At 37.8% G+C, this 60,948-nt stretch overlaps 5 protein-coding genes across 5 annotated transcripts in view; 1 reads left to right on the top strand and 4 right to left on the bottom strand.

Moving 5' to 3' along the window:
• Positions 1 to 327: 327 nt before the first annotated feature.
• LOC114477401 (serum amyloid P-component-like) lies at positions 328 to 5,673 on the bottom strand. Its single transcript, XM_028469660.1, has 5 exons — positions 5,588 to 5,673; positions 5,445 to 5,499; positions 3,924 to 4,026; positions 3,528 to 3,822; positions 328 to 1,240 (listed from the first exon to the last, which is right to left on the bottom strand). The coding sequence occupies exons 2-5, from the start codon at positions 5,497 to 5,499 to the stop codon at positions 1,022 to 1,024; spliced, it is 672 nt and encodes a 223-aa protein (XP_028325461.1). The 5' UTR covers positions 5,588 to 5,673; the 3' UTR covers positions 328 to 1,021.
• Positions 5,674 to 8,440: 2,767 nt separating this feature from the next.
• LOC114477400 (serum amyloid P-component-like) lies at positions 8,441 to 11,725 on the bottom strand. The gene is made up of 5 exons (XM_028469659.1): positions 11,637 to 11,725; positions 11,504 to 11,558; positions 10,792 to 10,894; positions 10,392 to 10,689; positions 8,441 to 9,329 (listed from the first exon to the last, which is right to left on the bottom strand). The coding sequence occupies exons 2-5, from the start codon at positions 11,556 to 11,558 to the stop codon at positions 9,111 to 9,113; spliced, it is 675 nt and encodes a 224-aa protein (XP_028325460.1). The 5' UTR covers positions 11,637 to 11,725; the 3' UTR covers positions 8,441 to 9,110.
• A 2,868-nt stretch (positions 11,726 to 14,593) lies between these two features.
• LOC114477399 (C-reactive protein-like) lies at positions 14,594 to 18,422 on the bottom strand. Its single transcript, XM_028469658.1, has 5 exons — positions 18,324 to 18,422; positions 18,164 to 18,218; positions 17,430 to 17,532; positions 17,030 to 17,327; positions 14,594 to 14,993 (listed from the first exon to the last, which is right to left on the bottom strand). The coding sequence occupies exons 2-5, from the start codon at positions 18,216 to 18,218 to the stop codon at positions 14,775 to 14,777; spliced, it is 675 nt and encodes a 224-aa protein (XP_028325459.1). The 5' UTR covers positions 18,324 to 18,422; the 3' UTR covers positions 14,594 to 14,774.
• A 2,462-nt stretch (positions 18,423 to 20,884) lies between these two features.
• Positions 20,885 to 26,772, bottom strand: LOC114477397 (metalloreductase STEAP4-like). Its single transcript, XM_028469655.1, has 10 exons — positions 26,353 to 26,772; positions 25,430 to 25,537; positions 25,284 to 25,354; positions 25,093 to 25,180; positions 24,153 to 24,431; positions 23,923 to 24,017; positions 23,712 to 23,822; positions 23,061 to 23,103; positions 22,789 to 22,953; positions 20,885 to 21,455 (listed from the first exon to the last, which is right to left on the bottom strand). Exons 1-10 carry the CDS (start codon positions 26,551 to 26,553, stop codon positions 21,198 to 21,200), a joined length of 1,419 nt encoding a protein of 472 aa, XP_028325456.1. The 5' UTR covers positions 26,554 to 26,772; the 3' UTR covers positions 20,885 to 21,197.
• Positions 26,773 to 56,266: 29,494 nt separating this feature from the next.
• The window catches only part of LOC114477901 (Golgi-associated plant pathogenesis-related protein 1-like), a 9,665-nt gene continuing 4,983 nt past the window's right edge, over positions 56,267 to 60,948 (top strand). The window contains 2 exon segments of the mRNA XM_028470586.1: positions 56,267 to 56,593; positions 58,460 to 58,568. Of these exon segments, the coding sequence (XP_028326387.1) occupies positions 56,581 to 56,593; positions 58,460 to 58,568 (122 nt within the window). The 5' untranslated portion in view covers positions 56,267 to 56,580.

Here is a 60,948-nt window from a genome sequence, read left to right as displayed (position 1 = left end):
CATTTCTTCTAATTATTATTAGAGACTCTGCAGTATTTTCTCATCAGGACATTTCACCTCCTTTACATGTAGCAGCACCACTCAGTTAAATAACTTCTTGCAAATACAAAGTTTTCTTTTGGAAAACATGTATCCATTAAACAAGCTTTCATTACTCATGTGATGAAATATCAGGAATCATGTTTGCTCATATCATTAGTCATATTACAAATAACTATTTAATTAAAATATTTACTAATGTGCTGAATTTGAATTTAAACTGGACGAAAATATTACAGATAACTTGTACATTAAAAAACAAAACAAAAAGAAAAAAGAAGAAACAAATTGTGAAATGATACATGTTTAGATTTTAATGAATCAGGTACAGTTAAATTATATTATCGCTGATTATGAAATCAAATGACTATTTGGCTCTAGATTTTAATCAAAATTATGAGAAAGTTCCTTTTCTTACAAGACATCAAGGATAAACATGTATTTACAATGAATGCAGGCCTCGGAATCACCATTTAAACATAAACACTGTAAGTCCCCCAAACTATCATATACTGTATCTTCAGATTGGTAGAACGTGTTCACATTGTGATGTAACCAAGGAATTATGTGTGTAAAAGTAAAGTACAAACATACATTCTAGACTCCTGCTGCCCTCATCCTTATAAAGTCTAGATCTGTAGAGGAGGGAAGTTCCAGGCTCTTCTTTGGTCAAACATTCCCCAGTATGACCACTCTACTGTCCATTTGAGAGTCTGTGGTTAGTCAGAACTTGTGAAAGCTATCAGTAGTCTTTAGTCTTGAAATACAGTAACTCTTCCACAGTTTTCCTTTTCCCACTGTAAATAGGGAGCCTGGTTATTCTAACCAAGTGCACATTAAGTGTGGATTGACAGGTGTAGTTATAGATAAACTGAAGGCACAAAATACAACCATTCAAAACAAATCAGCCAAAGCATTTTAAATGAAGCATTGTATCAAGTACAGGCAATACATTTGTGCTGACACAAATACTTTTGTCGATCTAATAACATGGTATTATTTTATCTTCCAACAACATTTTATCTCTTATCTCGTACTCCATCGCCCTCCAGTTCAGCACGTTCCCTGCAGTAAAGTTGAGATCCTCCATGTAGTTCTGGATCTCACAGGTAGAGAGAGTGTAGTCCCACATATGGACATCTGAGATCATGCCAACGAAAGCGTGCTTAATGTCAAAACGTCTTCCATGCTTATCTGTTTTCTGTAGGCGAAATTTAAAGATTTGAATTAGGAAATGTATACTGTGCAGCACAATGAATTGATATATCCACATTCAAAAGTTAATCACACAGCAAAATCACCAGTATTAATGCTTCAGTGTTAGAGGGAAAGTTAATAAATTCAGTGTAAACACAGTATATATTTACACACTTTAAGCCAGACATGCCAAACTCAGAGTTGGCCCACTTTAAAAATAAAAACTACAACAAAACATTAATTATGATGTACTGTAACTGATCAAAAAATATTGTTACAGGTATCTCAGTCTTTACAAATAATCAAATTAAATAATGGTCAAAATATAGTTAGGCTTGTAGTTGCTACATCATGAATAATTGATGTGTAAATTGTTTACACCTTGTAATTATTACCAACTTCCTGCACAACAAATTACATAGAAATCTTTAAGAACATTTGGCATGAATTGACGTCAGAATCTGAATCATTAGGTTTAATTTCTGTTAAACGTGATTGTGCCATTCTCATTCATTTCTGAGGTCTTGCGGCTCACATGTGTGATCGATACAAAATACCTCTGTGAATCGACTGGTAGATCGCTATTGATACATTGGTTACCCCAGCCCTACACAGTGTGAGTCAGCGCATATTAAGTTTAACACCCTCAGTGTTAAAGCAGAACTAAGTAACTTGTGCTTAGCGCTCCCCCTAAAGGTCCCTTTTGGTTATGTCACTGTTGTAAAAACTCCGCACCCCCGAGGCAGCAGCTCCTGCCTCCCGCTTCAGTGAGACGGGCGGCGGGAGACTTGAATAAGCCTACATTGAGTGAATTAATCCTTTAGTAACTCAGTAAGTTGACCATTTATACAGTAAAAATGGTGCTGTTTATGACAAAGGAAGTGATCAACCGGTTCTCTCCCATGTCACCCTGCTGCGCAGACACACACGTTCCCTGGTAATGACGTCACTAGAGCGATGAAGTGACCAAAAAGCACCACAGTGTTCAAGCAACTCATCACGGGCGATTGAAGTGACTGCAGTCACAACAGTCGCATTCGGTGTTCACCTTTAGTGTGAATTGGGCTGTCGTAAAGCAGTACGTGTTGTTGCGAGAATGAAAACAGAGCTGGGAAGGTTTCAGTGATGTTTTCTGGCCAGAGACAGCAGAAGAAAGACCCCCGATCACCACATAAACACTTGTATTACCCTCAGAGGGACTACGAGAAGGATTTATTAATAGGGATATAACGATTCACTCAACTCCTGATACGATTCGATTCACGATACTGGGTTCACGATACGATTCTCTAGCGATTTATTTTACAAAATGGGACTGTATATAAATGACTGAAAAATATTCCTTTATTTTTTTGGGGAAAACACTATACTATTTTTCATTGTCAAAAGAATCCCTTGATAAACTATTCAAAACAATGCAATTTAACTAAAAATAAATCTTGAATGAAATAAATAAAGGAATAATACAAATGAAGAAGAAGCTTATTATTTAAATTCTGGTTCGATAGTAAACAATACAAAACTGCATAATAGTTATTTTTCTTTTTAAAAGTGCAACTGAAAATGTATTTTGTGCCTTAACAATTGGACTAAAAAAACAAAAAAAAAAACCAGTCATTTTACTGTATTTAGGTCAGATATTTGTTTGAACCAGCAGAGGGCACTGGTAACCCAGTGGTCGGTTGGCATGCAGATATTTTGCAGTGAAGAAGAGATGCTTTGCTAGCAGACAGAGCTATTAGAAAAACGTGACTTTTACAGATATTCACGTAATATTACAGATATTCTTTCGGTGCTAAAGGGGTAATGAATCATTTATGAATATGTTTAAGAGTAGAAGGCGGCCAGAATGAAAGTATTAGCAGATTTCGCTCGCCGCCAACACTTCTGGGTAGCGCCCTCTGCTGGTTAAAAAAAGTACTGCGATTCAATTTTCACAGCATCGATGTGAATCGTTATACCTATGAATCGATTTTTAACTGCCTTACGATTAATCGTTACATCCCTATTTATTAAGGTGAAAAAGTTACTTAGTTCTGCTTTAAAACAGCATTGGCTATTGCACTGTGTGGATCTGGTCTGTTTAGCATTGCTGGATGATTGTGGTGGTAATTATTCAAAACACAATCAAAAAACACGCACTTCCCTTTTTTTGAGGCAGTGTAACCGCCCTTCATCAGACTCTTGTCTGCCCGAAACATCACGGTTTTTTGGTGTAAATTAAAACTGAAATTGGAAGCTAACCACGTAGTTGTGCAGACTTTTTTTTTGGCAATTGTTCAAAACTCTACCTGTCCCAGAATGACTACAGATGTTCCATTCATTTTACTTGCGCAGACGGCAAATTTCCGAACCAAGGGCTGTCCATTGAACCACATCTGCACCAAACCAGACACTGAGTCCCATGTGGTACAAATAGAGTGCCACGTGTTTAGTTTGTAGTTCAGGTGTCTGTATTGCATTTTCTGATACTTGAGATGAGCCTCCAATTCTTGGTTTTGTTCATCCCAAATAATCAGCAACTGATTTGCTAATGAGGACTTGATGAAAATCAGGACATGGTCTCTCTTGAGGTCTGTAAAGGATCTGTAGGTGTGAAAAATACAGTTAATGTAACATGATATAATGTATCTTTCACTTTCAGAGATTGTTCAGGTTGTTGCAGAGTTTTGTGATCTGGTTCTTACCTGTGACAGAGGGTTATGGCATTGTAACCTTGTTTGTTTGTATTAAGCTTCACATGAGCCTTGATGTCATGCACTGGGAATGTGAACATTTTACCTGACAGGTCTGAAATGAAAGAGTAGAGGAATACATTAATTTATGTTCCATATCTGCTTACCTTATAAAAAAGCATTGAGGTCTACGAGAGATTTCCCGCAGGGACCAAAGAAGTAAGTGTGGATCATTCAAGAAAAGACACCAGTCAATGGCAGAGGTAACACACATTTGCTTTAAGATACACATCAGTGTTGTGCTCAGTCACTTTACTAATTAGTTAAATCAAAAAGAATAGTGAGGAAAAGTAAAGTTTGGGTTACTTTCTTAATATACAACTATACATACAACTAATTCATTTGTAGTCTTAATTTCACTACTGTGACTGTATGGAGAAAAATACAAATTGTTGACCAAGTTTGCCGTTTCCCATAACTTGCATTTACATCACATACATCTTACGTCTCTTTTGCTGTGTGCCTGGACATGGTATCATGCTTTTTACCTGTGCTTATTGTGTGCTAACACAATACGTGTTTTATACTACGTATTGTGATGTTGATCTGTCGAGCTGTCCCTGGCTGGCAGTCACATTCATTACTTCAAAAGTGTTCATCGTTTAGTCATCCTATCAGGGATGAGAATAAATTTATCTGGCAGTAGACAGGAGATTTGAGCCCTGCTACTTATATTTAACTAAATTGTTTTATTCTTTGTCCTCTGCAAAAAAAGAAGTATTTAGAATATCTCAATTGTATGAAATTTGACTTAAAGGGCGCTGCCATGATGGCCACAAGGTGTCTCATTGTGTGAATAGTAGATCTGACATGGCCAAAAATGATTAAATTGACAACCTACAAAAAATTAAAAACAAAACACGGTAACACTTCATAACATCAACCAATGTCTTACTTTAAAACAATAATGCTGAATGGGTTTACATGTTACCTTTTAAACTTTGTTTTTTATGTCATTTACATTGGCCTTAAAAAAGCATGGCTTTATAGACTCCTCACAAAGACCAGAGCCAGAAGGTTTTTCAGCCAAAATCTTAACATTGTCAGTGACATTTAGCCACTTTAACGAAAAAAGGGAATGCAAAGGCTTAGTGCTAAATACAAAACCTAGATAACATTTAATTCAAATTATATTGTTTTAATAATTCAGTTAAAATAGTGCGCTTTGATTGTTTTTCTGTGGTTCATACAATAATGAAGGTTGCAATAATTTAATGATATGATATATTCACTTATGAATAAAATAAAGCCTCAAATTCAACACAATGACTTACTGAAATGATATATTTGCATTTTTTGTTCTCTGCTTCGAGTTAATGACGACAAAAAGTAACAATGTTTTGTTTTTCTCAAATAATGTGAACATTTGTAACTACATTCAAATTGTATGATTCCAACTGTATATCACAATATCGCTATAAAGCTTTGTTTAATGCTTTTCAGACAAATAGTTAAACTGATTGAAAGGAATACCTTCAAGACCTGCAGCTTCTGCTGTCAGCATCACCAGAACAAACAGCAGCTTCATCTGTCACAAAATAGAAAATCAAACAATTTTGGATTTAAATAATTTGTTGCTGTTTTTATTAAAGAACATCTTTATTTCTTGATCATACCTTAGCTTTGGTGTCGGTGTTAGAAGGGCAGCATTGAGTTGGGTTGTTGTTTTGCTGTATCCTCACTTTTAATTGTTGGTGTTCGTGTGCCCATTTCCTTTTTTTTTTTTTTTTAAATCAGCTTCTGCTTTATTTGTTACTCAACCTATTTTTGCACAAACAAATCTTGATGATTTGACAAAATTGACTGAGCCTTGTTTTTATTATATGCAAGTTTTAAGATGTTCATTCATATATTTCTCCATCCATCAGTCCTACACACCACTTGGTGCCTTAAGAGATTTTCGATTTTAGATGCAAATAATCATAATTTCAAACTTGCACCATTGTAAATGCATTCATTTAATGTAAAAACTTATGTTTTCTTGTGTCAGTCCTAAAAGTCCTGAACTATCTTAACTATCCTTCTGATCTGCAAAGTAACTTGATGTGGAGTTTTTCTTCAATCTGTCCTATAACAAATGTGTTCCTTATGACAGAGCACACTAACAGGCCTTCCTCCACTGATGTGATGGGATCAGTTTGTGAAAAAGGAGGAATTGTATGGAGTACAAATGTTTTCTATAAACGGGACCCAGAGGCAGAGCCTTTGACATTCTCTTTAGTAATGCTGCGTTCACACCGGATGCATCACGAAATGTCCGCATGTCCAGATTACATACAAAGTCAACGGATAGATGCATCCCAGATGCGAAATCTTTGCTGTGCAGCAGTGCGTTCCATCCGCACATCAACTGCGTTGGCCGTGCGAGCGCGCTCCCGATTTTATGCATATCCGCACATTCGCAAGAGTTGAAAATATTGAACTCCTGCGACTGTTTTGCATGACGAAAGCCAATCAGAGTCTTTGTTGACGATGACGTATTTTCTGTGCGGCGGTGCGGCCCGATCTGCGTGTCATTTGTTGACGATGACGTCAGGCCGGCAACACGGACAACGGTCTGTTCACCCATTTAACCATGGAGTAGAAGCTGTGTGTGACCACCTGGAGCTGTATGACAGGGCCTTTATAACCAGGACCGGACTAGGAAGGATTTGGCATGGAGGAGAATCAGCGAGGAGGTGGTAGTAGCAGGTAAAAGTTCACTCTGTAGTTTTCGTCTTTGAAAGTCGGCACTGAGCTAGCATAGCATTAGCCGCTAATCACACCGGCTTTTTTCACTGGTGGTTTATGTTTATGAGAGGAGAAAAAAGAGCGCAGCTCCTCGCTTCAGCAGGCAGTGAAACTCACAGAGTTGGATGTGTTGCTGGTGGGCGGGGCTTCGCTTCAGACATGCATACAAAGCAAATGGGTAAATTTTTTGATCCTGTGAAACCTGCGGTACGTTTTGTGCGGCAGATGCGTCCGGTGCCGCAGAAGACGCATTCAGTGTGAACGCAGCATAAGGCTGCAATGATTAGTCGACATAATCGATAATGTCTACTAGAAAAATTTGTCGACACAGAAATGGACTTTTTTTTACACCACTAGACTAGTCGACTAATGGAAAAAAAAATTGATTGATTAGTCGACTACAAAAATAATTGTTAGTTGCAGCTCTATTCTTTAGAGATTCAGAATATGAATGTTTCATATCACTGTGAATTTTTCATTACAGCAGCACAGCGTGATACTGAATAGGAAGAATTGGGTGTAAAACATAATATAGCAAAGCAAAGCAACAACAAAAACATTCTGCTCTTAAACTCATAAAACTACATCCAAGTGTTTAGAAGAACACCAGAGTAAAAGAGATAGCTAAACAACACAGAAATGAACATTAAAAAGTGTTTGAATAGGAAATAATTGTATTAAAAACTTTGGTGTGAATATATCTTCACAGAGTACTTTATGTTGTTTACATGACTTCTAGGTTCCTGTTCTACAACGATTCTAACAGTCTTCTTACCCCTGGCGATTCTTCTAGAATGAGCTATAGATCAGAGGTCTTCAACAGGGGGTCCGCGGAGGTACTGCAGGGGGGTCGCGAAAGTTTTGGTTGATTGGTTGGTTTGAGGATTCACTGCCCATACTACATGTATGTTTAAAGTTAAAACATGAATCTGTCAATTATGTTAATAGTTCAGTATTGTATGCAAGACAACAGGTATGTTTATGCATGCCAGTGGCACTAACAAGCATCAATATTTTTTGTTTCCACATTTATGTTGAACAAAAATGTCCATTTGAACAGCTTTTATGCAAAATGTTGTTACATGCAATTTGACAGACATTGTTGATCTTGGCAGGTATCAGTTTATTATGTTATGTTATGTTTATGAATGGCAGTGGCATGGCCACCCTACTCACTGTACCTTGCACATGTTTAAACTAAAAACAAGAATATATAAACCTGTGTGTTATTTGAATATCTTAGTATTGAATGCACAATAGTACATTTATACATGGCACTATAGGACCAGTTTAATATAAAACACAATTTTATACAATATATATAAGTAGGGGGTCCCCGCTCCATCTCTCCATCAGTTTGGGGGTCCTTGGCCTGGAAAACGTTGAAGACCCCTGCTATAGATCATCCACATTTCTTCTAATTATTATTAGACACTCTGCAGATTTTTCTCATCAGGATATTTCACCTCCTTTACATGTAGCAGCACCACTCAGTTAAATAACTTCTTGCAAATACAAAGTTTTCTTTTGGAAAACATGTATCCATTAAACAAGCTTTCATTACTCATGTGATGAAATATCAGGAATCATGTTTGCTCATATCATTAGTCATATTACAAATAACTATTTAATTAAAATATTTACTAATGTGCTGAATTTGAATTTAAACTGGACGAAAATATTACAGATAACTTGTACATTAAAAAACAAAACAAAAAGAAAAAAGAAGAAACAAATTGTGACATGATACATGTTTAGATTTTAATGAATCAGGTACAGTTAAATTATATTATCGCTGATTATGAAATCAAATGACTATTTGGCTCTAGATTTTAATCAAAATTATGAGAAAGTTCCTTTTCTTACGAGACATCAAGGATTAACATGTATTTACAATGAATGCAGGCCTCGGAATCACCATTTAAACATAAACACTGTAAGTCTCCCATCATATATCTTCAGATTGGTAGAACGTGTTCACATTGTGATGTAACCAAGGAATTATGTGTGTAAAAGTAAAGTACAAACATACATTCTAGACTCCTGCTGCCCTCATCCTTATAAAGTCTAGATCTGTAGAGGAGGGAAGTTCCAGGCTCTTCTTTGGTCAAACATTCCCCAGTATGACCACTCTACTGTCCATTTGAGAGTCTGTGGTTAGTCAGAACTTGTGAAAGCTATCAGTAGTCTTTAGTCTTGAAATACAGTAACTCTTCCACAGTTTTCCTTTTCCCACTGTAAATAGGGAGCCTGGTTATTCTAACCAAGTGCACATTAAGTGTGGATTGACAGGTGTAGTTATAGATAAACTGAAGGCACAAACTACAACCTAGAGCCAAGTCATTTTAAATGAAGCCTTGTATTAAGTACAGGTAATAACTTTGTGTTGACACAAATACTTTTGTTGGTCTAATGACATAGTTGAATTTTATCTTCCAACACCACTCTATCTGTTATCTGGTAGTCCATTGCCCTCCAGTTCAGCACATTCCCTGGGGTGAAGTTGAGCTCATCCATGTATTTCTGGATCTCACAGGTAGAGAGAGTGTAGTCCCACATATGGACATCTGACATCATGCCCATGAAGGCCTCAGTACTGTCAAAACCTCCTCCATGTGAATCCTGCTCCTGTGGGCAAAATTTACATATTTTAATTATCAAATGTATACTATGCAAAATTCATTGATTTATCCTTATTCAAAACTTCATTACACAGCAAAATTACCAGTAATAATGTTGTGTTATAGTGGGCGATATATCAAAAACACATCATGGCTTGTTCCATCCGAGATTCATGAAATTACTATATTGTGACCATCAAGTACAGATTGTCACAAAAATGCTTTGCTATCTTCTGAGATTCTTTCACTCTCCTGGTGCTCCTCACACACCAAGCTGCGGACTCCCCCGCCCATCCAGAAAACAATCAATATAAGGGTCTAATTCAATCACCATACTGATGTCATTTTATGCACCAAAGGGTTGAATTAACATTCATACAGTGATTGGGAGGAGAAATTGAAATATCGAGATAAAATATTTTACATTGCAATTTAGCTTGAAAATTAAAGGATTTTGGTTTTTACGTCATATCGTGCAGGCCTACTTAAGCGTTAGAATAAAAGTAAATTAATTCAGTGTAATTTTAATGCCCAATATATTTAAAAGGACACTTTAAGCTAGACATTTGAAACTCAAGGCTTACAGGCTAAATCTGGCTCTCCATAATCGGCCACTTGAAAATAAAAATTACAACAAAAAAATAATTGCTACGTGATTGTTTGATTGATGAGCAAATACTGCTTTTTTTCTAAAACCATGTAATTACTTAAAACTTCCTGCAAAGCAAACTACATAGACTACTTTAAATTTGCCACAAATTTAAGACATTTTGAAAACCAGATTCCAGATCACTTTCGTATTTACTTCAATGACTTCTGTACAATATTTAAGTGTTACATGATAAAATTTGATATTTCTGGACAAATTGTTACACAGTATATGGCCTCCAGACTAAAATTAGTTTGACTCTTCTGCTTTACAGTAATTCCCAATAAATTGGTAATTCCCAACAATATGGTAATTTAAGCATTGTCAAACTTCTGTGTTAAATTGAATGTAATGCACTGTACACATCTGGTCTGTTCATCATTGGTGGATGACTGTGGTGGTAATCAATCAAAGCTCTACCTGTCCCAGAATGATTATAGGTGTTCCTGTCATTTCTCTTCCAGAGATGACAAATTTCCAAATCAAGGGTTGTCCATTGAACCACATCTGCACCAAACCAGACACTGAGTCCCATGTGGTACAAATCGAGTGCCATGTGTATGGTTTGTAGTTCAGCCCTTGGTATTTTAGTTTCTGATCCTTGATATGAGCCTCCAACTCTTTCAATGCTCCACCCCAAAAAATCAGGAACTCATTTGGAATTGAGTTTGTGGACATGGAGAAAAGGACATGATTTCTCGTGAGGTCTGTAAAGGATCTGTAGGTGTGACAAATAAATGTAAATGTAGCATGACATAATGTATCTTTCACTTTCAGAGATTGTTCAGGTTGTTGCAGAGTTATGTAATCTGGTTCTTACCTGTGACAGACGGTTACGGCATTGAAGCTTTCTTTGTTTGTATTAAGCCTCACATGTGCCTTGTTGTTTTTCACTGGGAATGTGAACATTTTACCTGACAGGTCTGAAATGAAAGAGTAGAGGAATACATTCATTCATGTTCATCTCTCTAATAAATATATTAGAGAGATGGACTCTCATATTGTAATAATGAGCACTTTTTATGTTTTGGGCTCAGCATCTTGTTACATTAATGACCAGTTGTAACATTTTGGGTTTTTTTTAAAATTACATTTTGGGCTCAACACTTTTGATTCATTATTGACCAGTTATTACATTTCAGGTTTTATTACATTTCTTTTAAATAACATGTCTTGACACTGACCTAAAGGACATTGGTTTTAAATCTCTTTCTCTATACTGTTCAGCATCACTTTGGGCACTTGAGCAAGAGTTAAAATCCAAATGTTTCTTTGTTGCAGCACAACAGCTGCTTAGTAAAAAAGGCTCAAATCCAACGCAGTGATTTAATCAAATTATATATTTGCTAATAGACATGCATTTTAAAGCATTTTTTGCTCTCTGCTTTGAGTTGATAACAACATAGTTTTTTTTTTATTTTTTAAATAAGGTAAATGTTTTAAATTTGTAGAGTCGGTAATTCCAACTGTACATCATATCTGCCTTGTTTAATGCTTTCCAAACAAATAGTTAAACTGATTGAAAGGAATACCTTCAACACCTGCAGCTTCTGCTGTCAACATCACCAGAACAAACAGCAGCTTCATCTGACACAAAATAGAAAGTCAAACGATAAGATAACCATAAAAATAATTAATTAGTTCATTTTTATTTCTTCATCCTACCTTAACTTCGGGGTCAGTGTTGAAAGTGCAGCAATGAAAAGGATTATATGTTTGCTGTGTCCTCACTTCTTTATTGTGGTGCTCGTGTATCCATTTCCCCTTTTTTTTTCTATTAGCAGCTTCTGCTTTCGTTGTTTGTTACTCAACTTAATATTGTGGAAACAAAGATTGATGATTTGACAGAATTGACTAAGCCCTGTTTTTATATCATGTGTTAGTGATGCCTTTTTTAAGCTGTCCATCCGTCTATTTCTCCATCCGTCGGTCCTAAGATAAATTACTCTTGGTGCCTTAACAGTTTTTAGATACTAATATCATCAATTTCAACTTGTACCGTTATAAATGCATTCATGAATGTAAAAATGCATGCCTTTCATTTTCTTTTGTCAGTCATAAAAGTCCTGAACTATCTTAACTATCCTTTTGATCTGCAAAGTAACTTGATGTGGAGTATTTCTTTCATCTGTCCTGTAACAAATGTGTTCCTTATGACAGAGCACACTAACAGGCCTTCCTCCACTGATGTGATGGGATCAGTTTGTGAAACAGGAGGAATTGTGTGGTGTACAAATGTTTTCTATTGAACAGGACCCAGGGTAGAATATGGTAGATATGTTGCAAAATGTGAGAGCTTGTAAAATGTGATGTGAGCTTGTGTATAAAAAATCCACACACGTGAAATAAATTTCATGGCAAATGATGGAGATAAAATGTATGGATTGATATTTACACAAATAAAATGACAGCTGCAAACCTGTAATCCAACATTTATTTGCATGTTTTTTAATTACTTGTGTAAATGATCGTTTACAACCACAACTCTCCGGTTAAAACTTCTCCCAAATCTGCCGCTACAGAAACACAAACTACTTTTCTCGCGTGAATCCACGCTGCTTGACTTTGGCAACACATTTTGCGAGACGTCTGTAGCAAAACAAATTTGAACCTGAAGAAATACCCCCTTCCCCCTCCTCCCACACTCCTGTGTGTGTGGAGGGGGCTTGACCAATCAGAAGGGAGGAATTGGTGGCCAAGCGGTTAACAAAGCAAACTTATGGATTCTGTTTTTCTCAATGACGCAGAATCAACTCCCAGTGGAAGCGAAGTGTTTCTTTATTTTTATGTTACAGATCACATACATGTTCATTGTTTTATTGTTTTTCGGCACATTATACAGATTGTAGATTTTGTAAAATACATTAATAACTTGGCCAATGTGTCAGCTATCAGCTCTCGATCCTCATCTCTACATACCGTTTACCTAAATTTTAACAAGGAGAAGCACTCTCCATGACTCTTTTTTGTTAAGAAATTACTCTAACAACCTTTTTCAAAAAATATGTGGAGGCCAATTTCAGCATGCTGCCTTTACAGTGCAGAAAAATGACTAATGTTGGTCCTATAACACCGGCTGGTGTTAAGCGACACAGCTCCCTCTCCAATTCCTCCCTTCTGATTGGTCAATCGCCCCTCCTATGGAAAGCCGATTGAACATATATTAGATATCTTTGATATCAAAGCTCAGTTTCCTATACGAGTGAGGTTTTTGACTGCACTAGTTTACTATTTTTAACCTTACTAGTTAACTAGTGAGTCTCAAAATGTTTACTAGTTAACTAGTCAGGCCCTCATGTCTACTAGTATCACTAGTGATGCAGTTACACATTTTACTTGTTTATTAGTGAGGCTCTAAATGTTCACTAGTTAACTATTGAGAGCAAAAAGGCAACTAGTAACATGAGTTCATGTCATTTTAGTCTTACTAGTGATCTAGTGAGGCTCAAAATGTCACCATTTGCAATAGTAGGGCTCTTGTTGGCATTACAAGTTAACTACTACAGTTTTAAATTGCATTACAGTACAAATCTGTTTTGCAACAGACGTCTCTCAAAATGTGTTGCCAAAGTCAAGCAGCGCAGATTCACACAAGAAAAGTAGTTTGTGTTTCTGTAGCCGCAGATTTGAGAAGCCGTAACCGGAGAGTTGTGGTTGTAAACGATAATTGATGCAAGTAATTAAAAAACATGCAAAATAATATTGGATTGATAGTTTTCAGCTGTCATTTTATTTGTGTAAATATCAGTCTATGCATTTTTTTTCCCATCATTTGTGGCATGAAAGTTATTTCACCATTTGTGGATTTTTTATGCACAAGCTCACATCACATTCTACGAGCTCTCCCATTTTACAACATATCTACCTTTTAGTGAGCCGTGTTGAAAGACAAAATTCAAGTGTTTGGAAGAACAGCAGAGTAAAAGACAGATAGCACAATAACACAGAATTGAACATTAAGAAGTGTTTGAATAGGAAATGATTGTAATCAACTTTGGTGTGAATATATATTCAGAGTATTTTATGTTGTTAAGATTAGTTCCAGTTTCCTGTTGTAGAATGACGCTAACAGTCTTTTTTATCTCTGTTGATTATTCTAGAACAAGCCATGGATCATCCACATTTTGTTTAATTATTATTAGAGACTGTGCAGTAGTTTCTCATCAGGACATTTCACATTCTTATCATGTAACAGCTTCGCTCAGGTAAATACCTTTTTTCAAATGCAAAGCTTTCTTTTGGAAAACATTTATCAATGGAACAGTTTTTATTAGGAATAATATTTTCTTGTGCCATTAGTCATATTACAAATAACAATTTGATTAAAAAAATAGTTTAAAATGCGGTGGATTTATGTTTTTTTTTTTTTTTCCACTGGGAAAAAGTAAATAGTACATTAAAAAAATAGAAACACATACATTTATACAGTAAATGTTTAGATTTTAATGAATCAGGTACACTTTTAAATTTGATTATAGCAAAATTAAAAATCAAATGACTATTGCTGTAAATGTATTTTAAAATTATGAGAATGCTTATTTTCTTATAAGAAATCAGGGATAAACATGTAGGGTATATACAATACAGGCCTCAGAATCACCATTTAAACACAAACACTGTAAACCCCCCCCCCCAAAAAAAAATCCCCCCCCCCGTGATTATTCTGGACTGAGAGGTGTAGTTATAGATAAACTGAAGGCACAAACTACAACCTAATCAAACAAATCAGCCAAAGCATTTTAAAGGAAGCCTTGTATCAAGTACAGGTAATAAATTTGTGTTGACACAAATACGTTTGTTGTTCTATTGACATAGTTTCATTTTATCTTCCAACAACACTTTATCTGTTATCTCGTACTCCATCGCCCTCCAGTTCAGCATGTTCCCTGGGGTGAAGTTGAGATCATCCATGTATTTCTGGATCTCACAGGTAGAGAGAGTGTAGTCCCACATATGGACATCTGACATCATGCCAACGAAAGCCTGATTATTGTCAAAACCTCCTCCATGTGAATCCTGCTCCTGTGGGAAAAATGTACAGATTTGAATGATCAAATGTATACTGTGCAGAAATCTTAGATATAACCATATTTAAAACGTGATTACACAGCAAAATCACCAATAACAATGCTTCAGTGTTAGAGTTAAAGTAAATTGATTCAGTGTAATATCAACACCCAATATATTGCACACCTGTGCAATAATCATGCTGTCTAATCAGCATCTTGATATGCCACACCTGTGAGGTGGGATGGAATATGTCTGTAAAGGAGAAGTGCTCACTAACACAGATTTAGACAGATTTATGAACAATATTTGTGAGAAATATTTTGTGTATATAGAAAATGTTTTAGATCTTTGAGTTCAGCTCATGAAAAATGAGAGCAAAATCAAAATGTGTTGCGTTTAGAGTTGTCACAGTACCAAATAACCACGATACTATACCAGACAAAGTATCACAGAAGCCTTTTTTTTAATTATTATTATTTTTATGAACTGCAATGTATTTGTACAAGTTAGAATTATATTAATTACTTATAGTGTTGTTTGGTGCATGATAAGAGTATATAAACAAAAGCATATAAGCAATAAAAAAACTAATAAATGAAGTTAGAATTTACATGGTTGAAATTGAAAACATAATCATTCAGTTTCCTTTGCACATCAATTTATGTTTAACTAATATAAATAATCAACTTAGGATAACAAATTCACTGTCTTTTTTTTTTCTTTTTCTAACTATTAGACAATAATGCTTCTTCTCCAACAAAATAAACCATTGAGGATAAAATACAATAAACAGGAACTGATTTCCTGTGAAAAATATATTTGTATGCATTTTCTGGGTGACGTCACTGGTGTCTTATGAGATTGGATGTGATTCCTGCTTTGTATGTATATTGTTTGTACATTGTAAATATCTGTAAATAAAATTAAAAAAATATCCCTCTGAGTCTGTGCGGAAAAACAAACGCAAAGTGTTCCCTCCTTTGGCTCCTATTGCTTGGTGGCAGCGCCTGCATAGTGGATCTCCTATTGCTTTACCATCTCTGCCTCATTGAAAGCCAAAAGAGTTCCAAATGGGACTTTTGGAGTTTGGTTTTTTGAGCAAAATTAGTGATGCCACTGACGGCGCCGCGGCAGACTCGCCGGTGCTTCTGCCATGTGTTGTCTCGTGTTTGTGACTGTAAGCTGTGCACGCGTCCAGGCGAGACAGAACTTTAGCTTTTTGTTTGTTTTGAAGCGAGTTTCTGTCGAAGCGGAGCTGTCTCCAGTGCCTTCATACTGGCAGAAACACACAAACAGCCAATCAGCTAACAGATGGGCGGACCCAGTGTGCGGAAACAGCTATCACACGTCACCAGTAACAGGCAAACAGCTAATCATTCAGCATCTGTGGAGTTTGGTTGCCATGTTGGTATGTTTTCAAGTAAATAGCGTGCAGTGAGCTTAGACTGTGCAGTGAGAAGCCGGGAGGAGAGTAGAGGCCGCTGCTATGGTACCGTTGTGTAGAATTTTATAGTATTGTAGGAATCGTTACATTTTGTCACCGCGGGGTACCGTGGGTATCGTGCAACTATAGCTGCGTTTATATTTTTGTTGAGTGTTCATAGAAAATTTAAAGAACATTTTCCACGAATTTAAGACATTTTGATACATGTTTCACAGTAATGAGAAAATTAGATATTTCTGGACCTATAAAAAGTATTAAACAGTATATGGCCCCCAGACTAAAATGCATTTGACTCTGCTGCTTTAATTGTCAATAAATTGGGAATGTGAATGTGTAAATTATGGTTATTTAAACATTGTCACACACTGTGTTGAATTGCATGCTGTCAGTTCATTGACTCTGACACTAGTGTAAATTTACACTGAATAGTGTTTAATTTTTTTTAGCATTGAGACCAGTGTAGAATATAAATTCTACAGAGTGCTAGAAAGCGTATGTTAAATTCAACACCCTCAGTGTTAAAACAGCACTCACTAATGACTGTACATATCTGGTCTATTCAGCATTGGTGGATGACTGTGGTCATAATCAATCAAAGCTCTACCTGTCCCAGAATGATTATAGATTTTCCTGTCATTTGACTTCCAGAGGTGGCGAATTTCCGAATCAAGGGTTGTCCATTGAACCACAGCTGCACCAAACCAGACACTGAGTCCCATGTGCCACAAACAGAGTGCCACATGTTTGGTTTGTAGTTGAGCCCTCGGTACTCGTTTTTCACGTCCTTGACATGAATCTCCAATTCTTTGTTTGTTTCATCCCAAAAAGTCAAGAACTCATTTGAAAATAAGTTTGTGGACATGGAGAAAAGGACATGGTTTCTCTTGAGGTCTGTAAAGGATCTGTAGGTGTGACAAATAAATGTAAATGTAGCATGACATAATGTATCTTTCACTTTCAGAGATTGTTCAGGTTGTTGCAGAGTTATGTAATCTGGTTCTTACCTGTGACAGACGGTTACGGCATTTAATCCTTGTTGGCTTGTAGTAAGCCTCACATGCGCCTTGTTGTTTTGCACTGGGAATGTGAACATTTTACCTGACAGGTCTGAAATGAAAGAGTAGAGGAATACATTAATGTATGTTCCATACCTGCTTACCTTATAAAAAAGCATTGAGGTCTACCAGATATTTTCTCCAGGGACTAAAAAAGTAAGTGTGGATCATTCACGACAGGACACCAGTCAAGATGTGTGTTGTTCTCGTTAGTGTGAGAAAACTAACGTTTGTGTAACTTTTTTTTTTTTTTTTAATCTTTATTCCTTTAAATAATTCCCTCTTCGGTTAAATTTCACTGCTGTTACTATGGGAACAAATACAAATTGTTGATCAAGTTTACTGTTTACTGACGGACATTGGTTTTAAATCCCTACACTGTTCAAAATCACTTTGGGCACTTCAGCAAGAGTTAAAATCAAAATCCTTCTTTGTTGCTGCACATCAGCTGCCAAGTAGAGAATGATCAAATTCAACACGATTTTATGAAATGATACATGCATTTTAAATCGTTTTTTGTTCTTTGCTTTTAGTCGATAACAAAAAGTAACACTGTTTGTTTTTTCTAATAAGGTGTATTACATTAAAATTAGAAGGTCAGTAGTTCCAACTGTGCGTCATTAATTAATTAATTAATGCTTTTCAAACAAATAGTAAATAGTAAAACTGATTGAAAGGAATACCTTCAAGACCTGCAGCTTCTGCTGTCAGCATCACCAGAACAAACAGCAGCTTCATCTGACACAAAATAGAAAGTTTAAAAAAAAACAAAACATATATATATATATATATATATATATACGTATATAAAGAGAAATAATTAATTTCATCTCTTGATCTTACCTTAGAGCTTCAGTGTCAGTGTTAGAAGGGCAGCAATGAATTGGATATAGTTTTCCTTTGTCCTCACTCCTTTATTTTGTTGTTCATGTATCCATTTCCTCTTTATGATCAGCTTCTGCTTCTGTATTTGTTACTCAACTTATTACTGCGGAAACAAATCCTGATGATTTGACAAAAATCACTGCCTTGTTTTTGCAGTATGTCATGTGTTAGTGATGCCAGTTTTAAGATGTCCATCCGTCTATTTCTCCATCCGTGAGTTCTACACACAACTGTAGCTACTACAACAAATTGCACTTGGTGCCTTAAGAGGTTCTGGATGCAAAATATCATACATTTAAACTTGTACCATTGTAAATGCATTCATGAATGTAAAAACACATGCCTGTTGTTTTCTTGTGTCAGTCATAAATGTCCTGAACTTTCTACATTATGCTTCTGATCTGGAAAGTAACTTGCTGTGGAGTTTTTCTTTAATCTTTAATCAAATTGAGTCAGAGGATTAGAAGACAGATAAAGCATGAAAAAAACCAACAAAATGATGAGACTGAGACACACAAGCTGGTCTTGTTTCAGCATTCAAGGCTACGTGGAAGTGGCGTCATGTACTATAACTCTTAAACCATTATTTAATTCAAACACAGAATCCCCTCAAGGAAAATAAATCCAGGGCCATCACAGAACGCAGCCACCTTGGTAAGTTTTCTGATGACAAAGGCTAAGGCACACCTGTGTAATAATCTGTTTAATCAGCATATTGATATGCCACATGGCTGTGAGGTGGATGGATTATCTCAGAAAAGACGTGCTCACTAACACAGTTTTAGACCAATTTTTGAACAATATTTGAGAGAAATTGTCATTTTGTGTACATAGAAGACATTTTACATCTTTGAGTTTAGCTCAAAAAGAATGGGAGCAAAAACGTTCCTTCCCGCTTCGTTTAATTTCTTAAGTAGCAGACTGTGGGATGAATTGCCCGTAAGGGACAAATAAAGTTGTTGGAATTTGATTAAATTTAATTGAGGAGCAGGTTTCCACCAGAACATGGCTGAAGGAGCTGAAGGTAGTAATTTGGTTACAGATTTACTTTAGTGCTATTTTTTAAACTTTACAAGAATAGATGGCCATCGTTTGAACCCTGAAACTGTGGACTGTTTGTCTGCTGCTTTCAAGTAAATAATTATGATTGATATTCCTGGTTACGGGTCCTACAAGTTGTACTACTGGGAATGTACTATATTAGTAATGTCTAGACACTGAGTTAAGAGCCGCTGAGTGTAGTAATGCCACAGCAGACATCGCAGTAATCTAAGACTTAGTGCTGCTCTCATTATTAAACTACATTTGATTTCAATCAGCGACCCTCCAGTCCCAAGCTGGCTTCCTTAACCATTAGGCCACATCTACCCTCCACCATGTACACTGCTTATGCCAAGAGGACTGTTTGTGTGTTTTGTTTGTCTTACATTTATGTTAAAATAATTTACAGAGTTTTTCTTTTGTCATCCAACTGCAACAATGCAGGTATTTCAAGAATCTATTACTAAAAAAAAAAAAAAAAAATTCTCTAATTTCGTTTGGATCTTTTCATTGAACAGCTTCGAGGAAAGATGACCAGAGTAATACTGTTTCTCAGTGTTGTTTGTTCTAAGTTAGTCACAAGTCAAATTTAGCAGGCCTGCTGCTCCTGCAAACAGCTCACATGCAAGTGAGTACCAGAAGCAAGCAAAAATTGAGCGTAGACATTTTATCCTCTCACCTGTAGCTAGTACTAGTGTCAGACATAAAATCTGTTGAATGTTTTACCGAAAAACAAAATCTTGTGGATTGTGCAGAAATGTACCTTCCCCTTTAGTTGAGGTATAAGTGTCTCCAGAAAATCATAGTTTTCTCTGTGAATACAAAGAAAGACCAGTTTGGCAAATTGGGCGGCATCTTCGTGACTTGTTGCCTGAAAATACAAAGATACATAGCAATACTTTCATACACTATTTTATACCTAAAAACAAACATGGGAGCGCAGTCATGCTTGGCCGAATGAGACGTCTAGTCATTGATTTCAGTGCAGTGTTTACATTAGATACCATGTGATTACCATGTGAGTACTTTTTTACTTCTTGATTTTATGTTTGCTTCAGTTTCAGTGTTAGAAGTTGAGTTATAGTTTTCCTGTTATACTCCTTCCTTATTTTTGGCATGTTAGGCAATTATTAACAGGCTGTGTCGGTATTAATAATTATACGAGTCCTGTCCTTTGAACTCTGATTTAAAAAAACCTCAGAGATCTCTATTCTCTCCTGTCTTGATAAAAAAGTGCAATCCTGCTTTCAGAGGACTGTGAGAGGATACTTTACAGGTTTTCCTCCTCTGATGTGATGAGATCAGTTTTGTGACACAGGGGAAATGGTGCTACATGCCAATGTTTTCTAGTGAACAGGACCAGATAAGACTGAAGCAGGAACTCTTGAGAGGGAACAGTGTGACGGAACAACGTTTGACTGAGCCTGAAATAAATTGAACAAGAGAGGGAAAACGGTACAGACAGAGATGGCCAGACATTTACTTTGGAGAACGTTTATTAGTTAGTTAATTTTTACCAAATGGGAGCATTAACAAAGAAAATTAACAAAATGTAATTTTCTCAGTAAAGTACAAAAACATACAAAATATAACCAGCTGTTGAACATATTTGTGTGACCTAAACTGACTATTGCATGTCTATAGTAGTAGTATCGTGTTATTACAACTGAAATCACTATGAAATCACTATTTCCATTTAAGTGTAATGAGTATGAATGCTATAAGTTCTGGTATGAGAACAGTAATGCTGTGCAAATATTGTCTGCAAAAATGGCCATGATTGTAACAGGTCTACGTTAGCAGAGCTTTTTCGATGGCATTTTCTGAACTGCTTTTTTCCCAGCCACGTCGAATGCGGGTTAAAGTGCGGTCAAGACAGGGGAGCATGAGAAGCAGTTTTAGCACCAAGACAACAGTTGGAACAATAAGACTCAGCATGTATCCAGTAGGTGTGTACCATTTGTAGGTACTAGGGTAAAGAAACCTATCCCAGCCATACAGGTAGGTATGAAGAGTGCAGAATAGTAACGTCAGGTAGCCCAGCTTTGACTGGAAGACAGAAGCAAAATTAGGCACGTTATACAAAAGCTTGACGTTAACTCAAAAATATGCTTCATTCATTAAAATACAAAAGATATATATATCAAACATGCTATTTACATTTTAGCTGATGATGAGTTGCCTGCAGGAAGATCTAACAAGCTTGAGTGTTTTCCTTTCTTTTTGGAGTAAATTATGTTAATTCATTGATCTATGAGACCTTCACTGTGATTTTATCTAATAAAAAGTTATCGGGATTAGCAGCTTAAACAGACACAGAAGAAAAAAGAAACCCCTCAGACCCACTCTAACGGAAGTCTTCAATTACATGTGAATAACTTAACATTTAAAGTTCTGCTCTAACTTGGGCAGAAGTACCAAGAAAATGTAGAATGAGGAAATGAGCTTGATATGACCTAGTTTCATTTCATTTATTTATTTTTATTTATTCAGTTTATTTCCGACATGGTTACATTCACTTTTTTTTTTTTTTTTTTGGGGTTCTGAAGGGCCTCCCTGCGGTTTTTTCACCAGTAGCCAGCTGTAGCCAAGGTCGTGTTATCGAAGCGAATGAAAACACGTCTGCTCTCTCCAAAGACCAGAGACAATTAATCTTATGAATTTGTGCTCTTAAGAGCGGACGGTTTTATTTCAATTGATCAAAATAGGAAAAAAGGTTTACACTTGTGCCTTACAAAGAAGCCACAAAGTAGTGTTTTCTTTGTTTTTTTAATCAATGCTTTCGAGCGATAACTTTTTACGAGAAGCTGAAATCAGCTTACAGCCTATTCAGCTCTTTCATTCTGGGACACAGAATTGTTCTCATCTGTCAGGGCTTGAGGGTAAGTGAATAAAAGAATCTGAGAATAGGTTTTCCTCATAACATGAACAGGTTGAGCAGCTTCACTATATGAAATTCTGCTCTCACCAAACCACAACTGCCTGGAGCATGAATAGGCACAACTTAGTAGTAGCAGGGACAAAGAAAATATCACAGTTCACTTGGAAAAAAAAAAAAAAAAAAAAACTGGCAGAACTTTTTTCTTTGGAGCTCAGCTGCCAGTTTGGTTTAATTTGATGAATACTGTACTTCATTTAGGATGAACCAACGATCTTCTTGTCACTTGATTGCTGTATGGGAGACCTTGAACCTGATCTTTACCACATTGGATTAATAATGTTGGTCCAAGTAAACAAGCCTAAGTAATTGGGCCAAATGTTCATTGGCTGCATACCTTAAAACAATTTGTGTTCATAATGTATCAATGTGACACACACTGAAACGTGTACGCTAGGTTATCCCTTCATTTGATATGACCCATGCATACATGGCAGAATTCACCTGTATGAAGCTGAATTCCCTCCAGCTGAGAGCATTGCTGACAGAGGGGAGTGAGGATATCCCTAGCAGGATATAAAAGCCAAATCCTAGAATCCCCATCGAGTAGTAGGAGTCACCTCGCCACGCTGAAGTGGTATCAAACACTGATGTTTTGTTCTCCGTGATCTACAAAAATGTAAAAAAAAACTCCCTTTTTTGTAACAGCAATGCACTACGTAAAATACATATATGAACTAGTCTAAAAGCAGGAACATTTCATCCAACCAGCTTACCTTTGAGATTGTACTTGCGGAAATCCTGTATCTCACATAGTATCTGTGGAAAAGGATGACAAGAGTTCAGTTCAGGGGACATTGTTTGATCATCAGAAATATGGGTAAGTTGGATAAAATGGATTGAATTAGTGTAGTATGTTGTGATGTGGGCGCACGGTGGATTAGTGGTTAGCACGTTTGCCTCACAGCAAGAAGGTTCTTGGTTCAAGCCCTGGGTTGGACACCTGGGTCCTTTCTGTGTGGAGTTTGCATGTTCTCCCTGTGCTGCGTGGGTTTCCTCCGTGTACTCCGGCTTCCTCCCACAATCCAAAAACATGACTGTAAGGTTATTTGGAGTCTCTAAAATTGCCCATATAGTGAATGAGAGTGAGTGGTTGTCTGTCTGTGTTGCCCTGCGATGGACTGGCGCCCTGTCCAGGGTGTACCCCCGCCCAGCGCCCAATGAGAGCCGGAAATTGGCACGGGGCAGACCCCCGCGACCCTGTGAGTCAGGCGCAAGTGGGTTTAAAAATGGATGGATGGATGTTGTGATGTATAATATTATTTTTGTGTCAAAAGAACAAAAACTAACAGTGATTAAAAAACAATAATAATTATAATAGAAAACTATTTCAATATGTGGAGCACATTTCCAGCTGGTAAATTAACCTTATGGGAATGATCAGCGTGTACAGTACATGTAGGGAAGCAAAGGCCAGTGCGAGAAGTCCAAGTTGTTTCCTGCACAACATCCATTGATCCAACCAGTCAGGAAAACGTCTGAAAAAGAAACAGAATTTTGTGCATTGCAATGCAATACTTGGAAAGTGTTGGTTATTCTACATTTATGAAATAATCACTTCATTTTATGAGCCCTGACTTGTATTTGGTTCCCCTGTAGAGTTGTAGGAAGGCAGCTATGATTCCAGGCAAGTAACACAGTGCCAGCATAATGAGAGACACAATGGGAAACACCTGAAAGACATGGAAAACCACCAGGGAGATTACTGTGAGACTTACGCCTACATGCAGGTATATTTTTAAAGCCCAGCAGGTGGCTCCTTTTCCAAAGAGGAAAGTGCTAATTTGTGAGAAATTGGCAGTCTTCACCTTGTTGGCAATGGACACCATGATTCTGAAGGAGTTGTCCTTTTTTTGGTCAACATATGTATAGACAATGCCTCTGATGACTTCGTAGAAGAAGAAAAAGGCAGTGAGGCCGACAGCCAGGCGTAGAGGAAGCCTCCACTCTGGGAAAAGCTGCAGGGGGAAGTCCTCCAGTTCCCTGGCTGCAGACAGAGACCCCCTGTCCAGAACAGTGAAGCCCAGTTTGGCAGCAATCTCTGCTACTGACTGCTTTGCCTCTGCACTGTTTCCACATAGGTAAACCTACAGCACAAGAAAATTCCTGACTTTAAAACATCATGAGTGTCTAATGTGTAAATATATTTCTTTATTATCTTATGATTTGTGCCTTAATGTTTCTGTATCTGCATGCAGAGCCTAAAAGGGTAGTTGTGACTCTTGATGTCTGTGTAAACTTTAGATTGAGATCAAGGTGTAAGAACAACAAGCAAAAACTGATGTAAGTAAGGGGTTATATTAACTTAAACAGCTTCGTCAAAATGAGAGTGACAATGTCTTAATTTCAGCGCACCAACTCGTGCGCATCCACTCCCACATACGCATACCGTGTTGTGTTATTATTGCTATTCTCTGAGAGTGCACAACTACAAACAGAAAAACGCACCCTGACGCTTCGCAGCTCATTAAAAAAAAAGCTAAATGTAGAATGTCAAGCTTGGAACAGATAGATTTGAGGAAACATTATTTGCAGATAGCACACGTGCAAATTACCTCTAAAATTAGATTTGTCAGATTAGTTTTTACTTGAGGTTGGAATGTAAATTTGATGATATATCAGTAGGCCCTATAACCTAGTTCTCTTTAGAACAACATAGTAACTTGTTGGTCAGCAAGCAAGATATAAAGGTTGTTTTCACATTTATTAGTTGATTATTTTAACCAAAATTGCAGGCTCAGCTACTACCTGTCTGTTGGCATCCGATGGTCCGTTTTGAAGTGCCCAGGCAGACAAGGTGTTAAAAGCTTTCACCACATGAGCTCCTGGGATCAGCCTGGAAACAACAAGTTCCTGCTTCATTTCTTGTCAGCAAACCACATGGTTACATGACATGATATGACAATATTTAGTTATTTTCCCATTATTTTGTATCTTACCTCTGCAAATACTCCGCATTGGCTTCTGGATATAAATTCTTTTTGAGGTTGTTGCTGACGTCCACCAGCACCTTCCAATCAAAGACATTAGCGGAGTAGATGAAAGGTTAGCAATGAATTAAGCACTGGATTGTGCAGAAATGTACCTTCCCCTTTAGTTGAGGTGCAAGTGTCTCCAGAAAGTCATAGTTTTCTCTGTGAATACAAAGAAAGACCAGTTTGGCAAATTGGGCGGCAGCCTCGTGACTTGTTGCCTGAAAATACAAAGATACATAGCAATACTTTCATACACGACCATCATGCATTTTAACACTAATAACTGACAAATGTTTTGTTGGATTCAAATGCAGAACTTAGATTCAGATTCAGAAAACTTGATTTGTCCCCGAGGGGCAATTCAGTTTCAGTTACATCCCGACCAAGAAACATGAAAGTCAATAACATATCACATGGGGGACAGATATGGGGAGCAGCCACAAGAGCAGCGCTCTGGTTCATAGATGAGAAATATGAAACAATGGGTAAGAAGAAGAGGTACAAAAAAAAGGCAAAAACCAAACTGGGCCCTTGTAGAGAGGGGCAGAGTTTGGGATTATGAAAAAACTCTTTATCAAACATTGTGACAAAAACCAACAAGCACAACATTCAAATTCAATACAACAGCACATTAGCACACTGGATGGTTCTTTAGGATGGGTAGTTCGCAGGTCAGCTACAGTATGGCGCTGCCCTAAAGGCGCGTTTCCTACTGCCAACAGCTGGTTGGAGCCAGAGGAGAACTTGGCACAGGAACCTACTGAAGCATTTAGAGGTGTCGTTTGTTATCAGGGAAGCAAACACCCTCACAAAACTGATCAGTGGCCATCAGCTTTCAGTGGCTGTTAGGGTCAAATTTAGTTTTCCAAAAGCAGACATGAACTTTGACTACTATCAACAAAGGAATTTGAGCTGTTTTCCGGGCCATCCTGCATAACTCGTGTTGAAAAAAATTAAACAAACAAGCCAACGACATAATATAAAACCATTCCGATATGTCCTCCACAGTCTGTAAGCACAACATGCAGCATACCTGGGTTCCTGGAGGCAGAGGTCCACAGCTATGAGGTCTGCGGCTGCCGTACACCACCCTGTAGCCACTCTGGAGCAGACGTTGACCCAGAGAACGTCCAAAATCTCCAGTCCCAAAGATACACAGCACTGGCTGCTCTGGGGCAGCTGCCATGTTAAGGGGACACAGTGACACACTCTCTGGCTTCACCCCTGTTGACATGCTACTCAGGTTGTCAGCTGATGTTCACAGACAGAAAGAAAAAAAAAAGGTTTACCAGGTAGATGTCACTGCAACAAGCTGCAGTGGATCAAGTGACTGCCTCTCAGACTTTTCCCTGCTGTCTTTGAAATATCACTGTCAGGACAACAGATGTGGTATTTTAGTATTGGTCCATCCTATCCCACTCAAGGCAGGGCTTAAAGTTGCCTAAAATGGTAAACTCACTGGGAGGAGTGTGTGGCTCTGTCAGGCAGAGGTTATGTAACCATTCTGGTTTTTTTTTTTTTTTTTTGGTTATGAAATACCAAAACTTTTTTGTTTATTTTTTGTTCTTTAGAGGTGGAATTTCCGAACCAGTATAAACCAAAGTTACTCAATATTTGGCACGCACTCTGTGGGGTTTTTGTGTTATGCAATTGCTGATGAAATTGAAAAAAAAACACATTGGGCAATATGTGAAAGCCTACATATATTGTGATTTACTGTGAATAACAGCATTGAGCTAAAAACAAATCTATGAAATAAACTGCTTGGAACAAGTACAATGTTGACTTAAGTTGGATTTTCAGTTCAGTCTGTAAACTGCATACAGTAGTCTCAGTGAACACTCATCAAAAACATTTTTCATTTAGTTGAAGGTCAAACTTTATGAATACAATGAACAGAAATGCTCCAACCCACTCCACTGTTTCCTGCACATTCTTTATAATGAGAACTGGGGATTTTAATGATTCACATGAGGTGCATAAAAACTTTAACATGAATGTAAAGCGAGAAGGACACTTTTTAAGGCAAGCAGTTATTTCTGTTCAAGGTGGAGTGAACCGACTCAATCCATGCAATCAGTCACTGTCCCTGGGGTCAGCTGAGCATTACAAAGTTTGTAGACAAACCTAACAATTAGAGCCTAATCTACGCTCTTACGTTGCCATTATGAGTAATTATTGCTCTTAGCCTAATAACTGAAGCCAGCCTCTGAGTGTAACCGTCTTTATTTTTGCAGAGGTCCAAAATAGCTCTGTTAAGGCTGAGGTTTACCACAAGCAGTGATCAGTTCTGAGCTGCAATTACTCGCTCTGCTCTGATATGCCTACAAAAGGTCTGTTTTTGAAGGTGAGTCTGTCGTAATGTGACAAATGTAATTAGTTTAGCCAACATTCACACACTAGCAAACACGCACTTACACACATCAAATAGTGTCATGAAATGTGTCACTAATTTGGTTTCTTGGGCAGTAAATAAACACAAATGAGTGAATTCCAGCTGAAGCATTTTCAGAGTTTCACAAAACAAATTAGTGTAAAACAAGTAAAAAAAATTTCTCAAAATCTGCAAAAGGATCCTTAAGGGATTCATGTTAATGTAAATGAAAAAATCTAACCAGAATGAATAATTCATTGTGTTGTGTCAAGCGGACAGCCATTACTGATCCATAAGTTCTGAGCATCAAGCATCAAACTCTGAGACAAAAACGAGACGACTTAAACCTAAGTAAATATCAGAAATCAAAGAGCTGCACAACAAACATTCTTAAATGGAGTTGGTGGATTTTTGATGATCAAAACAGAGCTGCACAGTAACGGTAATAACATCCCAAGTGTCAGGTCTGAACACTTTTTTAAGGTGATCATGACTAGCTGAGAATAAACATGCAGTTATAGACACCATAGATAAGCTTCTTATTCAAAGCACAGAGCACTTTTACCCTATAAACACTGTCAAGCTATTGTTTTAAGTCCCCACTTGAAGGGATTTTCAGCATCTACCAAAGTCAAGAACTGAAGCAGTTGATTTCCAACAAAGTTGTTTATATCTTAATTGATGAATTGGTTGATTTTTATCATTGAACAGGGAAGGGTTCTCAGTTTCAGTTTCTCAGGTGTTAAACCTTGAATTGTAACAGAAAACAAACAAACGTCAGCACTTAAACGCTTGAGTTAAACATTAATTTCTCACAAATTATCTTTTTGCTTTTAAATGTATTAGGTTTCTCATAACCTTAGTTACTTTAATTTAAGCTTGAGACTAAACTAAATTTAAATGGAATAATCACATTTTCACTTAATTGAAATGCATTCAATGTTAACATTCCTCAGACAAAATTAAATTCCCAACATTCAATAATTAACTTTTGACAAACTTTAATACATTTATTTTAATAAAGTTTAAATTACGGAATGTTCTCCCGAACTCATCTTGTCCTATGTAATTGAATTTCAGTTTAGCTTTACTAAAATTAACTTTTATACTATTTCTTTAATTTTAACATTTTGCTTTAAGTTACAATTCAGTTAAGCTATTTAATTTAATTCAATTTTACCTTTAATTATATAGCGCAAAATACAACAAAGTCATCTCAAAGCCCTTAACAATATAAAATTCATAGTAAGAAAGAAAGAATCCAACAAGATCCATATGAACAAGCATTTAGTGACAGTGGGAAGAAAAACTATTTTTTTTTTAATAGGAGGAAATCTCCGGCAGAACCAGGTTCAGAGGTGGCAGTCATCTGCCTCGACTGGTTGGGGTTAGTGAACAGAAGGACAATCAGAAGGAGAGAGAGATAAACCATCAGAGTGTTCCAGACTAGTTGAGCCGCGAACCATCGACCAGGAACTGCCAGCTCCAGCATAAAGACACCTGAAACAAAAAAGAGAGCGGAGGGCGAGGAGAAAGCACCGACTGCAGGAAAACATGATACACTCGTTCCTAGTGCAATGTGTCACTCGAAGAGGTGTGAACTTATGGAATGACTTAAAGTGTGAATTAAAAAGTGCTGTAAATTTACATCAATTTAAAAAACAATAAAAGATAAGTATCTTAACGCAATATGCCGAATGTAACCACTAAGCGTGACTTTTGTCGGTGTCGAGGACAACTAAATGAGTATAGGATAATAGAATGAGTAAGCCTACTAAATAATCAACTTACCACTCACATACTGACTTTTGATATTGTTATACTCAATTAATACATAAAACATTCTTGTATTCCTGCTCACTACGGTCTAGCAATGTGTAGTATGCGGTGTTAATGTTATCCTTCACAACATAACTCAAACAATGTACAGTAATCTTATAAGCTTGTGACAATTGTTGGAATATAATCTATTCTTATTCCAGGGTGTTCGTTGAATAGGAAGGATCACAGTTCAAATTCTTACTTGACCTTTTATTTTACCTGTTGTGCAGGAAGCAGTTCATTACGAGATCTCGGGCTCAACCACACCCTTCTAAGAAAAAAACAGAATCTTGAGCAAAATCAAAGAGAAAGAGCCCCGAACTTCATGTGCAGGGCTAATTTATGCTTTTCACTTACGTCATCCGTTTCTCAGTCACTGTGATAGTGTGTAACCTGACTCCAATAACTAATACAGACATAAAGTGTGGTTGAGCCGTCATAATCTTTTCAACATGTTTTTCAACAACATCACAATGTTACAAATGACATCTCAAGTAATTCAGAAAGTGAGTTTTTAACTGTTAACACAAAGATTTCAATAATGCCATATATGGCATTGACCATGACCATTCCAGGAAAAAAGTGAGTGGCTGCAATAGTTCAGAGTGGAAAATTACAACAAAATGTTGAAACAGGACATGTTTACCTGCTGCACTTGTCTTTGCCTTAAGCAATGGTTTTAGCAATGATTATATTGTTCGATCAACACCCAATTGCTTATTTAAAACCTTCACAAAATACGCTTGATGTGGAATGTAGCTATAAGCTTTTACCATGTCAAATGCTGCATTTTGTAAGGTTTATGTTATTTATTGTATGATTGAAAATGCAACTGTAATTAAAAAAAAATGTAATTCATAAACAGGTACAACTTTTACTGTAACTTTTCCAATGTGATGTAATTTGTGAGATGCAGTTGTTTGAGTTCCCAATGGTAATACAAATGTGAAATGTACGAGTACTGAGAATATGAATATAGGGGTAGGCTCACATAAGCTTCCTTGCTTCAACCTACTCCTTTTGAGCTTCCATTACTGTGTAATGATGTGATTACTGTAAGTAAATGGATGTAAACAGCTCAAATAAACTAAACTAGTGGTTAGGTTAATTATTAATATTAAATGTCTTGCGGCCCCCACCATGCTCTGAAATGCTACCACAACAGACGATGTTTTGTCTTGTACTGGGCGCAGGTAGTGATCTCAGCGATCACCACAGAGGGGACCTTGTCCATTTTAAATTATTGCAATTATAAGGAGTATGCTTTAGTAAATAAGTAGGTTTTGAATTTAACGGTCTCGCAATGGTCTGAGGTGCTGACCATTTACGTGTAATGGTCTGTGATTGTGACCAAAACAATGAAACCATGTCCGTTTTAGGTTATTGCTATTATACGACGTACGCTTTAGCAAATAAGTGGGTTTTGAGTTATTTTTTAAAGGTGGCAGCCTCCCATAATAAGACAGGGAGCTGGTTCGAAAGGCGAGGAGCCTGGTAGCTGAGCTCTCTGCCCTGTGTCCTATTTCTGGACACTTGAGGAACTTCAAGAAGACCAGCAGATTGAGAGCGGAGTGTCCTGCCTGGACGATAGGGCACTAACAGGTTTTTAAGATATACAGGAGCTTGATCATATAGCGCTTTGTAGGCTAACAGGAGGATTTTAAATTCTATTCTAGATTTTACAGGAAGCCAATACTGGAGAAATGCAGTACGCTCTCTCCTGTTAGTACCTGTTAGTATTCTAGCTGCAGCATTCTGAATTAACTGGATACTTTTTAGTGAGTTACCAGGACATTCTGACGGTAGGGAGTTAGAATAATCCAATCTCGATGTTACAAATGACAAGGTTGTATACCCATTACACTGCTTACACACTATTTACACTTATGTCCACCCCATATTCATTCTCATTCCACTCTATTCTTGTATCATGTTTTATCAGCAGTCTGTACCTTCTCCTCACCCTTCTCTCTCTTTTCTGTTTCAGGTGTCTTGAAGCTTGAGTTGACAGTTCCTGATCAATGGTTCACGGCTCAACTAGTCTGGGACACTTTGATGGTCTATCTCATTATTCTGTTCCGTTCTTCCTCCTGTCCACTAACCCCAACCAGTCGAAGCAGATGGCTGCCACCTCTGAACCTGGTTCTGCTGGAGATTTCTTCCTTTTAAAAGAAAAACTCTTAGAAGGGATTTTTTTCTTCCCACTTTCGCTTACGGTTGTTCATGTGGATTTGTTGTTGTTTTTTTCCTTTTTATTACAAATATTATGTTTTGAAATCACTTTGAGATTACTTTTGTTGTAATTGGCACTAAATAAATAAACTGGAATAGGTGATTGGAGCAACCAACAGACCTGCACACTAAGAAGATTCAGTTTGTCTCAGTGAAATCAGAGTATATCAGAGCCACAAGTCTATGCTAATGAATTTGGGTGCATTGAATGAGGCTCAGTAACACAGTGACATCCTGTTGTCTCTTTTCTTATATTAATCAAAAATCTGAATAATTACATTTTTGTTGCTTTTCTTTGTCTTTAAATATGATCCTGTAGTGGTAATTCTACTGTTTTAAAACACTTATAATAGATCTATAAATCTTGCCATGCTCAACCATAGACTATAAAAGAAAATCAGGAGGGGGAGAAGTGATATGGATTTTCTACAGTGAAGGGGTTATCAGAGCAGATGGTCCCCAGGTAATGGATCATCAGATATATAACTCATGCGATGGGGAACATAGCAAAGGAGGATATATAATTAATGGTCTATAGTGCAGGGATTTGTTGCAAAGTGTGATTTGATGTCCAAAAGAGAAGAGAAAGGGGTTTGGAGAGAAGGTGGGTGGGTTACATACTGGACAATTGTCAGTAAAGCAGTCTGTTAGGTTTAATCATTGGAACTTTAGTGTAACCAAGCCAAAAAAGCTGCAGTCCCACTAAGAATAAAAGGAAAAACAAAGCAAAGAAAGTAAAATCAGTTTGAAAATACAGTGAGGTTTTTCTCTTCCTGTTTCATTTCATTTGCAAGACACATCTGCAGCATGCAGGTCCCGCAAGGCCTCACATATCCTCACATCAGCACTCTTAGCTTTCTTTTTGAGGTTATGTTTTTGGATTGCAGGCCATGACCCTGTACAAGTGGAAAGGCCAAATCTAAAAGCAGCTTCTCTTGAGGCAGAAACATGAGAAGGAATCTCTGAAACATCGCCACATGTATCCGCATTCACCCAGAAAAGAGCTTAGTTGTCAAAATTCTCCTCTCATTGTGAACTAACACAAGATAATAACACCCAGCTGTCTTTTTGGTCATTCACACAATCCACGATCAAACCTCTGTTTTTATATCCATGAAACCATAAACAGCACTGATGTGCATATTTTTTTCTTCTTCCTTTTTGTGTCCCTCAGCTCTGTGGACTATCAGTTTGATCACGTTAAAGATTTACAATCAATTCTTCCCACTGACCGCTTCTGCTCTGGTGCTCAATGAGTGCCCTGTAAAGTTAATGGGTTAAATCCAATCTCACACACACATGCACAAGCACACACACACTTTATTTGGGTCCTAATCACTGTAGATGTAAAATCTGACTGAATGAGTCAGTAATTACTATTGTAACATACATTTATCCACCACTTTCCTCACCCTTGTGACTGTGGCTTGATCATGTGAACTTATGGTGCGTTTCCACTGGCGGTATCGGTTCTACTCTCTTTTTGCACGTTTCCACTGGGAAAAAGTACCTCCTCCGTGGTATCGGGTGCTGCTTTTTGGTACCTCCTTTGTTGAGGTTCCAAAAAAAGCAGCCCTGGTCTGAAAATGTGACGTAGGCACAAAGCAGACACTGATTGGGTCTGAGAATCATCACAGCCACCATTGATTTTTGTAGGCGATCTTGTAAGGATGGCAGCAGGGATCTGACAATTTTGCGTGTCAGGTTGGTGCTCAATAGAAACGCTCCGGAAAAACAGTATCGGGTCTAGAAAACGAGGAGTACGGAGCCGTGTAGAGCCGATACCACCAATGGAAACGCGCCATTAGGGTGACCATAATAGCTAAAAGCAACAATACGTGCTTCAGCCAGCCTGTGATACTTGATTGTTATTTAAAGCGATACTCAACCCAAATTACAAACAGCTCAAATCAAAAACTATCATAATATCAACTTTACTAATAGAAAGGAGAGGCGATTTTAAAGCTGCGTATATACAATAAAAAGCTATTTAAACACATACTTGTGGACTTCATCGGGTTCGACCATTGGTTAAGAAATCAGACTTGTCATTGGAGGGTTACTGGTTTGAAGCCACCGTGGGCTGTTAATCCTGAAATGACGAGAACCTGATATGCAAATGCTGATTGGCTGAAATCTTTAAAATGGCGATGTCCACATATAAAGGAGTATTACGTTTTTAAACAGAAGTTCATAATTGACTCCCAAGACCTTACTTAGATAATTAGTGACACAATTTATGTTTCATCTTTAGACTATTATCTAAAGTGTATTATGTGACTGGTCGTGTATTGCTTTAAACTAACCTCAAACATATCATAGGCAGTATGTATAAATATATATACAGTATATATAAATCTAGTCCACAGTTACTCAGTGCAGAAAGGGGTGCACCATTGACAGGTAACCACTTCATTACTGGACTAAAATAGATTGAATGGCAATTACACACTTATTTACTTGTTTGGGTAATTTAGGAAAGTTAACAGACACAATATGGAAAGCAAAACAAATGCTTATTTGAATAATTTAAAAAAAATCGAATCACACTAACGTTTTAAAAGTTGAAAATAATTAAACACTTTTTTTTTTTTGTCATTGTTGAGTTGATCAGAAAATATTACTCAAACCTGTACATCATTGATGAGATGTATAACAAAAAAGCATTTGACTAATAAACTACCAGAGCCTTTATTTAATTTGTTGCTCTATGTCCAACTTCAGCAAAGTCTCTGCTTTGAAGGTGTTGGAAAGGGTTTTTAAGCAAAATATTTTTACGAGTATTCAAATCACCCTAAAGAATTCAAATGGACAATTGATGAAAATCACCAGCAGCTCTAACTACGACAGCACAATCCTTAAAGCAGCAAACAGACAGTTTTGAAATGTAACCAGGACTTTGGACAACTTAAATGCATTGTCTGATTGTAAAGTCTTTGCTGGATCTTGCTGCAAATTGCATGTCACAGTCACATATGGCTGCGCTGTGCAGTCTAAAATGTCAGCTTGAGTTAACTTGGCATCTTTGTGCTATTTAAGGTTTATTCTTAGTGCCACCTGCATGGTGAAGTGTACTGGCTTGTTCTGAAATTTGGACAACAATTTAGCATTTACTTGACGCAAAATAAAACACGCGCTTGCAAGAACCAGGACTGGCAGCTATTAGCATGTTTACATTTTTGTGAAAAGGACATAAATCATTTTAATGACTCATTCTTCCTCCAAATAGCCAGAGATTTTTTTAATAAAAAAACAAACAATGAGTGATTGTTAAACAAGACATGCAAATACATGCAAATAAATATGGCTAGAACTTGTAAAACAGTCCAAACTGTCCGCTGTGCATACTCCATGCTTCGAGAGCATTTCAAAATTCATGTCTTGCATAATTCACCCCCAATTCCGATTTTTAATCACTTAATTTTGTCTTATCATTTTACCCCATTTATTCCCTTTTGAGCATCTATAACATGAAACTCCACACTGGAGCAGTAGCCCGTGTGAATGTCTATGACCACACACACAAACTGTGTAATATCTCACTGTCACGGTTTTGTATATTTATTATTTATAGTTGACTCGGTGCCAAGCTGTCACTCCTGTGCCTCCTCTTTGGTTAGTTTTAGTCACACAGAACTACAAGTTGCATAAATGATCACCAACAAAAGCCATCCAGTGCTGAGCAGACATTTGCAAAATGCATACTGTGGCGTTTAGGAAATGAGATAAAGCAGGCGGTAATGATCCTCACGAGGGTGGTAATGAGACCTAATGGATGTTAATGGGGTTACGCTGATCGGGAGAGCAGAGAAGACCCCAGGTTAATACAGCTAACAGGACAAAGATAGACTGAATACAGCCACACATACACACACACACACTACTACTGGGCCGAAATCATAATTGTTACATCTCTCAGCAGCTTCAGCATTATTCATGAGCCCTGTGGAAGGTCTTTGATTCCCTTGTCCTGATCAACTGTTAGGGTTATCCAAAGCTTTGTGCCTGTGTGTGCAAATTTGAAACCGAGTGTTCTTTCAAGTCCTCTACACTTAGGAGCAGTTCATTATATCAGGTTGAGTGTTACCTGAGTGGAGGCCTTTGATGACATGTGTTCAGAAAGAGAGAGAGAGGGGCAGTCTAAGAGAATGGGAAGGAAAGAAGAGTGGGTCCAAAGCAGGAAGTCAAGAAAAGCATGAGGATCTGTGTGTGTACGTGGTGGTGGTGGTGGTGGTGGGGGGGGGGGGCTTCATCACAAAGAGAAAGGTAGATAGATGAGATTCTCACACACACACACTCTTTATACTTACTAGTGCTCTTTTGCTCTAAGGTTTCACACAGTAACAAATAAAATGTCTCCTCTCTAAGTGGTTGGAAAGTTACGAAAGTGTATTGCATTCACTTGGAAAAAAAAGGGGGGGGGGCTTTCTGCTGATACTGTGCACTTTTGGCCCGATTCGAGCATTCTTGAAGAAGTTCCATTCCTTGATGCCGCCTCCATGAATGAAGTAATGTGCAAGTTTAAAGTACCTTTGTATCAAATTAAACAAGCCAGTTATGTTTGCTCTCAATATAGAAATAAATTGTTTTAAATGCCCTCTAAGCTCAGAAAAAAAAGTCATGAAAAACTGAAGAAAAAAATGTCTGTAAAACTGAAATAAATAAATAAACTAAGAAAAGTAAATTATTACAAAAAACAGACTTTTTTTCAAGTTAATGCAATAGGCTCACTTAATAACGACTACTTTTTTAAATCCATGTTATAGTTTCTCTTCCTTAAGCTGGAATAACAACACAATGTAATTCCAAGTCAATGACAGTTCTGGGAAATCAAGTTGCCCAGTTAGGAAGTAACAATGCCCACGAGTGTTGGGGAGCATGATGCGAAGAACCCAACACTGTAGCAGAGTCTGGAAACGCATTCGGCTCTTGGTTCCTTCTGCAATACAAGCCTCATGTGGCTGGAGTTTGTCAGTGGTTCCTGCACGAGGAAGGCATCAATGCTGACCTGCCTGTGACATGGACCTGAATCCAATTAAGCACATCTGGGACATCATGTCTTGTTCCATTCACTAACACTATGTTGCACTACTTTAATATCATTTTAGCAGTGTACTTTATTTACACCACTAAAGCTTGAGTAAGGTGCAAAAAGCAGATGTTTTCCACCCGTTAGCGAGAGTAGATGGGATGGAAATAGGAAAACAAGACAGAGACAAAGCTGAAATAGAGAAGAAATTAAACCAGCAAGAACATGTTAAAGTTGTCTCCAAACACGTTACGAAAGATGCTTGGAAATGTTTGGATGTCTAATAAATACGCACCAGTGAACAGAGCACTGCCAACACAGATAAAGCAAATATAAACAAGCGCAGATGAAAAAACTGCTAGTCTAGTTGAGTTAGTAAGCATACATACACAGGTTTATCCAGTTTTCTCTTTCACTGAAAAGTATATTTAAAATGGATCTGACTTTAGTTCAGAATATGCACGTATGTTAGATAGATATGATTCTGTTTTCTGACACAGATTCATATTAGGAAGTAAGCATATACAGTACCATAGTTAGGTGGAACCTGACTTTTGAATACCAAGAGTGGCAGTAGAACTGAACAAAAAGGCCACCCCCTTTTCATCTGAGCTTCTGTTTTATGATGGCAAAATAAATACAAACTACATAAATCCAAGCCATTCATCTTATATCATTGAAAATCAATGACAAATTTGATGTCTTTGTGTGAACAAAGAAATTCAGTTGTCTCAGGGGAATATGAGTTTATCGCACTTCATCTGTTTTCTTATTTCAGACTGACCCACACTTGTTATACTAGTGAGAGAAGTGAGAAACTTGTTAATATTTAAAAACCTCCTTTATAGTTTACATTATACCTTTGGCAACAATAGTATTGAAATGATTAACCCCCAAGTACTGCTTGCCAAGAGAAAAGACAGATTTTCCACAGAATCAGCCTTTACTTCCTGTCCACAGTCCCACTGGGATTTCAGTTCAGACCAGATCTTCACATTACAGTAATACAAGAAAGATGTTTCATTTCCCCCTGGGGACTCTAACCATTCGTCTGCCTCTTTCTCTCACTCTGTCCCTCCATCTTTTTGCTCATCCCTAACTGTTACTACTGCCTGTGTTGGATTCTTTCATTCTTCCAGAACTGAGAAACACAAGTCATCGAAGGAGAAACCTACGGCTGGATACACTAAACGCATACACACACATATTTTTCAGTGCACATAGGGGCAAACACACCTATAGAGACAGTGGGCTTTATTTCAGGATGCTGTCAGCAGAGGGACAGAGGCTATAGGATGAATTCCCCTCCTCCTCATTCCATCACACTGCCGTGACACCCCTATTTACCTCCTCCATCTATCTCCACACTGACTGTCTAACACCTTGGGGTCAGCTCCGTTCAATTGAATGTGTGTGTGTGCGTGTGCGTGTGTGTGTGTGTGTGTGTGTAAGTTAAGCGTATCAGCACATTCACAGTGATAAATTAGGTGGACCCTGTATTGTGTTCTGCAGTGTTAGAACATACTGCAGGGCCCGTTAACATTTATAGCATTAATTATAGGCCCTGTGATTTTCCGTAGATTCGGGAATCAGCGTTCCCATTTCCTGACAGACACACTCAGGAAATTTTTTCATTTTATGAGGCTTGGAGACAGCAGAGGTAATCAGATACAGGAATCCTTGCATTAGATTTTAACAGTTTAATCAGGCCAAAATTGTCACAGAGAATCAGTCAGCGAAGGCGACTGCACAAGGATGGAAAAAAACCACGGTGCAGAAATCACAAAGACGTCAAAATCTAGAGTGTTAAGTATGATAAAGCTAGGGTAGGCGATTTTCTCCAGATACACTTTTTAAGTTTTTGGTTGAAATTTTCTTTATGTCCTGACAGAAATTAAGATCTTATGTGCTCTGAAAAAGGAATGAAGAAAATCCATCATCTGTAGCAGCTGTAAATCTATAATAACTTCAACCAATGGATTAAAAAACGAACGTTTTTTTTAACCAATCACGTCTCCTCGTCTCCCTGCTCGTTCTCGATCTCTCGCATGCACAAGCTCACACTGAAAGCGCGTCACCGCTGACACAATTAAAATAAAGTTTTTGGTCATGTTTTTTAACATATATATCGTAAAGTTTATTGTTTACTTACTGCTGAATGAGACATGAGACAACAAAGTTTCTCCACAATACAAGTGATGAGCTCCTATATAAGTGAGAACCAGAAGCAAGAGTGTGTCCAGAGACTTAGGAGTAGACATTTTATCTTCTTGGGCTGGGTGCACCCCGTACGATAGTTTGGTTGGTGCTAGATGTTTGGGGCAGTTATCAGTCACACCACAGGCCAACCCCTGCAACTATTGTATCAACAAACTGTGGGTGTTGAGTCATAGTGACATGCAGCAAACATGCAATGAGATAAGAGATAACAACTGGCAGTGTAGAGAAGAAACCTAAATAATATATTTCAATAAGCACTCAGTCTCCATTAAACCTGTTAGTTTGTATTTATTTATTTAGAGTTGCAGTTAGAACAGGGTTTTGTTATATAGATTGGATACCACACTCTGGATAGTGTTTTGATGGCTTAGATATAGTTTATGAAGTTAAAGAGGGGAAAAGTTGGAAGATTTTAGAGAATGATGAGAGAGCATGAGTATGGATGTATGCATGAAACGAGAGATTAATGTATGTCTCACAATTCAGCAGTTATTTCTTTTCTTTTTGTCAGCACAGTTATTTCTGAATTAAATCTCCTGTTCCTATTCAATGTCCAAGCTCAGCAATTAGAGAAAAGGGCTGAAAGAATGGTTGGAGGACCAGAGGGGTAGGGTTCAAATCCCACTGGAACCACATACATATGTGATTATTTATGTAGAGAAATTATTTATTCATACATTTTTTGTGATTCATAGTCATTCCCAAGAACCACAAAACTTCCCAACAGACAAAAAAACTCAATGCATCACAATTGATGTGGTAAAGATACAGATGCCTGTGATTATAAACCTGGCCAGTAGGTGGTTTCGTGTGCACACTTTCTCGAACCAATTGGCTCAAGTGGTACGACGCCTCATATATCATCATGAGGCTTCATCTCACTTCATCACTAGGCAAAGATCACAGCAAGAATCCTGGTATTGAGGTCTTCACAAACAGGAACTTGGACAAACTGGTGAAGATACAGGAACACAGCTTAATAAAGTTTAACGAAATGAACTGATTACTTGCTGCTGCATGATTAGCAGGGCGGGAATCAGAATCAGAATTCCTTTATTAATTCCAGGGGGAAATTGTTTTTGTTACAGCCACAGAAAAAACTCACAAATAAAAAAAATAAAAACGTTAACAAAGACGAAAGAAAGAATAAAGTGAATAATTAAGTAAAAGACAGGAGCTGGGAAACAATCAGGTGAACGTGGTTGAAGTTTAAAAGTTTCTGGAGCAATCTCACTTTAAACGATGCATCCTTAACACAGTTGCAATCATTTTAATGTTTTTGTTGACAAGTCTTTTAGAGTATACGCCCTCCTGAACCTTCCCAGCTCCAAAAAATAAAAAATAAATAAAAAATTGCTCTGCTTCACATCCTGTATGTTTTCCTGCAAATATGTGTAAAGTACTTTCATTGAATGAAAGAGTTTTATCCAATTTCCCAACATCATTTATGCTCCGATAGAAACACTTTCTCTCTCTGTCTCCCTCTTTTTAACACAAACGCACACATGGCTCTTTCAGACCCCATTGTTTAAAATATAATACCATTAAAGAAACACTGAATACTACTATTTAATCTTCTAGTCTTCCTCCCATTTGTAATTACATTTATGAAGACCAACAGGGCGTATTTGAATTCATTCTGAAACAATGTTGATGCACAAATGTTCACAACATTGAAGTTGAATCTAAAAAAAGTCATTCAAATGCCTCCTGTGTTTATAATCTACCTTTGGCTTCTTCTATCTGCATTTATGGTGATGGTTAGGGTGGGTGTGGTTGTCTCAAATAAGAAACAAATACCAATGACTCACCATGGCACGAGAACAGCCATTAGCACCACATTTATACAGTATTTGTTCATTGGTTAATTTCTTCGGCTTTTTAAATTACACTAATGAATTTTACACTTGCACAACAACATATTATATTCTTGTGAATCTCCCTGTCAGTTCGATGCTATTTACTCATGCCACCATGGAGTTTGAGCTAATCTTATCCACCTAAAGTTAGTTTCATATAGTCTTAATCTGGGTGTTTACAGTGATTGTTTACTTTAAACATCTTGCAAATGTAACAAATGTGTCCTAAAATACTCTGTTCTAATTGTAAAAAGCTAAATGATCAACAACGCCTAAATCAACAAAGAAAATGTGGCTGGAGATGTTATGAGGAGAAAAACACTCTGAAAAAATAGTAGAGGTAAATAGCAGCTGACAGGAAAAGACTTTATTTGTTCAGTTTGCAGCTCAAAAGTCAGTTGAACTTCAGACCTTAGATACTCAAACACACAATGATTGTCCACACACTCCACAATCTTATGTTTATACTGATACAGAACCTCTTAAACATTTACATTTCCTAGTCAGATGTTCATAAATACCCATTTATCCTGCAAGTATCTTGTTGTACTGTTTACAGAATAGGAATTAATGAACTTACTCTGATGTGCTCTATTTTGATTTTTTTTATTGAATCTTTATTTACCCAGGAAGGTTCCATTGAGATTAAAAATTTGGAATTCCTGTGCCAACATATAAACATCCAGTATACAAACAACTCACAGATAACAAAACTCAGCAGAGAGTTCAAACCACCGGCAAGTGCCAAATATTGTCTTTGTCAGATATTGCTAGTTATCTGGATCAGTAGCTGTGTTTCCATTACCCTTGGAAATGCACAAAATCTAACTAGTGCATTAAAAACTGGTAATGGAAACACCTGAATTTTGAAAAATAACTCAATTATTGCTTAAAAATATTAAAGGAGACGTATCATGCTTTTAAATCCTTCCCTTTTACATATAAATCATACAGTTGTGGTTTATATAAACTGCAATGCTTGGGTCTGAATTCCTCATTATTATAGCTCCACAGGCCCCTTTTCTACCCCTTTTCTGATGTGCTTCTGAGAGCAACTCGTTTTGGTGTGGTCTCTTTAAATGCAAATGAGACACTTCATACCCCGCCCCCTCGCCAGGTTGCAGAGGTGACACTCGGTTCAACTCCACCCTGTTCGGCCATTTTGTAGTTTGATAGAAGAGATACGATCATCTAACGGCACAAAAAATGTTTATTCACACGTTATTTACAAAATGTCAAAAACGGAAGACTCGTCCATCCATCCTTACATGTTCGAGCCAGAGTCGGACCCAGCGGAGCGAGATGAAAATGATGATGAACCTGCAGAACAACGTCTTCATATGGATGTTAACAAGTGCATTTTAATACAGTCTTTTCGGAGACAAAACTGGCAAAATGAAATGACGAATGAAAACTTTAGACTTAAATTAAATCACGTAGGCCATATCATCAAGGATCTAAAACGAACACACAGCACAAACATATGAAGACAGTGCAACTGCTAATGCTAACAAAACAATGACAGGGACGTCTTATCATCACACTTTTTAGCGTTATTTACAGCTTACCGAAGTGCTCTGTTCGTTGTCTCCAAAGATCGAAGGAATTGAACCCTCAATCAGACAAAGTCTTTCGGCAAATCCTTCTTTACACTGGTGGAGGTTGCTGAAGCAGTCATCCTTGAAGTGCTTCACACACACAAAAATGACCTTACCCACAGATGTGGGTACATTTCCGGGAACAATAAAACTCAACCAGGCACTTCAAAAAGGTTCTGATGCTGGGAGACGGTGTAATGAAGCGTGTGGGTTACTACATCCAACAACCGAACATTTTGACTTATCCTCTCGTAACTTCGGCATCCTTGAGCTTGGACTACAAAATAAAAGCGAGAAATAAAAATGGCGGAAGTGTTGGGCCTGGAGTCGATGTCCTAAATTGGCAGTTCCGCTGCAAATACTGTGACGTTGTTGTTCAAAAAACGTAATAGAGAATCGAAAAATCGAAACAGATTGAAAAATATGAGCAAAACAGAATATAAAGATATCTACAGAGCACCTGAAGAGACTAATTAGAACTTTTCTGTACTTCTAAACACTCTAAATATACAACAAAATGCATTTAAGGGCTAAAAAAGTGGATTTAGCATATGTCCCCTTTAAAGGAAATAACATTTATGTCTTATTGTATAATTTTTGGATGAACTGGCAAGTTTATATACGATCAACAAATTTAAGGCAGTATTTTACTTTTACAATTTTGAACTTTCTTGTTATTGTTGCTTTCCCACTGTAGAAAATTTACTGGTGCTACCTACGTTATTTTGTGTTGTTACAATTAGAAGGACATCCCATTCTTTGTTGAGAGCCATTATAAGATGATCCAAAGATCACACCACTTTGCATAGTAATGGAAAATCTTTACAATACAACCATGATACTCTTCCAGTCTTCATATTAAATTAATTTATGTCAGTGTCATGAGAAGACAATCACTTTGTAGCACCGAGTAGCAAAAAAGTGAGACAGTTTTACATGTACAGATAGATAGAATTATCTTATACCAGTGATCCAAGCAGGCAGGTTTTCCTCAAAGCTCACCCATGCATGTTTAATAATCAAGTAAGCTCAGACATTATATTTTTACCATTAAATATTCATCAAGATGTGATAGTCAAATACCTTAAGGATATATGTATGAATTATTTTAAAAGTGCTTAGTTGCTATAAACCAGTTAAAGCTCTGATTTCTTCAGAGTTTGCAAAAGCTGGTTCGATTACATTTAGTGCACTAATCTAGGCTACAATATAATATTCACTTTGCCTCTACAAAAGTGAACAAATTATGCATTCTCCACTTAGAACACCCTTCGTTCTTTGGTTATTCTCTTTTAAAACCAAAACAGAAATACAGAAAAACCAAAAACCAGATAAGTAGCGTTTTTCTTTTTTTTAAACTTGTTCTGTCTGTGTGATATTTGGATATTTACTGGACGATTAGAGCAAAAACTGAAGTCCGCTGCACCTGGTTTCCCTCCTCAGGTCCTGGACCAGTTCTCCTCACATAATAGGACTGTTTAGGATTTATATCATCAGTTTTCTGGTCCTGCTCATGTTTTCATTCAGTCTGTAGATGTTTTAACTCGTAAAAAGCTGCTCACATTTATGTTTTGTTTCACTGTGTTACCGTCCAAATAGTATCCAAATAAACTGGTGACTGACTATCAACTGTGAGGCTGGTGTGAGGAACAATAGATGTTAGAATTTCTACCATTTGACACTTTTTCAAAAACAATTACAGCTTTTTTGAGGGCAATACATTTTTTTTATTTTGCACGTTATAAATATCTCTAACGTCAACACGCACGGAAGTTGATCACAAGAAACAAGAAGCACCAGTAGATTAATTATACCCCCTCAGGTTCCACATATCATGTGCATGTTTTACTTAACATCCATTTTTTGGTTTTGATTTATTTATGTATTAAAAACATTTCAATTCACCAGTTCATCAGTAATGTGACTTTTGCGTTGCTCCTTTTACGTCCGGAAACAAAAGTCCACCCAGTCACCAGTTTATCTGGATACTATTTAGACCGTAACACTATTCGGTAGTTGAAAGATAATCACACATTCTGACTTCCATCGACACACACATTACACCTCTGCCACCAGTGTGAGGTGGACAACATGATACAAGATCAGAATAAAAGTCCGTCTGTCGGTTGTTCTGTGTGGTGAGATTAAGACATGAAGCTGTTGTCCTAGTTTCCCCGTAAATATCCAAATATCACACAAACAGAACAAGATTTAATTTTAAAACACAAAAATGCTGCTTGTTTGTTTTTTGTTATTTTGATTTGGTTTTAAAACGAAATAACAAAAGAACAAAGGGTACGTGGATTATTAAGGTTCCTATTTTGTCCCATACATCATTCTTGGAGTGGTATTTACAGAAGGCTTTTCATAATCAATAACATCAACATTGGTCTTTGCTTCTGCAAAATAAAAATGCACATGCACAACAAAAAACACCTATGTGTAGTTTATCACTTCAACCAGTTTTTTAGATAGACTGGACACATACTGTACCTGGACATTATTGAATACCTGAATAATGCTGGCAGCAGGTAAAACTTTTCAGAGAAATTTAAAGAGTGTACCAAAGCATATGGTGATGCCAAAATTTCAGTATTGCAGAAACTTCTTGAATCTAAATTTACGTTTTAATGTATTCAACAAAGAGATTGAGCAATTTCCATCATGGGTGAGAAATGCAAAGATTTTCACAGGAATTTTCTTGAAATGAGGAAACATTCATCACATTTATTCCCGGAAACATATTTCTATCCACTAGTGTTGAAATGATTGATTGAATTAAATAAATCTCCTCATATCAGTTGCTGATGGGCTTTGGAGACGAATACATTCTGAATGACTTCTTAAAAAGAGTGAAATTATAGACATATTGACAGAAAGTCACATAACTTCAGGAGAATTGAAGACTTTTTTTTAATTTCTGATGCATATCTTTTATTTTTATTTTCAGGGACATTTGCAAATTAGCCTAAACATCTATAGTACTGCTTTGGTTTCAGTACTACACTCCATAAAATATTCTCACAAATATTTACTGTGTTCATTTCCAAGTAATCTTAAGCTCAGAAATGTTGGGAATATTAAAAATAGAGCGCAGTGCATGCAGCAAAAGAGGTATCAATACCCTGAATGAATCACGCAGGAACCATAAACCCCAAACAAACCACAAACCCAGAATGAACCATAAACCCAAAAAGAACCACAAATACCAGACAAACCACAAATGAACCTTAAACCCCAAACAAACTCCAAACACCGCACGAACCACAAACCCCGAAAACCAAACAAACCATAAAAAAGGAAGAATGAGCCACAAATAAACCATAAACCGTGAACCCTGAATGAACCAAAAACCACAAACTCCAAACGAACCACGAATCCTGAATGAACCATAAACCCCAAATTATCCACAAAGCCCGAACAGACCTCGAACACTGAACAAAGCACGAATGAACCTTAACCCCCGAACGAATCCCGAACAGAGCATCAAACCACAAACCTCAAAAATTAAACAAACTATGAACTCTGAACAAACCCAGCACAAACCAGACCTTGAATGAATCTCGAACCCTCAAGAACCCAGAACGAATGACGAACCCTGAATGAACCACGAGCAAACCACAAACCCTGAATGAATATTGATCCCCAGACAAATCACGAACCACAAACCCCGAACGAACCCAGAATGAACCCTGAACAAACTCTAAAGGAATCATGGACCTTGAACGAACCACAAAACCTGAATGAACCACGAGCTAACCACAAACCCTGAATGAACCACGGTCAAACCATGAACCCTAAATTAACCTTGATTCTAAGACAAATCATTGACCCCAAACAAACCACAAACCCTGAACGAAACCAGAATGAACCACGAACCATGAATGAACCTTGACCCCAAGACAAATAAAGACCCCCAAACAAACCACAAATCCTGAACGAACCACAAACCTAGAACACACCATGAACCCTGAATGAACCACTAACTTTGAATGAATTTCGAACCCCAGATGAAACATGACCCAAGTGAAAATCCAGCCCTGAACGAACCACAAACCCTGAATGAACCACAAACCCTGAATAAACCCCGAGCAAACCACAAACACTAAATGAACCTTGATCCCTAGACAAATCACGAACCTTGAATGAACCTAAAACCCCAGACGGATCACAAACCCCAAACAAACCAAGAACCCCAAATGAACCATGAACCCTAAATGAACCACGAGCAAACCACAAACCCTGAAAGAACACAGATCCCCAGACAAATCACAAATCTCGAACGAACTCCAAATAAACCACAAACCCTAAACAAACCACAAACCCTGAACAAATCACGAATCCCGAACGAACCATGAACCTTGAACGAACCAAGAACCCTGAATGAACCTTGAAACCCATACCAATCATGAACTCTGAATGAATCACAAACCCTGAATGACCCACAAACCTCGAACAAACCACAAACCCTGAATGAACCACGAGCGAACACTAAATGAACCTGCATTCCCAGACAAATCACGAACCTTGAATTAACCTCAATCCCCAGACAAATCGCAAACCCCAAACAAACCACAAACCCTGAACAAACCAAGAACCCTAAACAAACCACAAACCCTGAATAACCCTTGAACCCCAGATGAATCACGAACCATGAACTAATCACGAACCATGAACTAATCACGAACCCTGAATAAACCACAAACACTGAACGAACCAAGAACCCTGAATGAACCTTGAACCCCAGACAGATCATGAGCCATGAACGAATCACGAGCCATAAACGAATCATGAACCCTGAATGAACCACAAACCCTGAACGAACCAAGAACCCTAAACAAACTCCAAATGAACCACAAACCCTGAATGAACCTTGACCCCAGACAACTCAAGAACCCCAAACAAATCACAAATCCTGAACGAACCACAAACCCTGAACAAACCATGAACCCTGAATGAACCATAAACAATGAATGAACCTCGACTCGCAGACAAATCAAGAACCTCAAACAAAGCACAAATCCTGAATGAACCACAAATCCTGAACCAACCACGAACGCTGAACCAACCACAAACCCTGAATCAACCCCCCCGAACAAACCATGAACACTAAATGAAAAATCTTCAGACGAATCAGAAACCTTGAATGAACCTTAAACCCCAGACGAATTACGAACCCCAAACTAACCATGAACCCTGAACGAACCATAAACCCTGAATGAACCTTGAACCCCAGATGAATCGCAAACCCCAAACAAACCACGAACCCTGAATGAACCACGATCAAACCATGCACCCTGAATGAAACTTGATATCCTGATGAATCACGAACCTCAAATGAATCACAAACCATGAACCCTGAACGAATGACAAACCCTGAACAAACTACAAAGCCCAGACGAATCACAAACCCCAAACAAACCCTGAACAAACCACAAACTCTGAATGAACCACAAACCCTTAACAAACCAAAAATCCTGAACAAATCACAAACCCTAAACAAACCGCAAACTCCCCATGAACCACAAAACTTTAACAAACCACAAACCCTAAACAAATCACAAACCCCAAACAAATCACAAACCCCAAATGAACCACAAACTCCCTACGAACCACAAACCCTGAATGAACCTTGATCTCCAGACAAATTGCTATTTACGAACCCCGAACAAACCCTGAACAAACCACGAACCTTTAACGAACCCTGAATCAACCTTGATCCCCAGACAAGTTGCTATTTACGAACCCCGAACAAACCCTGAATGAATCACGAACCCTAAACAAACCAGGAACCACCAACGAACCACAAACTCTAAATGAACCTCGAACCCTGAACAAACCACAAACCCTGAATGAACCTTGATCCCCAGTTGAATCACAAATCCCAAACAAACCAAGAAAAAACCACGAATCCTTAATGAACCGCGAGCAACCCATGAATGGTAAATGGACTTGATTTTATATAGCGCTTTATCACCACACTGAAGCAGTCTCAAAGCGCTTTACATATCAGCTCATTCACCCAATCACTCTCACATTCACACACCAGTGGGACAGGACTGCCATGCAAGGCGCTAGTCGACCACTGGGAGCAACTTAGGGTTCAGTGTCTTGCCCAAGGACACTTCGACACATAGTCAGATACTGGGATCGAACCCCCGACCTCTCGATCAGAAGACGACCCACTACCACCTGAGCCATGAACCCTGAATGAACCATGATCCCAAGACAAATCCCAAACAAACCACAAACCCCGAATGAACCACGAACAAACCACGAACCCTGAACAAATCACGAACCGTGAATCTATTGTCTTTTGTTTTTGTGACAATTTTCTTTAAAGAAGAGGGAACGTCTTGTGACATTCTTCCTTACCTAGTTTAATCTATTAGGTTTGAAAAGGATCTATCTGTGCTGCCATATTTTGCAAATGAGCAGCTGGTATCTATTTCTCCGCCACTTGAGAAACCATGACTCATTGCAGGAATATGTCAGCTGGGGCCAAAGTCCTTCATGAAACATCTAAAACTGCAGCATTGCGTGACCTAAAGTTCAGCCCTGTTAACAAAATGAAACATTTGAAGCTCACTTTTTATTCCACTAACATCTATTACATCCTCGTTATTATTATGCATTACACACAACTGATTGGTCCTTTTAGCTGCTGAGGACAGGAAAGGATGTGGTGGATCGCTGGTACGATGAGGTGAAACAGTACAACTTCAACCGACTCGAGTTCTCCTCGGGCAAGGGTGAGATTTACACACGACCTTGTTTTGTTCCTTGCTGACCTTCTGTCATCATTTCTGTCAACTTGTTGCAAGTGTAATTTGCTCTCTGTGTCATGCCCGCTCAGGCGTTTTATTCTCGTGCTGATGTCACACTCCACTCACAGTGTGTGTGTGTGTGTGTGTGTGTGTGTGTGTGTGTGTGTGTGTGTGTGTGTGTGTGTGTGTGTGTGTGTGACTCTGTGAGCAGTTATGGAGATAAAGAGGCAACATCACAAACTGTTCTTACATTCCACAGCTCTCCATCTGCACCATAGACTGTAAAAAGAATGGACGAGGCACGCTCACGGGGAAGTGAAGCTTTTTTTTTTTTTTAGAGCTCCCCCTGCTGACTGGCTGCAGTATAAGTCATAAACCTGCCTCCTCAATGATAACGGATGGGATTTTGGTAAAACTGTCTTTTTTGAGCTACTAGTACAAGTAATAACCTCTATGATCTGATCATCTGAACAAGACGTTGATAGAATTTCCAGTGGGAAAGATACTTAACTTATTGGTGTAGCTGGGCTGCTTAAGTCATCAGGGCAGTACGCAAAATGGGCGGGACGTGTTACCAGGGCTCCTCTCGCCGGACCCTACTGCCCAGACTCTGGCTCCAAATGACATCAAATTTGCAAGATGGAAGCACCCCTAAGTGCCATATTTTGGCTTCCAGAATGTTGAATGGGAACAGCTACAGCACACCGCTTTCTCCAGATGGTTTTGCATAGCCTCAGCCCGTAGTGCCTATGAACAGGGTGTCCTTTATTATCACATGTAACAGCTTGCTTGTCAGCCAGGGCAGTAATTCACTCTGATTCATGGTCAGAATTAACCACAAACCCTGAATGAACCACGATCGAACCATGAACCATGAACCCTGAATGAACCTTGATCCCCAGGTGAATCACAAACCCCAAACAAATTACAAACCCCAAACAAATTACAAACCCCAAACAAACCACGAACTCCCAATGTACCACAAAACCTTCACAAACCACAAACCCCAAACAAATCACAAACCCCAAATGAGCCACAAACCCTGAATGAGCCTTGATTCCCAGACGAATCACGAATCCCAAACAAACCCCAAACAAACCACGAACAAACCACAAACCCTGAAGAAACCACGAACAACCCACAAACCCCAAATGAACCTTGATCCCAAGACGAATAACGAATCCCAAACAAACCACAAACCGCAAATGAACCACGAACAAACCACAAACCCTGAACGAACCACGAACCCTGAATGAACCTTGAACCCTAGACGAATTACAAACCCCAAACAAACCATTAACGCCAAACAAACCACAAAACCTGAACGAACTACGAACCCTAAACCAATCACGAACCTCAAACCCTAAACCAATCACGAACAAACCATTAACCCTGAATGAACAACAAACCCTAAAAGAACCACGAACCTTGAACCATGAACGAATCACAAACCCCAAACGAACCAGGAACCCTGAACGAACCTTAAACCCTGAATGAACCTTGAACCCCAGACGAACCACAAACCCTGAAAGAACCACAAACCCTGAAAGAACCACAAACCCCAAACGACCCACGAACAATGAAGAAATGTACAACCCAAACTTCACATTTTTCAAAATTGAGCAATTTATAAGCGACTGAATCAGGTCGCTTGAAGGGAGGTCGTTGATGTTACATCATTTACATTGATTTTTAATGTAATCCAGTCGCCAGAGTTGCTTAAGTCTAGTTTGGTGCGAACGCACCTTAACTGCTTGTGTTGTATGTCGCTTTGGAAAAAAGCGTAAATTAATTTGTAATTGTAATTGTTCCCTTATAAATGTTTAGATTCCAGTTACTGAACCTTGACCTGGGCATGTAAAGTTTGTCTCTTCCGAGCACCATGAATCATCACTGTTTTGGGCCACCACAATATTACTTCATTATTCCTGAAGTCCACCATGTGGGAAAGTCTGCATCTACCATCCTAGTTCCAAGTCTTAAGAGGTTTTACCTTCAGAACAGTATCGCTGAGGCAGGGACTCACACAGTCAGTGACATGAAGTTTTTCCTGCAATAAAAAGTAGACAGCTGGAAAATCGGTAATGAAGGTTTGACGGATCATTTGGGGGTATACGGTCGGCTCTCTTTGGCTTCGTAACTTAAACTGCATGAGTAAGACAGAATCATCCAGGATTTGAAACTTTACCTTGAGAGAAATAAAATCTACACATGATACCCATCACCTTGGAGCTTTGGGTGAACCAAGTTTACATGATTTCACTCACTCATTCACTCACTTGTTTTTGTCCTTCCACATGCGTCAGGAGGTGAGCTAACACACATTTCCTGTAAATGCATGGTTGCATAAAGTGTGCTCTGGGTGTGTGCATATTCCTCTACATGAGGATGAGGATGTGAGGATAATTTAATTATGGAGCAGATAGAGCGGGTTACTGGGGTTAATATCCTGCATACACTGTGTTCCTCTCTGGACACAGTAATTGCTTTAAGCACATTAGAAACTTTATTGACTGTGATGGCCTTTTAAGACGTTTCATTTCTACTGCTTAGTGTCAAACAGGACTTGCCCTGCTCCACTCTCTCAGTCTTCCACTGTCTTTCTTTGCTGCACCCCATCCCTCCCAATCCTCAAACTGTCACTCTCTTCTATCAGCACGTTTCTTCGTGCCAGGATCCGCTTAATTGAGGCATTGTAAATATGATGAGATTTGTGGAGCGCCTCACCCACAGAGAGAGCTTGATGAGGTTTGACTGACAGGTGATTAACTCCTCTTAACCCACAGACTTATTTGTCCTCTATGGAACAGTCGCGCTAATAACATTATTCAAGGCATCCTGATGTGTCATATTCAGCTACAGAGTTCTAGTGAGGAAACTTCTTACAATCCCCCTTTAAAATCTGCTTCCCCCTCACTCTTAGATCAATCTTCTGACACCCCCTCAGTAAACGTCTCCACTTTCTCGCAACGCAGACCTTTTAATGAGAATGGAGGTGAATGGGAGTTATTTGAAAAGTCATCACCTTTCTCCCGAGACCACTAAAAAGGAATTATATGCAACTTGGTGCACTTACAGCTCCGTTCAGACTTATCTTACATTTCTGTTGTCATAAATCCACATCCACTGCATCCGGGAGTTAAATTTAAGTCAGGGCAGAAATTATTTTTATGACCAGTAAAGATTCATTTGTTCTTTTAAAAGAATTCTGTTGAAGGATTTAAAGAGTAGTTTTTCAAATACAGAAAGTTATGTCATGGAAAAAAGGAGGACAGGAAATAAAGTGATTTGGAGAACTGAAGAAGGAAGGAATGTGGTCTTGAGTGAGAAGAATGGAGAGGAAAAACTTCTATAGCAGGTAAATAAAATGTGCATGGATAAATCAGGTCATATGTCCACTTATAAATATACACACCACACGTCTTATGATTAAAGATGCATTGCTAATGTCTTGGATCAGCCTGTAAATGTCTTCTTCCAGCTGTGCGTCTGCACTGAGCAGACAGGAGGAGAAAATCAATCCTCTGTCGTAGCTCTATTCAGCTCATGAGAAAGTGGCCTGACTTTGCACATGAATCACATCATGTCCACTCACATTATTAAAAGACAGTTGTATTAGCTCTGAACGGTTTGTCCTAGTTGTGCGTCTTTGCTGACAACACCATCTAGCGGCAAAATGGAGTACTACAGATTAAATCTTCAAACATATGGGAAATATGACTAAGGATTTTTGTTTTGTTAGTTGTTGTTTTTGTTTATGAATGTTTATGAAAATACATGATGATGCTTCTCGAAAACCTCCACCTCTTCATGTGTCAACAAGCACTGTTAATGTATTTTTGATGAATTAATTGATGAAATGCATCACATCTGTTGAATATAGCCATCCATATTATTTACCGACGTTTCTTACCTTGAGTATGAGCTGCGGCCCCCTGGTGGGCTGTTATGTTGCTGCAGGTGGGCTGTGGAGGTCAGTCTGTATCTGAAACACTTTCAGTTCAATTTACAAGGGGCATTTCAATGTATTTATCTGTTTGTTTTCAAATAATAATAAAACATAATCATGAAATGTATATTTTCTGTTAATAAAAGATGATAAAAAGCTTAGACTACATGAATAATAAGAGACTTCAACACAAATATATATTTCTGTAGTTGAATGCATTGGCCAATTTTTTTTATTTATTTTTTCTATTACAAGCATAAATAGTTATGATATCTTCCCTGCCTTGTATTTTATTGGAACAGGATATTTTAGAAGTAGATTTTTATTTGCAAAAGAAAAAAAAAACTTTAACATTTAAGGTGCTGCAACACATGCATCCAAAAACACATAAAGACTCTTACACATTCACAATGGTAATTTCAGAGTTGCCAATTGACTTTTCTCAAAACCACGCCCACAAACAGTCATTTTCCAATCATACATCTGGGGTGGGGGAGGCAACAGCAACAACAGTTATTAGCAACTATCATTATACTATATTACTATCAATATTTCAGTCGATATTCTCCTGAAGCATACAAGTCTCCCAATCTATTTTAACAGGCTTGGTTATTACTTACTACTGGCTGTTATCTTATTAGCCTTGGGTCACGTGTAGGTTCAGCTAGCTAGCTAATGTAACAGTTTGTTTTATTAAGATCCCCATTAGCTGTGGTAACGCTCTAATAGCTTAAGGAGGATACGAACAATATAATATAAGAAAATGTATCCAGCAGTGCAGACTGTGGTCAAGTGAGTCGTCATTTGCAGGAGCATGACTGGTCCGGTATGTTTTCGCTTCGATAGTTGTAATGTCCCCTTTGTTGTTTATTTTAATATGTTGAATATATCCCTCCACTGCATATTGTAATCCCTTTTGCCTGGATCTGGATGACATCGCGCAGGTATAAAAGTGTCACTAACGTACCGGTAGACTTCTCCTAGCCATTCCAGACAAGACCATGATGGATATCCCAAAAATAAAAATCAATTTCTCTGCAATGAAACACAACATGGTCAGTCAAATTTACAGTCAACCAAAAGGTGACATTTCAAACCTCTGTCTCCATGCTTCCCAACTGTAACGCACATTAATTATCACATCCACAGAGGTGGTTATGTTTTTGGCCTTGTTTATTTAATTTATTATTGTATTTATTTGTCTGTTAATAGTCTAATTCAAAATGTCATGAATGGATTTCGATGAAATTTTAAGGAAACATCTTAAATGGGATAAGGAACAAGTGATTGGGGATGATCTGGATCAATATCGTAAATTTGGATCAGTTTTAGGGATCGGTAAAATCCCTATATTGAGTTATTGGTGAAATTTCAATTCAATTAATATCCAGCTTATAAATGTGTTTATGAACTTTGACTCAAACATATATGGCTGATTCCTCTGTCACCCCATCCAGTTTCTTTGTAACATTTAGGTGACAACACGGGGGACTGCCATGGCTTAACGTTCAAATTTGATTTTAAGCAATATATATAACAAAATATAATACATTACTAATATTATATAGTTGTATTACTTTGTTTTGTACCCATACTGAAATTATTCTTTGAAGCTGACATGTCTATTACATCTGGCTTGTGAGTTATAAGGGAGAGCCAAAACAACACAGCCTGTCATGAAGAAACAAGACAAAAAAAGCGTATTACATTTATGCATTTGGCTTGTTGAGGTTACACAAGAGTGCTTTAAATCAATGCCTGTCTGGACAGTGGAATACATTTATGCTGTTATGGGCCAAAATCTATTAAAGTTTGTCCAAAAAACATTGCAAGAACGAAAAGGATCAAATTATAGCAATAGTAGGAGATTTCCACATTTTACCTGTATTAGACTTGTATGAGCACAGATATGAATGACTGTGCGTGTGTGTGCAGGTGAAAAACACATTTAAATGATTTTGTTCAATGCCAATTCAAGAGTCACCATTCACCTCCACACATGAAGCTGTTTCATCAGCACTCTGCTGCTGACACAAGGAAGCACTATTTATTCAGAGGGTGTGAGAGAGCTGCTCTGAGGCATTTGCTCTTTACACAGCTTGTATTCATTTGTAAAAGCGGTGTTTTTACAAATACACTGCTAAAAGATGTCACTTGAAGTCAAAGGTTCTATATGGGCTTTGGGAGGAAACTCAACTCCTAAAGACAAAACAAATACAAAGAACCTGTTTCAGGTTATGAGGAATTGTCCTTAGCTTTTAATCAAGTGTCAGCTATAGGGTGCAAAACATGTATAGCCATCACTCGTTAATTCAGTAAGGAGTTGTTTTTTTAACCCAAAGGTTAGAAGGGTCATTCCAGAATTGTCTGTTTTGTAAAATAAATTATATATATAGTAAGATATTATATATCCCAATCATTTTCCCTTTCACACTGTGGAACTTCTTGTTGATGATGTCATAGGTTATCTCAGAATCAAGAGCTCAATGTTGACAGATAGTCAGGGTAATCCTGAGTTTACCATGTTACCGTGACCGGAGTGTGTTAGCTGAGCTTGAGCTGCTTGGCGGAGGTCTGTGCTCTCCAAGTGCTTTTCCAGCTTTTACATGTTATATTTGTTATTTGTTGTCTTTGGTGTAACCCTGTTACCAACATTCAGATACCTGGAAAAGTACATTAATTCATTTAAAATATATATGATTCCTTTACCTTTAGGCACAGAAAGTAACACTCTAACTGAATAACCACTTGATTTCAGAAATTTTTTTTTATTTCAAAAAAATTAAGTCATTTTTAGAATCCAACTTTCCCAATTTTTCAATGTTGGCATGTTTTACTTGACTTATTCCAGTATTTATTTTCAAATATGTATTTGTTGTCTTTAATGTGTACATTCATCTTTCAGACTGACAGCAGACTGAGAGGCTGCAGCTTTCCTCAATTTCAGCTACAATCCTGAAAAAATGCATGAAACTCAAAGCCGTATAAGGGCATGTGTCTCACAAAGATGATGTCACCAGTGCACAGCTGGACTCTCCAATCATATGTACAAATGCACAGAGTTGTGGGTGTGAGCTTCTCTGAGGCCTTGGCACACACACAGAGGGCTGGGTTTGTTCTCACATGAGGGACAGGCTTCACTTCTCTCAGAAGGAAGTGAAAGCTAAACTGAAGGGAGAGAGAGAGTCACATTGGGAAATGATATGTATACTGAAGTTACAACTGAATAAGGAACTTAATTGCTCTACCTTGTAAAACATGACAGTGTGGACGTATAATGAAATGCACTCGGGGCTGTTGTTGAGTATTTGTTCTAGACTACTATAAAGGAGAAGACAAGAAGAGGGAAATAAAAAACAGAGGAGGAGCTGCTGTGTTAGTGATCTAACTGAAGGCTTCCTGTGTCTGCAACATGGGAAAATCAGGTAAGTGGCAACAGTATATGAAGTTAATGTGGTGCTATATTTATTAATCTAATCTCCTAATTCATCCAGTGTGTGCAACAATGCTAAATAGTTCATTCATTCTGTCAAAGGTACAATTGTCATCTTTTTGTCCAGTAGGATTGTGGCCCTTGACGTCTATGTGAAACCAAATGGTTGAGTTGTTGCCATATAGTGTTGCTTGTTAGCTTTTTCTCAGGAATAGAAACAAGCCTCTTAGATAAATTGTACTGTTGACTAACAGGACAAACTTACTTCAGTAAATAAGTAAAGAAAAATCAATAAAAACCTTTGTTTTATTCTGATAATTTATGTAACAGTGTTGCATGAGGTAGATTGAGACATTAAAAAAATTAAAAAATATTAAAAGTAGAAGATAGGACTTACCTTTTCTCTATTCATGCTGTTGGGGAAACTGTTTGATGATGTCAATCCCATTATTTCATGTGACACTGTTTTCTTCTTCTTCTATAATGCTAAGAATGTTAGGGTAACAGGGTTGCACAAATGTTGTAGAACACCGCTTCCTTGCATAATAAGTAATATTTTTTTTAAGTATATCTATTAAAACAAACGTTTCCACAATTGTAAGAGACATCTATCGACAAAATGATACAAAAGAAAGGGAACTTGGCTTTTTTTAAAAAAGTGTTTTAGTTGAGGTTCAGTTTGGTCATCAAGGGGGTGGGACAAGAGAAAAATGGCATTTTGAGGGGTATTTAAAAAAATATATATTTTCAATCAACATTTTTTCCTTGTTTGTTTAGATTTGGTGTCAGGACAAGTACAAGTTACTAATTGCTTCAACAATTTGCACATGGATTTTATGAAATGTAATGTCTGAAACGTAAAATGTCCTCCAATTCTGGAATGACCCCTATACTGGCTTGACTCTATCATACTGGTCTATAAGCAATTAAAGCAGTGGTTCTCAAACTTGTTTGGCTCAAGTACCCCTATTCTCTTATTTCTGAATCCAATAAAAAAAACACAACATAAGGCAACACACAGGATATCCAAAAGACACCGGAAAAATTGTGCAATGAAGGAGATAAAATAAAGAAAGGAAGTCCAACATAACAAAATGTCAACATAAGTACACAAAATGATAACAAAGACACACTAAAGAAACCACAAAATTACAGAAAAATACACAAAAAGACAACTATAACACAAAAATCTAACAAAAACACACACATAATGACTCGAAAAACATATTGACAAGAAAATTGACAAAATGAATTAAAAAACACTAAATATCTAAAAACTCAATAAACCCTTTGTTATTTCCTGTATTAATGCTCAGATTGTTCTTTATTCTGAATGCTAACATAAATGTTGATAATGTGGCCATCTAATCAGACAATTGCATTTTTTTGGGGCCCTGCTCTCATAAAAGTTGCCCATCTCTGCCCCATGGGTACATTGGTACCCCCATTTGAGAAACACTGATTTAAAGGACTATTGATCAAACTGTGCACCTACGCAGTGTTTGCTTGAATTTAAAATTGTTCCTCAATACTTTGGCTCTTTCTTGGTTCTCCTCCAGCAACAGGCTTTATATATGCTGACAGCACGTCTTCTGCTTTTGTTGCTGCTCTTGACTCAATGTGTCTATTGTGTAGCTCTTGAGGGATTGTGGCATTTTTGAAAAGGCCGGTGAGTGATAGGCACCAAGTCGGACTATAGTGGCAAGGGGAGGGGGGGGGCAGTCTTGGTGATGTTTTCTACTTTATTTTCTGTCATCATTTAGCTGTTCACTGTGTGAGGTCAGCCTGTTACATCATTACGAGTCTTTGTGTCAGATGCCGTCTAACTCTGGCTGTGTGTGTCTGCCCTGTCCATCAGCCTCTAAGCAGTTTGCTGAGGAGATGCTGTGCTGCCATAATGAGTACAGGAAGAAACACCAGGCTGCTCCACTGAAGCTGAGCAGCAAGCTGAGCAGAGAGGCTGCCCGGTGGGTTCATACACACACACAGATCAAACTAGAAACCTCATTAGCATGGACTGCACCTACCAATCATTGTCAGACAGTTCTGGGTTAACACCGACAGCTCCAGCATTGCCTGACAAGTCCAATATCCACAAAGATCAATTCTTCACATCAGGCCTGTGGTAAGTTTCAGATGTAATCACATTTTGTGTTTGGTATGTTTTGCCACTGATTGAAGCTACATTATTATTTCATAAAATCCAAATCATATCAATCACATGAATGCAACTAAAGTGCATTATGGAAACCAGTTTGCTGCTGCCAGGGTGGACAGCAACATCTCAGTACAAAACAACACTATGGAGCTTCTGCAACATTAAAGTTATTGAGATTAAACTCTTGTTAATAAATTACCATAAAATAATAAATGCTGAGGAGAATTTTCACAGTCGAGGGTTAGCTGAGCAGAAAGTCCTGAGCACTGATCCCCGGTGGTTACAGGAGCTCAATGGGATTGTGCTCCTCTCTGGCTGACATGTTCAGCCCCCCTGCATAGAGATGAGAAGGTTTAATGTCATGGTGAAGGCGGTGGAGCAGGACCCAGTGGTTAAAATGTGTTATATGCAGTAGTGAGGTCCAGAAGGATAAGAATTAGCAGCCGTCAATAGGTCATTGTGACTCTGACCCTGGAACTGATTATACTGTGGTAGAAAATGAGGTCTGCCATCTTTAAGCAAGTTGGCATTTGCTTCTCTGTGTTCACAATATGCAAGTTGGAATAGAAGCCTGCAGCTATTTTTCATTGAAAACTATTCTTGTAAAATTTGTAACTATTCCTTTAGTAGTGATGCAAAGTGTTGAGAGATTCTAATTTTCCAGGGCCTTCACAGTTGATGGTGTCAGGATCCAAATCATTGCTACCACTAAAATTGTGTAAACCAGGGGTCACCAACACGGTGCCCGTGGGCACCAAGTGGCCCGCATGGACCCTGTGAGGTGCCCTCAGGAGCTCTAGTCACCAAGTACAGTAGCTCCATCTAAAATCTGATTTACTTTCCAGGATTGAAACTCACAAAGATAAATACATATGACGGATGTAGTTAGTAGTAAAATTAAATACTGCTGATAAAGTTTTAGTATGAAATTTACCATTTTTTATTTTTTTATTTTCACTAAAAGACTGTGACAAATGTTTTTAGTGTTGGAGATTTGGTATATGATCAGTGGTTTGTTAATCTTTTAAGTTACTGCTAGTCTTCCTTATCTTACCCTCCAATTAAAGCAAAACAGTGAAAATACAGTATTTAAGAAATGCTTTTCTAACTGGTCGCCCTTCAGACTATATACCGGTGTGAAGTAGCTCACAATTCAATCAGAAAGGTTGGTGACCCCTGGTGTAAACCAACAGCATTGTAAAAGCCTTCACTCATATCATGTCCATGACCACAATCTTGGTTATGTGTAGTGAAATTTAATTACAAGCTGTGTCAAAGATGGTGTCGAACTATCACACGGTTAGCAAGGTTAGTCAAAAATGCTTGTGAAGCAGCCAAGAGTACCAAGAGTCTGACTGGTCAGTGCCATCTTTACGCTGTAGTGACACTAACGCTGCATCGGAATAATTCCGGAAGTGTTTAAGTGGTGGCCATGATAAAGAGAACACAGAAAAAGGGATCAGAAACATTTTTAGCCACATTTATTCAACATTATTCATATTTCTGAGTGGAAGGTGAGTGTGAGCAACTATTCTCAATGTGTTGTTCTTTTAGTTTCACTTTGTTCCTCGTAGCCTGGTAGCCTCTTTTCCTTTGATTTACATTTAAACCTTGTGATATTTAAGATTATATCAGCAGAAAGTGTTATAAATGTGCTTTTATTCATCCATTTTGGAATTTGTAGTTTTTTCACCACGACAAATGTCACTAACCTTCACGGCCGTCAGATTATTACGTCTCCTAGTTGAAGTGTGTTTGATTCTCAAAACAAACGTGATGGCCTTTTCTTAACTCCTCTCCTAACATTTTTTCTTAACCATGTGATGTCATCCACGGGGTTATAGAAAAGTGGATAGGACAGGAGATATGGATTGTGATTGGCTGAAATCGTAGTATTATCTGATTGGCTGTGCTGCAAGACTTTTTTGCAGTTATGCGAATAATGTATCATCGACCAGTGCTGGGTACAATTCTTTAATATAATGGACATAATATACTTATATTTCAAGTGCCATAAAACACAGTGACTTTACAAAATATAACATGATTCATTTGTTGTTCTTCTAAAATACAAGTTCTTTTTTGGTACTCTTCTCCTGTTGCACAATCCTTTTTCACAGTGTAAATGGTGACGCAACACTGCACCCAGCAGTTCATGTATGGTACTGCAACAAAAATGAAGCAGAAAG

This window comes from Gouania willdenowi, chromosome 16 (genome assembly GCF_900634775.1).
Source record: "Gouania willdenowi chromosome 16, fGouWil2.1, whole genome shotgun sequence".
Lineage (NCBI taxonomy): Eukaryota > Metazoa > Chordata > Actinopteri > Blenniiformes > Gobiesocidae > Gouania > Gouania willdenowi.
The sequence above is the reverse complement of the archived record's forward strand: the minus strand, read 5'-3'. Positions and strand labels throughout refer to the sequence as shown.

Bases quoted from the DNA above. Each gene is read 5' to 3' on its own strand.
- LOC114477397 (XM_028469655.1), bottom strand. From the start codon at position 26,553: ATGTCAACAGGGGTGAAGCCAGAGAGTGTGTCACTGTGTCCCCTTAAC. The intron at 24,432-25,092 runs GTAGTAGCTGAG...CTTGTGCTGTAG, and splicing joins CATCGGATGCCAACAGACAG to GTTTACCTATGTGGAAACAG. The intron at 24,018-24,152 runs GTGAAGACTGCC...CATGTCTTTCAG, and splicing joins TGGTGTCCATTGCCAACAAG to GTGTTTCCCATTGTGTCTCT.
- LOC114477400 (XM_028469659.1), bottom strand. From the start codon at position 11,558: ATGAAGCTGCTGTTTGTTCTGGTGATGTTGACAGCAGAAGCTGCAGGT. The intron at 10,895-11,503 runs GTATTCCTTTCA...CTTTCATTTCAG, and splicing joins AGAAGCTGCAGGTGTTGAAG to ACCTGTCAGGTAAAATGTTC. The intron at 9,330-10,391 runs GTAGAGCTTTGA...TTTTGCCCACAG, and splicing joins CTATAATCATTCTGGGACAG to GAGCAGGATTCACATGGAGG.
- LOC114477399 (XM_028469658.1), bottom strand. From the start codon at position 18,218: ATGAAGCTGCTGTTTGTTCTGGTGATGCTGACAGCAGAAGCTGCAGGT. The intron at 17,533-18,163 runs GTATTCCTTTCA...CTTTCATTTCAG, and splicing joins AGAAGCTGCAGGTCTTGAAG to ACCTGTCAGGTAAAATGTTC. The intron at 14,994-17,029 runs GTAGAGCTTTGA...TTTTTCCCACAG, and splicing joins CTATAATCATTCTGGGACAG to GAGCAGGATTCACATGGAGG.
- LOC114477401 (XM_028469660.1), bottom strand. From the start codon at position 5,499: ATGAAGCTGCTGTTTGTTCTGGTGATGCTGACAGCAGAAGCTGCAGGT. The intron at 4,027-5,444 runs GTATTCCTTTCA...CTTTCATTTCAG, and splicing joins AGAAGCTGCAGGTCTTGAAG to ACCTGTCAGGTAAAATGTTC. The intron at 3,823-3,923 runs GTAAGAACCAGA...TCACACCTACAG, and splicing joins GCCATAACCCTCTGTCACAG to ATCCTTTACAGACCTCAAGA.